The sequence below is a fragment of the Uloborus diversus genome, chromosome 7 (assembly GCF_026930045.1).
Source record: "Uloborus diversus isolate 005 chromosome 7, Udiv.v.3.1, whole genome shotgun sequence".
In the NCBI taxonomy this organism is placed as follows: domain Eukaryota; kingdom Metazoa; phylum Arthropoda; class Arachnida; order Araneae; family Uloboridae; genus Uloborus; species Uloborus diversus.
Window position 1 is genome coordinate 101,273,779 of NC_072737.1, and position 72,089 is coordinate 101,345,867.

The following is a 72,089-nucleotide window of genomic DNA, read 5'->3' on the forward strand; positions in this document are numbered from 1 at the left end:
CATCTGTGAAAGTCTTTTGTAACTATTTTCACAGCTCACTTTTTAATTTTACTGTAATATTCTCAAAACATAAGATGCATCTATTTTATTATGTAAAATTAACTACAAAATTTTGTGTTATTCTCTTTAAAAATGTAAATGTAGCTAGGAGGCGTGACCTTCAGTTCAAGCTACATCATTAAATTCGTACTTTATTTTCTGCTCATCAGATTCTTCATTTTGCTCAAAACACGGTTTTCCCTCAAACATGGGCGTTTCCAGGGGGGAGGAATCTGCCCGATCATCCAAAATAGAAATTATTTGAGCTTAGTTCCCCCCTCCCCTCCAACAAAAAAAGAAAAAAAAAGAAAACTCCCAGAAATTTCAAAAACATTTGCCTGAATTTGAAAGCGTATATTTCTTTTTTGAGAGCTCATTGAAAAGAGAAAGTTACCTTCGGGTAACCTTCGCAATGCCGCAAAATTTCATTGAGTTAAAAAATGCTAAAAGTAGTGTTCGCAAAATTAATATTTTCAAGATTATGAAGAGAAGATGACGTTTTACATTATTTAACTAGCTGCGTCGGCCGACTTTGCACAGTCTACCTCGAAAATAAATGTTATGCCAAGTCAGAGGTGCTCACCTAACGGGGTCATGGCGCAGAATGCGACTTTGAAATTTTTAGGGGCGTTGTTTTAAGGGGTATTTTTCACTTTTATTTGGGGGGGGGAGCTCTTGCTTTTGGGGAGGATCTTCACGATATTTAGAAGGGGGCACCCTTGCTGTTAAGGGGGTGGGAACCCCTGTGCCGCGTGTTCAACAATTAGGCTAAAATAGTAAAAATTAAAATACTTCAAAATCTCTCTGTCCATATAATGACCTCAGTGCCCGAAAACCCATGACAGAATAATGGTTATAGTTTTCAAATTACGTCAACTCTAAAAATATCTATATGAATAGCGAAAATAGCTGTAAACATCCTTTTTCAGTATGAAAAAAAAAATCCACATCAACAATTTTCTAAAAATTTTTTGTAAATCTCATCAGATTTAGAAGAATAGCATCAAAAAAGTCCCTTTTGAATAGTTTAATATTCTCTAAAAGTTATCGTTAGAATAACATCTTTTATTCCTCAAAATCCACTTAGCAACCACCATTCTCAAATAACGTTAACAGTAAATCTAAAAGTCCTGATCAAATGAAACGCAACTCTCCATTAATACAATGCAAAAAAAAGGGGGGGGAGATAAATGGTTAAAAAATAACCAAAACAGAAAATCCCCCGATTACATGAAAAGCCTCAAAACAAAAGCAAGAATTTTATTTGTTCACAGTCGAGAAAAAAATGCCAACAGATCTTTCGTCTCAATGATTTTATTCGCGCTAGTTCAAACTGAGCTTGCGGCAGACGATAAATTTCCGTTTTAATATTGATGTTCCTTTACTTAAAAATGCTTATAACTTTTCTTCGGACGATTTTACAGCCTTAACGGTTTTAAAATCCGAAGAAGCAAATCTACTTCAGGGGTTATTTTCGTGGGCTTTGGAATGAGACTGAAATCAATTGAATCGGGTACAGGCGCGGATCCAGGATTCGGCTCAGGAGAGGACACTTTTTTTCCAACTTCGGCGCACCTATCCACCCGGCGCCACCCTCCCCCATAATGATTAAAAATCACATTTTAGTTTGCTATTCACATTGTCTTTACCTTTGAACATTCAGCTATTTTTCCGTTTGGTAAAAAAATATTAAGTAAAAATTCATTGTTATCGGAAACGGAAAATAATTTAAATAAACTATTGTAGAACATAATGTGATTTCATAGTGGAGTTCCCAGAACGGATGACACCTAGGACGTTAATTTGTGGTGTGAACTCTCCACTCTTCCCAGCAAAAAAAAAAAACCTAGAACAATGTGTGTGATTTATTATTGCAAAAAAAGTGATTGATGCGTCTAACATTTTCAGTGTAAACAATTGTTTTAGTATTGCCTAAATAACAAAATGCAAAAATAGAAAGAGTAAGCAAGGATGCAAGGGAGAGGCGATGGGATGATCCTTTGAGGGACTGCCCACCGACCAATTTAAGATATTGTAATTCAAAAAATGCAATTTCAGAAGAGCTTCGAAGGAGAAAGGGAAGGAGGATGGGGATTCTTCAAAAATGTTTCGGAATTGTAGTCCTAAAACCACGATTGCATTCCATCTATTGACGTAAGGGAAAATAGAGGGTTCAAAACTCTCTCCCGAAAAGAAGAAGTTCCCAAGTTCTCTTGAAGCTCCAAGAAGAGCAGTGTGGTGCAACCTAAAAGCAGTTATTCTTTTTATTTTCCCCTCAGACATTTATATATACACATACATACAAAAACTAACAGGGCCGTTGGAAGGTAAAAACTGAGAAACGATCTTTGGTAATGTTAAAGCAAGCAAATGGTCGGCAACGCCCCCCCCCCTCCCCCCAAGATTTTTTTTAAATTTTATGTCTTAAAAACGCGATTATAGACTGCATTTGTTGATAAAGAAATTAATGGGGCTCAGGAAATGTCCCCGATTGATATTTTGAGTCTATTTACCACCCCCACCCAATGTTTCAAAACTGAAGCTCCAAAAACGAAATTTTTAACAATCGGAAGATATTAAGGGAAGGGAAGTTCCTGGACTTAATTCTGGAAGTTTTTCGAAATTGAAGTCCTTAAAAAAAGAGTTCTTAGATCTTCTTCAATAATGTTAGAGGGAGAAATTCAGAGTTTCTTCCCCTTAAAACTAGCTCATGGGTGTCGCTGGCTCTTCGTTATTGGGGGGGGGGGGGGACGATTGATGCAATGCAGAACAATCACCAAGAGGTTATACCCCCCCCCCCCCTCACCATCATTTTTTTGAAAACGGGAACTTTAAATTAGTGATGTAAAAAGAAACGGGAAGCCTTCCAGCTCAAAAATAAAAAGAATGAAATAATGAATTTAAGTAAGAATTTAATAAATATCCGTGTGCTTAAAAGTAAAAGAAGATAAAACAAAGTTCATAGATACAAATTTTCAGGAAGCAGCAAGCACGTGTTTCGGAGTTACAAGAAACCCTTTTTCTGTCTTAAAGAAGGGAGTTTATTGGATAGCTCATTTTTATCGGTCGTGTTTGTTCATCAACATGATTTCTATACATATTATCTGTGAAATTTTATTAGCATTAAGCTAAAAAAGTTTTAACTCTGAAAATCGATAAAAACGGGCTTTTTGTATGTTTTGTAGGAACAGTATTAATGAAAGAGTTTTTCTTTTAAAAAATTAAATCTACTTTTGTTGATAAAAGTAATTTTTTCAAAATACTCACAAGCGAAACTTATCATAAAGGTTTTTTTTTTTTTTTTTAATTGATGTTCCCGTTCGGGAACGTTGACGTTCAAAAGCCTAAAATTACGGTCAAAAACCGTCTCAAAAAAAGCGTATTCTTAACGCTTCAATAAGACAACTGAAAATGAAAAGTTAGTCTTTAAATGTGAATCTAATCCCGTTGAAAGCGAAGCAAACAAACATAGGTGAAATCCTTTCCCCTGTGAATAAAATAGTTGAGCGCATCAAGAAAAAATAGTAGTAAATAAAGCAATAAAATAACAATATTTTCACTCTTTATTTTCAAGGGAGAATAGCTCGACTTATTTCTCAAGCAGCAGTTTTAAATTTTGAAAAAAAAAAAAAAAAAACTTACTAGATAACGGACCTCCCCTCCCCTGTTATTTTGTATTGCAAAATACCCTAGGCATTGCCCTAAAATGCAAAGAAATTCCGAGAGTCGGCTGAACATCGAACACAAAATTGAATATCCATTTGATCACTGATCGTAAATGTATCAAGATAATAGTGATATAAAAATATCAGTAACTTCAATGTTATATTATAGCAGCGAAGTTATTATTTTTGAAATATTTTACACTATTATATTATAATATTTTTCATTCCTTTCTTTAACTTACTTTTTTCGTTTCGCATTTACTTATAAACAGTAAAAATAGCATGAGTAGAAAAATGTATTCTTTTAAATCGGTTTTTTCTTTAAAAGACAAGGAAGAAAAAATTGATTCATTTCTAGAAGGATAATGGCAAAATAAGCCGTACTATTCAACTTTCAAAGAAATAATAGTATAATTAACAATACACGTAAATTCACACATTGACCTATAATACACCCCAAAACCTTTTCCTTTAAAGTAACAAATTAAATCAAAACTTTATATCTTTCACTGTTTTTTTATAGCCGTATATCAATGTTCATTTTGTAAATGAATTTAATTATCTAGAGAGAAAATATTTAGATTTTTGATTAAAATTATGCACAAGGAAGGAACATTCTTCTCATATTTAGGTTTATAAAAACTAAAAGTTAAAAATTCAGCTTTTATTTGCGTTTTATAATTCTCTGGATATTTTATAATCCTAGATTATTATTAATAATCTTGATCAATGACTGGAAATTGAGTAAATTTCACCCTTACGTCAATATATTTAAATAATTAAAACTGAAATTTTATACTAATAACAAAACAATAAAATATAATTTTAAAAGAAATTCCTTAAGGGTTCTCATTGCTGCGACATCTGTCCCGGTAGATTTTAAAAACTGGTACGATTTTTTTTTTTTTTTTTTTTCAAGTTTCAAAGCTAGAAATGTTTCAAGAATGCAATGTTTTGACTGCTTCGTTTTGAAGCAACTAAAGTTGTTCATATAATTATTAACTAAATATAATTGAATGCAACTTATTTATTTCTTGGGAACTTTCAAGTTAAATAGAATATGTATTATCAATTCTATTGCAGTTTCCGGTTCCAAGGGTTCAGCACGCAAACTTTTTAATTAAATATAATTTTCTACTAGATTTTGTTGTATGGTTTAGTTGTGTATAACTAAAAGGACATTAATTTATAAAATTATAATTGTAAAAATGAATATTCTCAACATAAATTATTACAGGTCGAAGCGGCCGAGTCACACCTCATGATTCATCCAGGCCGGATGCTTCATTCAATCCCTTCTTTAGTGCGGTTTTTACTACTGCGGAAAAGAAAACCAAAAGATTTGTGAACCATTTTAAATTTATCATGAATTAGGAATTCCAACCAAACTTCGAGTTTTCAGTATTTATGCCAGAAACGTCTCCCTACAGTAATGTACGCATTCATTTAAATGCAAAATTTTTACTGATGTTTATAACAATGAAATTTTGAAAATTTTTGCTACAAGAAACAAGAAACGTTTTGAATTTTAAGAACTTAAATTATTAATTTTTAGTGCATTTTTGGTCACTATTCTTGCAAGCCAAAATATAATCAAAGAACGGAATTAAGATATTTCTTCTATGGTGGAGAGAGATTGAGAATCCAGAATCCTCTCTCTTCAGTTGTCATATATCTTAGACGTAATGTAATGCATTAGAAAAATATGGATAAAATATTGTATGTTGTGAACTGTCAATAAATAGTAAAATACTTTTATTTTCATGTTGTAGTCCATCAACAGCGCAATATCATTATTTTCGTCTGAAATGTTCTTCTATTAACTTAGCTCGTAGAAAGTTGATGAAAACTATGAAAAATAAAAATGAAATACCGAAAACTTTCTTATAATATTCGCGCTTTTTCGACAAAGGCTTATGGTTCATGTTTAGGCTAAGAGAAAACATAAGAAAAAAATATCCGATGCCAATTTGGACCCTAGTGGCGATGGCGCTAAAAGAATCGAGCCGCCCCCCCCCCCCCCCGAAGGGAAAAGAAATTTGAGAGGTATTTTTCTAATGAGGGTGTCTCCAAATATTTTTTTGAGAGAACCTCCAATAGCTGTACATCGTTATGTCTTTTTCAATGAAAAAAAGAGAACAGTACTTACCATAAAAGCATTAAAATGGGCCTCAGGACCGTCGCCATAGGGGGTGGGGGTGAGGAGGGTGTCTCACCCTCCCAAAGATTTCATCCAGTCGGCAAAATCAGTTTAAGTCGGCATTTTCAATGTTTCGGATTTTCAAAGGTTTTATTGATTGAATTTTTTTTTTTTTAAAGTTAGCAATTTTATATTTCAAAGTTGCAAATCTAAACTTTGGGGTACTTTGCGCAAGAGAAAATAATGAAAAGGATCGTTATTTACATTCATTTTCATGTTGCTCACATTACGTACAGCAAACACGATCATTCAACATTCTTTCGCCGACTGTTCCCTTGAGCGTGCATCTCCAGGGCGCTTCTTTTGCCGAGTGCGTAAATACGACACTGCCCAGTGCCTAATCATCAAATTCACCAGAGTCGGCATTTTTGACTCATTAGTTTCAGCATTCACGACACGAAGTGTTTTTTTTTTTTTTTTAAATATGTATAATACATATATCCACAGATTTATAATTAATAATAAGCATTTACGGGATGAAAAAAAACATGAAGTGTTTGTGCGGGTATGTATACCATGTTTGACTGCGCTTCATGTTCATTCTGATGATTCATATCGCAGACACAAACATTTTTTTCATCTGCTCACTGTGCCGATTGCTTACTTTGCGACAGCTCATTTTGCCGACACAATAAAGCATCGCTCCCCTCAGAAAGTTCATCTGTAGAGTCGGCAATTTTGCTTTTTCAATTGATTCTAGATTCAAAATATTTGAGTACAAAGTAATGTGTTTTAATAATGAAAGAAAAATCAAAAACATGTATATACTAGTATAGTTTCTATAGGAATGTCTCCTGTGATCATACTGACGACTGTTCTTCTGAAAGACATAATCAATTCACCAACTGCTAATTGCACCATATTCCCAATTTACCGACATTCATATGAACAAAATTTGATTTTGCCGACACTGATCCAGGGACGCCCCGAAATTAAATTTTTGGAAAATTCTCAATTAGGGAGAAGTTCTCAATTTGCCGAAGAATAAAATATGGGTATGCAATGCACACATGAGAAGGACAATTCAGGAATTAAAAAAAAAAAGGCAATAATGTCCCAAAACTTGCCGAATCATCAAACAAGTTTTGCCGAATAAGAATATTTTGCTGAGGCCACAGGGTCAGTCGGCAGTTTCAGCTACAATCGGCAATTTTTATTTTTAAAGTTAATTCTGAATGTCATGGACGTTTTGAATTTGAACGTTAAAAAGAAAAATAAACCTTAATATATTATTTAGAAATTACCCGGGAATCTGTATTGCACATTAAGATTACCAAACTATGAGCAGTCAAGATGCGCGTTTCAAACATTTTTTTTAAAATAATAATTTAGAACATTACTTGAAAAGCCCATGGAAATTCTCAGTTTAAAAATACAATAGCTTCTGGCCGTCGACACATTTATGAAATTGTATCATCAATAAAAACCACATTAAAGTGGAAAAAATATATGGGACGCCGAAACTAAAGCAAATTAAAATAGAGAGAAAGATAGTGAAAATATTGCAACACAAAGTCATATTTGTACTCATAAGTGTTTGTTTTTGAAACAAACTTCTAAACGCACACTAAGCACCATTTCCACTTTTTCTACGCCTAATGAGTAAAAATCGAAATAGTATTTTACTGCGGTAATTTGTCGACCACACAAGTGTCAGGGACATTTGTCCGTCAATTGTAGTACTCAGAAATGTCGCCGCCGAGACGGCGTAGTCGTGTGGGGGGTACATAAGAAAGACCAGTTTGACACTAGAAACACAGAAATATCGGACCTTCAGGGGAGAACTAGGAGCTCGAGGGAATATAAGAGAAATCCTAGATCAACTGTGTTCTTGTTTGCGTTTAGTTTTGAACGGTCTGTCCGGAGCCCTGCTGTGTGACCTTTCCGGCAAAAGAAGAAAATGGTGACAAAAGTGGCATTGAGTTTGATTTTCATTGCTGACTGCATCAAGGAGTAGGGCAGACGACTTGAATGACTATCATAGAGTTATTTTGTTTATTTAGCACTGCACAAAAAAAAATTTAGTTGAAATTTTGAACTTCACTTTGCAAGTGAACGAGCAATAATTCTTCTTGTGGCAAGGAAGGAAAAATCTGAAAGCATTTGATCTTAGTTTGAGGGAAAAAAAACTTATTGAAATGCAGCAGAAGAGGTATGATTATTTTAATGTAATTTTTCAAAGTTTTTTATTTTGAGCTTATCTTTTTTATATGTCTTCCATTAAAATATTGAAAAATAAAAGCTGTGAACTGCATGCTGGCCGGGATGGAAAAATGGAAGTCGATTGCCCCTGTTACACATTCGCAGTGTTGAAAGTAAAAAAAAAAAAGAAAGAAAATTAATGAAAGAAAGAAAAAGAAAACAAATAAATGTTTTTTTTACTGTAAAATTTAAAAAAATGCAATCTTAAAATATTATTTAGCAACATTCAAAAATGTACATCATTAAAATTACCAAACTAAAGGCAGCTGAAATACGTTTCAAACACTTTTTTTAACCAATAAAGTAGAAAAAAAAAAGTAGTGAGGGCGGTATTGAAACGCATGACAAGCTTCAGTTTTAAAAAGTGGATAAATAAACGAACAAGACAGTTTCTGAGGGGCAACCCTCACATCTATACTTCTATTTTTTTATAAACCACGATATCATCACGAAAATCAGAGTTAAGTGGAGAAAAGTAAAGACCGCTAAAAGATGTTTCAAATAGAGAAAAATATTTTAAATTTAGTATTGAAAAGTCACACCAGTCGCTCTAACGGTAAAGAAGTAAAGTTAAATAAAAGTTATCGATGGATACAGGTATTCAGGGTTCCTGATTTTTAAGGGCAAAAAGCTATCACTGAAAAATATGTCGTCTGAAACTTCGATTTTTGGTATTCAATTTCAAAAAGTGTTCGGAAGAGATTCTCTGTTTCTGAACCTCAATAACCAAAGATGGCGTTTCATCGCATTTTTAAGACCTCAATTTTCAAAAATTTTCGAGAGAAATCAGCTGATACACAACTTTTCTAACATCACTTACGATCGTTTGACGTTTAAAACTATCTGTTTAGAACTACAATTCGAAAAATTTCTGGGAGAAAATTTCGATCCCCCTTTCTCAAACCCAGTGGCGTAGCCAAGATTCTGTTCAGATTCTTACCTTTAAGAGATTATCACATTAACTAGAAAGTCGCCCGTCAAGGTATGATGGATGAAAATTGCTTCTCTTCTTTTACATTTCAACGAAGCAATTGCCTGTTTGGTGATATTTTGATAGTTGAAATTTTAACCCTAACTCCAGTGGATTAACCGTAAACTCCAGTAGATTGCGTTCATAGTTAACCGCTTTTTCGTATCTTCATTCCCCTGAACTGACTAAATCAGTTAAGTTACCGGATCCAGTTCAGCCTTGTAACGATAAAGCCTTTCCCTGCATGTTAAATATTACCAAAATATATTATCAAATTATCATGCCGTGGCGAGAGTTTCATTGCTGAAACACGCGGGTTACTCGATCATAGGCTATTATTTATATGAGGATTATTTTTCATTGAATCGCTAAATAGGCTTCATTACGAATTATGCTAATAATTGGTAAGTTTTAATTATTAATTAATAAATTTAAAATTCCAATACACTCGTATTTGAATTTGGGTACTTTGAAAAAGACATAAATAGCCGCAAAATCTGTGCATGAGTAATATGATTAAAACTTAACTAAGAGACAGAAATACTGAAATGTTTTCACTTAAACATGCTCAGAAAATATTTTTAAACATTAAAAATTTAAGTAGCTCTCATTTTTCTGTTTTCTCAGTTATTTATAAATAAGACTTTGATTTCACTGTGTACTGACATCAGACAGAGTTAGACCATTTTGACGCTCTTAATCATCAATACTGTTCTTTTAAATGGATGCTCACTCGTTAAATGTCGAAACTGTATTTTCAGTTGCTGCCATAGATGCTAGGGGGCTTGTAAAAAGAGCAGAATGCGATAATTTGGGAAATTGACGTAAAAATCGTAATTTTAGGCTACATTTGGCAATGTGGAAAGAGGATTTGGAGTACCTCTCGGAATATTTGTAAAATTGAAGTCAGTTTTAGGACTATCTTTATTGATATTAGGGGGGGGGGTCAAGAATTTCTCCCGGAAATTTTTCGTCTTTGGAAGTTTTCAAAACGCAATTTTAGACAATCTTTGCAGACATTAGGTGAGAGGGGGTGTTTCAGAATTTATCTCGGCAAAATTTTGAGCAATTTCAGGCTATCTTTGATGTTTGGGAGAGTGTGTGACTCGGAAACCCTCAACTGGATTTTTTTTAACTTGAAATCCTAATACGCGTTTGAGGCTAGTTTTGATGACGTTTGGGAAAATATAGGTTTTGAAGGATGTCTCAAGAAAATCTTTGATTTTGAAGTTTCAAAAGCGAAGTTTTAGGTTATGTGTAGAGATGAAAGGGGATGAGGGAACTGTTCGAAATTGGAGGCTTGAAAGCAGGGCCACCGAGAGCCGAGTCGGGTCCCTTGTTGGTTGTTGGTTTGCTTTCTGGACATCTTTCCTCCCATAAAACTGATAAAATTTATACTAGTCTGATTTTGAGCCGGGCCCACTGGTCAGACCCCTAGCTTCCGACTAGATAGACATGGCCTCTTATCGTCAAGAGACTTTTAAAAATCCCATTTTTGGAGACAGAAAAGAAATGTTAAAGTTTTTTGAGGGACAACCTCTGAACATCATCACAGATCGTGTAAAAATACGTTTTTCGAACTTCAGTCTCAGAAATTTTCGGGGATGAGTCTTTTAACCTCACTGTTTCCCCCCAACACTAAAAAGATGTCCTTAACCTCTTCTTTCCTTAATATGATTAATAGTGGTCTATGATTGCCTATGGAACTTTAATTTCACAAAATTGCAAAGGGAGCGCCCCTAGGCCTCATCCCTTCCCCTAACGGATCCAAAGATAGCTTAAAATTGCATTCTTAAGTCTTCGGTTTCGAAAAATTTTCCGAGCCTGCTCTCACCCTAATATCGTCAAAGGTTGTCTAAAATTTCGTTTTCAGAATAACAATTTTTTAAATTCTAAGGGGGGAACCTCCCGAACCCCGTTATTTCTAACCTTTCATTATTATCATGGTATGACTCAAATTATATTCTCTATATCATATTATATATACTCTATTTCTCGGCATATAATGCAATTTTCCTGATTTGTATACTATTAACCTTATTAGTGCGCTCTGGAAATATTCAATCAGAAACAAGGTATTCAAAGATACCTAAACGGATGATTACCGTGAGATTTTTTTTTTCTTCCAAAAACATGGTTTGCTTATGTAATATAATTAATTCACCATATAGTATGAAAACTTTTTGTGTAAGTAGAAAATATGCTTATGGGTTAAACTTAAATTTTAGATGGTTAAAATATATTTCCTTTCTTTTTTTTCGAATTTCCTAATTATGTCTCCTCTAAAAGTAAATATAATTCCTCATAAACTTCCTAAACAATCAAGTCTTTTAAAATCGAGGGTCATGACTGTTTGTTTATGCCATTGCCTTTTTCCTAGCTTCCTGCCACTATCCACTGGTTATCTGTCAGTACCTATCCTCTCATCTACTGTCTCCATAAATAGCCTAAAACTGCGGTTTTAAAACTTTAGTTTCGAAAACCTTTCGGGGGCATTCCCTCGAACCCCCATTCCTTTTTTTCGTGTGAACAAAGATAGCATAAATCTTTGTCTCAAGAAATCTTTACAGAAAAGCACCCAAAAGCATCTTTTCCATAATAAAGTCCAAAATTGACCCCAGTGAAAAAGATAATGGGAAGGAACCTGCGCCCTTTCTTTCTTAAAATATACAACAAAGCCTAAATTCACTTTTTTAGGATGCCAATTCCGGAAATTTTTCGAAGGAGAGCAGTATATATTGACTTGTATCGAAATTACTGCATCCCCTTAGCATTACTAATGCTAGTCTACAATGCGTGTTCCAGACTTCAATATGTAACAAATTCGAGTCAAAGGCAATTTTATATACAGTGAAGCACCGTTTATACGTTTTTGAAAGGACTGTATAAAAAAAGCGTACAAATGAAAAAACGTATAAAAGAGAAACGTATAAACGGTGCTTCACTGTATATATATATATATATATATATATATATATATATATATATATATATATATATATATATATATATATATATATATATATATATATATATGTGTGTGTGTGTGTGTGTGTGTGTGTGTGTGTGTGTGTCGGCAAATGTCAGGAGACAGTCGGCAAAATCAGTTTCAACACCCCCCCAAACGAATACACTTGGCGACGGCCCTGATGGGCCTTGAAGTTTTGGAGAAGTTGAAAATGATGGTTGATTCGAATTACAGAATTTTTTGGTCTGAAGTTTGCTGTTCACACAGCTGCGTTTGGATAGAAAATAACATACACTTTTTGCAGGGGACCATTCGACCTAGATCTCAATTCTAAGAAAACATTTTCTTCTAAGACCATGTGATCAAGGGAAGGAAACACGAAGCGAATCCCAATAAAGATTTATCACCCCCGTCCGAGTGGTCAGAAAGATGGTGGGGGGATTCGATTGTTGGATCGTCGTTTTAATGAGTTTTGTTAGTAGGAGGTGGGGAGTAAAATAAGATACAGGAAATAAGAAAAAGAAGTTGAGGACAAAAAAGGCAAGTTAGCGGACAGCGAACAGTGTGAGAATCAACTGACTTTCAAATGGTTTCTCAAATGTTATAGACAAGGCAGTTTTTTCTGGACAAGTGGTGTCATTTTCTGTTCGTTTTCGTAGTAGATCAGCAGCTCTATTTTGGTCCCAAATCTTTTTTTCTTCTTCTTTTTTTTTATTTTTTTTTTTAATCACAAATGAGTAAAACCGGAATTTTTTGTATACGCATTTATTATTCTCAAATATTGAGGGGGACTTTTGACGAGTTCAAAATATTGAGGGGGACGTGTCCCCCCTGTCCCCCGTGCCAACGACGCCCGTGACTAGCTAAACTGTTTAAAAACACAATTTTCGCCATTCTTCATTGATATTTCGCCATTCTTCATTGATAGAGGACAGATTTCGAGAGCCCTTCCCCAAAAATTTTTCGAAATTTGACTCTTAAAAATGGTGTTGTGGGCCTGGTAATTTTTTGAAATTGAAGATTTAAAATCTCTGCTTAGACGTTGTTACTATAAGTTGCAGATATTGCACATACAGAGGGGCGCGGAAGTGGCCCACTTCCAACAGGTTGAGAACCGATGAAGAAGACAAGTATCTTTCCTTCTTTTGTAACTAATTCCAAACCCCCCCCCCCTTTGAATTTTGAAGGAAAACTCATAAGTAGTGGATATTGCTCCCCGTTGGGAAACGCGACCAACTCCCCACAGATTGAGAACTGGTGAAAATTTTTAGGGAGAACTCATAAGTTGCAAATATTTCACCCCCTAGGGGGAAGCGGACGCGCCCTACAGATTGAGAACCGACGAACGAACCAAATAAATTCTCCAAATGTCTTTCTTTTGTAAGCAATTTCAAACATTCCCCTAAATTCTGAGAGAAAATTTATATGTTGCGAATATTGCGCCCCCAAGAGGGACGTGGAAGCGCCCCGCTTTCTAAAGGTTTAGAACCGGTAAATGAGACATATAAATTTTCTGAGTATCTTTCTTCCTTTCTTTTGTACCAAATGCCAAAACTTTCCCCCTAAATTTAGAAGGAAAACTAATTAGTTGCGGATATTGCGCTCCACTCCCCCACAGATTAAGAACTGGTGAATGAACCAAATAAACTTTCCAAATGTCTTTCTTTCTTTTGTACCCAGTTTCAAAACTTTCCCACTAAACTTAGAGGGAAAACTCATAAGTTGCGAATATTGCGCCCCCCAGAGCGGCACGGATGTGCCCCACTCCACACAGGTTGAGAACTGGTGAATGAGACAAATAAATTTTCCAACTATATTTCTTTCCTACTTTCTTGGTGTTTAATTATTCGTTACAAATCTACATTTGTGTCACACATTACTAATACAAATTATTTACTAATTTCGATAGATGAAACTTAGTTGAGTGAAAACAAAATGCGCCCCTTTAATTTTAAAGTTAAGTTAATTTATGCGCCCCTTCAGCTAAATTAAGCGGAAAACAGAAGTTTACAATCATTGATGTAATTAAGTGCGCGGGAAATATTTTGCTGCTTGCTCAAAGATGAGGTTAAAGCTAGTACTTTTTTCCTTCGAGGTGATAGGGGGGAGGGAGTAAGGGGGAGTTACTAGTTTTTTTTTTTGGTTGTACTTTTTCGAATAATGTTAAATATTAACATAATTTTTTAGTAAATTTTTCTGAGTGTTTATAACCATGTAGCTGAAAGTAATAGTAGCTGGGGACGCCTTCGGCACCCCCTTCTTACTGGTGCCCCTAATTTCTCTAGGGGGGCAATTCCCCCCCCCCTGAATCCGCTCCTGATCGGGTAGAAAGAGCCATTTAATGCCATTTTCGGGTCCTAAAATTAAAATTCAAGCAGTTCTGTACTTTTTTTGCGATTGCTCCCCCCCCCCCTACGTTCGTTCTCGGGCGCCCAAGTACCTCCTTGCCAAATTTGGTCCAGAATCAACGCAAACTGTGAATTTGTATATGTAACATACATGCAGGCCTAGATTTATGTACAAGCTAAGCAAGCTGGAGCTGAAGGCCCCTGCTTTGCTAGAGGCCTCCTACTCCCAGAAATTATTATGATCCATACCAAAAAAAATAAATAAATAAAAATTAACTTGAATTCTGAATTCAAATCATGTTTTTCGCAATCACGAGTTGCAACAGGACCCTGCTCATTGGGGGCTATTGTTTCTAGAAACGGCTCCTGTCCCCCCAAGCCTGCCCCTCCTTGTGAGCGGTTACGTGTGTATAGTTGTGTGTGTGTGAGTGTATGGGTGCGTGCATGTGCAGGCTTGTGCGTGTGCGTAGACTTGTGAGTATGCACGTAGGCGTGTGTGTGTATGTGTAAAGGCTTGTGTATGAGCGTGTGTGTGTATGCCTGTGTGTAGGACATGGACGGCACCGACCAGGAGAAACGGATTCCAGGAGGCAGTGCTCGGAGCCGCGACTGCAGAGGACGGTGGGCGGTGGTGCTGCAGAGGCCCCTGGCCCAAGCTGGAAAAGGCACGGACATCAAAGACGGTCAAATGAGAAAAATAAGCAATCGTGCTTGCTCATTGAAAAAATAAATTTCACTAATCCTTGAAAATTTGGAGTGGATACAAACCACAAATAGGAGGAGGTAGGGAGAAGAAATGCCAATATAGGTCAAATTCAGCTCCTTTACTTTCTGCACCAAAAATGTAAAAACAATGGTTTGTGCATTTCTGAAACATATTACAAATTTTTGTGACTCACATGTTTCCTATCTTGCTATTTATATAATTCCGAATGCAGCATTTTGGAAATTTTTTTGTGTTGCTTGCTTTTATCTTACTTCTTATGCTTATCGTCTATCTGTTTAGCATGGAAAAAAATACACTACCTCTATTCCTTTTGGTTTTCTGTCCCACTTACAACTGAAGAGAAGTTGTTGTCATGACAAATCTATAGTTTTTTTTCTTTTAAGTTTAAAATAGCTGTTTCTTACAAAGTTAGAACAGGGGTGTAAAACTTTTCAATCAAGTACTAAAATATCATAGACTGGAAAGAACAAATGAAGTGAGTTAAATAATTTTAATTGTTCTAGAGTCCCTGAAAATAATTAGATAAGTCTTTGAAAATCTGAAGCGAAGTTGGGCTCCAATTTTATTTCTTATCAAGTGTATAAATTATGAATTGTTCATGTGGGCAGTATGTTACTCTCTTATTACCTATTTTATAAATTTGAGCACAATTTCTTTTGAACCATTTTTTACTCTTGATCATTTTATATTTAATTCATTGTTGTATTTGTCAGTGGGTTGGAGGGGTGATTAAAAACTAGTTGTACAGAAAGCCAATAGTCTTTTCTCTTCCCACGCTCTTTCTCTCTGTCAACTGCTGTCAATGATTTGTCAAATTAAAAACAATTTTTTACTGTGCTTATCTTGATTTGCAAAAGAGTATATAACTTTTTCGTTTGCCAATTTCTGTTCTGATATTTTTGTGTTTCCAACAACATTTTATAAGGCTTCAAAATGCAGAATTTTATTTCTATTTTTCAAACTTTCCACCTGGGGAGAAACCCCTGAACCCCCTACAACAGGGGATATTCTATACTCCACTTAAAGCAGAGTCCTGGGTCGCTCTCTTGATACCATTCCCTCTCTTAAGGGCAATCCAAAAAGGATATCAGGGGAAAAACAATCAAAAAAAAATAAAATAAAATAAAAGTATTGCTGTATGCAGAAAAGAGACAAACATATTAAGGGGGGGGGGAGCCTCTTACACCACCTTATACCTGAAACATCTTAGGGCCCCATTAAGTCTAAATCCGGCCCTGCATACATGTGCATTATACACACATATTCATTGTTTTATTCACATAAATTTACTCAAAGCCTTATAGTTTTGAAAAACATACTCTCTTTCATTCTTTGCAGTCTTAAAATATTTCCTTACAATGACCAAGCAAATGAATTATTGTAGAATTATATAAACATGAATTGGACCTCCAATGGAAAATATAATGATATAAAATGGGGGAATAAGCCTGTAACCGAAATTTGTAACGAATGTTAAGCATGACTCAAATAATACAACACTTTTACTTTCAGAATAAATTAACTTGTTAGAGTTGTTTTGTTTCATCATTCGTTATATTTCTCTCAAAAAGACATTTTGATGAAAAATGTACTAATAAAGGGGGAGAATCGAAGAATTTCGAAAAACATCCCATCTCCTATCGCAATCAAAGATGGCCTACAATTGTGTTTGTAGGACTTCAGTTCCAAAAACATTTTCAGTGAAAACACTTTTCCTACACATTCAAGAACAAAAATTTCTAGTTGCGCCCCTGAGATTATCTAAAATTGCATTCTTTGGAGTTCCAATATCAAAAAGTGACAGGGGGAAGAGTCCTGAACCCCATCCCTTCCCTCGACACTAATAAAGAGTAACCAAAGATTTAGGCAACTGGGTCAAATATCCCACTTTTAATGAATTTCTGCATGTCAGACACAGGCAAAAGTTATGCTCGTGTCTCACATCGGCGATATTGTAGCTGACATTTTTTTTTTCTAACACCTGTCTGAGATCGATTCTAGTCTGAATAGGTAGACTACTTTATAATTAAACTAGTTACCATAGATGTTCCCTTCATGCAGCATTTTTCTTGTGTACACATGTGTGCAATTTGACGTTTAGCTAAAAGTTTGCTAGGAATTCTTTGTTATAAAGTAGCTGCTTTGGTATCCATTTTTATAGCGGTGAACATCATAAATGTTAACAGAAAACCATAAATTAAATTTCTGACAAGCACGATTTGATTGATCTTGATTTGATTGAAATTGATTTTAATATTATAAATTTTATTTTCATTTTGTAAAATTCAAAATAATATAAGTAATTAAATCATTACTTTGTTTGTAGAAATTTTTTTTATAACTTTTACCCCGACTGACTCCTCTTCCCTAGTCACCTGCTCCCCAACAAAAATTGCAAAACAAAAGCCCTTCACAAGACCTTTATATTCATTTTTCGTCAAAAAAAAAAAAAAAAAAAATTGTGCTGAATAAGGTTAATGAAATATTTTTGCACACATTCATTCAATAAAAGGCAGTTTTATTTGTACATAAGTATTTAATCTTCATCATCATCAAAATATTTCTCTTCCTCATCAATGTCTCGTTGTTGCACGGAATCATATTCCACATTGTCATCAACAGAGCTGCAGAAGAAAGAAATAATTATCAATACATAATAAAATTGCACAAAAAGTAACGAAACTTTATTAATTGGAGAAAACACAACCTGGAATTGGAAACCTTTAAGTATCTTTGGACCTGAAGACTAACAGAAGGAAAGACTGGTAAAACAACGAAATTCTTAGTGATGAAAGTTCTGTTACGAACATTACTTTGGGATCTTTTAGAAAGCTTTTTATAAATGGAATCAATCAAAGTGGGTGGATAGTCTATCAATTGCCACGGCTCTAAGATAGTTATAAATTCTACATTAAGAAGTTCTTATGAAGAACAAGTCTTGATAACACGATTAACAAGAGCATTAAAAGCAGAATATTTTTGATTAGGGCGATGAGACAATAGTCTGTGCAGAGTTTCAGAAACAGAAAAAGGTTTGCGATAAACAGTAGTTTCAAAATCAGACTCGAGAAACGAGAACAACAAGAAAGGAAAGGCAGTTATTTTGTTCTACTTCGTACAAGAATTGAATATGAGGATCTATCGAGTTTAAAATAACTAAATCCTCGTCAGCACTAAGATGAGATCATGGTTCATAAGAAAAAAAAAACAGTCATCACATAGTAAACATAAAAATTGAACCAGCTTAACCTCAAAGTAATGCATGTAAACATCACTAAGAATGGGGCTAAGTGGGTTTCTCAAAAAACTTATACTTATATATTGCAACTGTTAAAAATTGGTTCATTTTTCAAAAAAAAAAAAAAAAAAAAACTTTCTATAAATAAAGGATATTTTGTTAAAATTTTCATAAAATATTCCACTTCAGAAGCATTACTATTCAATATCATGTAAGAGTGATCGCTCACATGCATATAACAACTGTTGATTTATTTTCTGCTGCAAAAACACCTACAGAGGCCTTGCTAAAAATACTTTTTCAATCCTCACACAGTAGTTTGTGCACATTTAAGGACTGTTAGGTTAAAAAAAAACCTCTAGCAGGTGATTCTGACCGCATTCTTGATGTGAGGCAAATATCAATTCAAACATTTTTTAAGAGTCATTAAAAAAAAATATTCTAACGCTCTTCAAGAGCTAACTGATTTAAATGATGTTTTTCCACAACATATATGTCTGTTTGCTTTGTATATAAATGTAGATTGGCGATTCAATATTTTATCATAAGCCTGAACTTGAAACCTATGTTAAAATCTAGAGCCCAAGTCTGTGCTCAGGCTGAACCCGGGTCATCTCTCATGAGCACGCAGTATTTCAAATTAACTAAGCAGAAAAAAAAGAATCGTCAGAAAAAGAAAAAGTCCTCTTGAGTGTTGACTGTAGAATTCAAAGTAGCTAACTAAGTTAGTGCCACATCTAGGATTTTATTTTTGGAGGTTTTAGGGCAAAACTTCAAAATGCCACCTTTCCTCCCTCCCTTTCCCCAAATGCACATTAAAATCATCTCACTTTAAATTTTTCTGTCAAGTTGTATTTTTGCATTTTTAATAAACTGTTAAGTATGATAGGGTTTGATTCAAACTTCATTTTAAACTAAGAATATATGAGCATGTACAGACCCGGATCTATAAACTTAAGGCCCCCCCCCCCCCCCCCCCGCAAAAAAAAATCAGTAGGGCCCGCTAACTGCCTAATCAATATCTATACAAATAAGGGCTGCAAGCCTTTTAGGGGTTTGCCCCCACCCTCCCCCTGCCTCATTGCGGGTAGGTGGATTTGGGTCTTAGCATGTCAAGGATGGATAAAAGATCGCCCCTTCCTTGAGGGACCCTGCACCGGCAATTTCTTGGAATTGAAGTTCTAACAGGCAAGCGTAGGTCAATTTTGACGAGGCTAAGGAAAGGGTTAAACTTTTCTTATGGAAGTTTTTTGGAATTGAAGTTTCAAAAAGACAATTTTAGATTTTCAATGAGGATATTAGGACGACACGTTTTGAGGCTTTTCCCGGGCATTTAGCAAAATTTAAGTCATGGTTGTAGACATCTTAGGTAGTGTTAGAGGGAAAAATGGATTCAGTTACTTTACTCCGGTAATTTTCCGAAACTGAAGTTTCAAAAAACGCAGTTTTAGAATTTGAGAATATTAGGAGGAGAGAGTTTCGAAACATTCCTCCGGAATTATTATGAACTTGGAGTTTTAAAACGCAATTTTAGAGCACTTTCAATGGAAAAGGCTTGGGGACCCTCTTGACAAAATCACTATAGTTTGGTTGTCTTAGATAAAAATGCTGCGGCAGCCCCCCCCCCTCCCCAAGCCTGTGTAATCAGATATGTGGTAAAAAGTAAGTGGGAAAATCACCTCCCCCCCCCCTCCTCCTTGAAACATTTCTGGATCCATTCTTGTAGCATGTATACTAAGAATGTATGGGCGAGGTAGGCATTTTAAAAGAAACAACTTCTATTTGTACACTTTCAGAACACATGATATTTGTTCCCAAATATATAATCCCAACAATAGTACTAAACATACCTGTAATCAAATCCTGCATCCTTTCCTGCAAGGAAATTTTCATACATTATATTTGTGAACTCTGCACGCAGGAGAGCCCGTTCTTCATCTGTGATGGTGCTTTGCTGTGATGGTGCTGGGACATCATCTTCTAATTCTAATAAAAAGAACAATCCTAGTTTCAGGTATGATAAAACATTAAGCAGAAAGAAAACTCTAGGGTTAATATTGTTAAAAATTCTCAAATACTGAAAGAGGGGCGGTCACGAATGATGTCATTCTTAGGGAGGGAGGAAGTTCAAAAAAGTGAGCCTGTGACAAGGTGGAGGGGACGAAGGGACAAATGATAACAAAGATGGGGCTCTGTAATATGGGGTAATATTTTTAGTTACTACGAGGCAAGTGACAACCTAATTAATTATTAATAGTAGTTAATATAAGTATAATATCCCTTTAACATTTTCCCTACTTTGAAGTGTCCTTGAATTTTACGACATTGCCCCCTCCCCATCCCTAACAAAGTTTCTAACAAAGCTTTTGCACTTAATTAAATGTACAGAATGTTTTAGAAAGGACCTCCCAACCTTAAAATATGACATAATAACAAAACAGTAAGAGGCAGAAAGGTAAAAAGTGTGGTAAGATGGGCAACCGAGGTTTGGATATTTTTATACACTGTAAGTCAGAAATAATTTTAAAAGTGAACATCACATCACGTTGTAGTCGCAAATGGCTTTTAAATAGTGCTTAGTGAGCCTAATACGAGTCCCATTACATTTGTTTTGATACGGCTACTTTGCACAGAAGTAAATTGTGCTTACTAAACTAAACTAATAAACAAGGTAGAATCCATTTCAATTCAACAAGGGGCGTAACTTGATGGTCTCAGATTTTTTTGAATTTAACATATGTTAAAATTCATAAAAATTAAGATATATGCTTGTTTGTTTTTCTTTTTTTTGCCCAAAAAATTCCTGGGCCGAGATACAGGCCGCCAAAGGATGCTGTCCTGTCATGATTTCTCACTTGGGATTTTCGTTAAAATCTTTAACGTACATTATCTCAGGAACGGTAGAACATATTTCGTTGCGGTTTGTTTTATTTAAAAGGATATTTTATCTTGTTTAAAAACATATGCAACATTTTTAAATGTGTGCTTTAGTTTTTTTTTCACCACAGTCTTTTGAAAAAAAAGTTTAAAATAATATTTTTAAATTTTTCTGAAAACTGTCAATTTTAAAATTTTTCATTTTTTTTTACAGTTCATTAGTACCACTGAGCAGTACGTTCCCTGAAAAGGAGAGCTTCCACTTTTTTGTTTAACAGATTTTAGAGGTATTTGAAAAGATGAGGGGTTTTTAAAAGAACTCTTTACATAATGGCAGACCTGAAAATTCAAGAAAAAGATTTCGCAACAAATGGCCAGAAAACACTTTTAGTTCTGTTATATAGCAAAAATTTCATTTTGAGTCTCCACTTTATCCAGAAGTTTTTTTTTTAAAGAAAACAAGAACACGGTATCCAGCCGAATCGCTGCATTTACCCACGCAGCCTTTCAGCGTAGCGTCGAAAGAATCATTAAGTGCAATATCAACTTGTTTTCACTAAATTTAATGTACTGAATAAAATAGGGACTCAAAATTGAAGTTTCGCTGTATGAATGAATTAAAGGTGTATTCTGGCCACTTGAAAAAAAAATTTGAATTTTCAGGTCTGCCTTTACGCAAAAGTTTAATAAAAACCCTCATTTTTTCAAATGCCTCTAAAATCTGTTAAACAAAAAAGTGGAAGCTCTCCTTTTCAGGGAACGTAGTGCTTAGTGGTACCAATAAATTGTAAAAAAATGAAAACTTTTTAAATTGATATTTTTGAGAAAAATAAAAAAAAATATTTCAAACTTTTTTCTTTCAAAAGACTGTGGAAAAAAAACTAAAGCACATATTTCAAAATGTTGCATACAGTTTTAAACAAGAGAAAATATCCTTTAAAAAAAAGAAACCACAACAAACAACCGTGTAAAAAAATCCCAGACCTGTCTATCACAAATCACTTGCTTCACTTTCATGTTTTCATATTTCAATTATATCATTTCAGCGTTGGGAAGTCCATTCTGAAATGTCCTGTAGTTGCTCAACAATAGCCACAACCCTGCTTTAAAAAATAAGTTCTACATGTATACAACATTGGATATCAATTGGTACTAATTTGCACCCACAATAATTAATCACAATATTCTCATGTCTCACAATACCTCAACCTTGAAAAATATAATTACATTAATTATTTAACGAAATAAAACATCTAACAGTAAAATTTCAGCTGTCAGATGACAAATACTGATTTCTTAGTCATACAATCAGGAACATAAAAATAACTAATAGGAGATATTTAAATACTTAAAAAGACTTATTACCTGATTCTTCTTCTGTGTCATCATCTTCTTCTTCAATAATAGCTTCATCTTCTTCTTTTTGGTCCTTATATAACTGGTTTTCAACGTTACGCTCCATCTGGTCCATAAGAAAAGTTGCAAAGCTGCAATAAAAAGATTTTTTTCTGATTAACATAGGGAAATGTAATTGAAACAGAAAAAAAATCTTATGATGAATGAAAGTGATTTAAAAAGCACAAATAACTATTGTGATTGTTTCAAATTAAGGGAATTGAGGACAGGTCATGTCAGTATAGTCAGAAGCTAGAAGGCTGGTTCTCGGGGAGGGCATAGCACAAAATCGGAGTATTTTATAAATTTTATGGAGAGACAAGACTGGTGATCAAACTAACAAACCCGCCTTGGTGGCCCTGGAGATTAAACATGATTCATACAGCCATGACATCAAACCATGCTTTGTGCACTAGAAAAAAATATGTAATAACTAGCCTCCAAGGCAGGTAGTATAATACCGCCTCTGGTGGATTGATGTACAACTCTGTTCTTCAACGGTACTAAAGCAGCACAGTAAATCTTCTGCAGTACTAAAAAAACTTCCTTTAGCTTTGCTTAGTGAAAGAAATTTAAATGACGTTTTTATTACGTAAATTATTCCTTCAAAGGAAAAGATGAAAAAATATTGCATCAAAAAACATATCCCCTGCGGCGGTACAAATTAATAAAGCATTTGTTTGTTTGTTTTTTTTCATGGCATAGCTCTAGAATCATTCGATTCTGAGCTATTCAAAAACTTCCGCTTTAAGCAGAAAAAAAGAGAGAAATTACAAAAGCAGGTTAAAGTGACCTTGAGAAAAAGAAAACCCTTCTCTCTGTGAGCGACTTGAGGTTAGCTGCTTGCCAGAATGACAGGGAACATAAGAGAGAATATCATGAGAAAAAGTGTTCCGAAGAAGAATTGCTAGGAGAGAGTTAGGGTTTTAGTCGTCTTTATCTTTGCTGATTAAAGTCGCATAGCTATGCCACATAGCTAAACATGCAGCCAAAAAAATTTACGAATATATTGACGCCTAGTCGTATCACTCAGTTTTCTGTTGTTCACTAGGAGTGGCGATGACAGAGATAAATAGATAGTCATATGTAACAACTTAAATATAAATAATAAAATATTAATAAAGATATAAAATAACACAGAAATAAAAAAAAAATATGAAAAAGACATTTTAATTTTTTTACAATAGTTTAAGCATCAGTAAAAAGTGCATTTTCAACTCAAATATTTTTTTTTGTTAAGTATTTCTACTTGATTGGAGCTTAATTTTTCTTCTTTCAAGTTCCTTAACTTCAAATACTTAGCACAAGTTTTCTATTTTATTTTTCTTTCATGTCATTGTTTCAGAACAAGTCATAATAGTAAAAACTTCAAAACATGATATACCGGGTGGTTATAAAATAAATATCTCTATCTGGAGCAGTGTGTAGCTTGAAGGAATCATACAATTGCAACCAAATTTGAAACACTTAATAATCTTAAAGGGGGAATGAGGACAGTGCAATAAAAACTTTTAGTTGAAAAAAATTGCCAATAGGTGGCATTTTTGTATATATAATGTGTAATACAAGAAGAAAGGATTAGTATGTAAAGCTTAGTGGTTTATTTAAAAGTGTTACAGGCATATTACGCTTGTGCATGGCGGTGCAAGTTCAGGTTCCATTATTTTACCATAGAGCAGGACACAATCTAGGCAATGCACGATGTTTTCAACTGTGGAATGCAACTCACCTGGAGTGATATTTCCCACGTGTTGAGTTATGTTATCTTTTAGTTCAATGAGGTGTCTGATCCCCAAAGCAGAATATTTGACGATGTTCTACAATGTAAAATCATTTGACCAAAATGGTTCTGCAAGTACTTCAAGAATTGAAAACACAAGCAACCAACTTGACCTTTTCCATAAATCTGGAGCCCTAAATCAAAATCTTTTCATACAGGACGTTTTTTTTTCACTTCAAACTTCAGTTGCTATGCATTTCTGTGGAACCTAAATCAATTGAAATTCTCCAAAAATACTTAAGGAACTGATATGATATACCCCACCCTTGGCGACTTTTTCCTGTTGGCGCCAAGAAAGCGTCGCCAAGAAAACGATGTATGACGACATATGTCATACATCGTTCTTAGCGATGCTTTTTTAGCGCCAACAGGAAAAAATCAGATAAAAAACATGATCAAAGCACTTCAGAACACAATATATATAAAAACAACATAAAAGCACAACAAAAAACATCACGAATATATGCTTCAAAAATGTACAGGGTCGGGATTTTTTGTAAACATATTAAAATACAATGAAATAAATTATTGTATTAATTACAAGTCGAAATTAATGCATTAATTTTTTTTTCATCATTTCTCCGGAATATGAGCCTCGGTCTCATAGTACTTTCGTAATGAGACCTCGGCTTGCCGGCCCTGCCTCGGTCTCATTACGAAAGTACTATGAGACCTCCGGCTCGCCAGGACCTCGCTCCGCTCGGTCCGTTATCCCTCCGACTGTTAATATACATTACAGTCGGAGTATGGTCACAGTTATGTATATTTTCATGGAGACACCCAAGGGTGGCTCCTTCCGTTCAGTGTGCAATAATGACACAGTTTTAAGTGTGAAATATGCACCATTATTGGGCAGATTTATAATAAAATACAGCATTTTTAAGAGTAGGACTGAGCAACAAATACATTAAGAAGACAATCATTAAAAGAACATAAAACAACAATAAACATCGCGATATATGTAACAAAGATATCAAAAACTAACTATCTAAGAACACAATACTTAAAAGTAAGTGCACTTACCTCTTTTTTAAATTCTTTTCCATCCACCCCCGCATCAGGCCGTGCACATATGTCCCGCTCTTACGGAAATTATCCTCTTTTTTATTATTATTATTTTAATTTAAGTTTAAATTGAAACTTTATTTTAGAGTATTCAACTTAAAAATACTTCAAATTAAAATCCCCCTAAGAGCGGAACATATGTGCACCTACCTCCACGGACACACGTGCGAAAAGAATTTGTTCACATCTGTACTTCCCAGGTATATTCTGCAGGGTTACTAGGGCTACCGGAAAAAGTTTTATCGCCAACGTTGGCGATTTTCGAAATGAGCTAAAAATTCTATCCTCGCCAAGGGGGGGTATATCACATCTGTACCATACTTAACATGCTACATGCTAATATGCTTTCTAAAATGCATAGAAAGAGCAAAGATACAAAATTTTATAAAAATCCGAACGTAGGTGTCAAACGATGTTCTTTTGGTTAATCTTACATGGCATGAAGGAGCAATTTAAATAATGTTAATAAATAAATAAATTACTAAAATAATAAAGAAAATGAGTCGATTTAGGGTAGCATATAATAAAACACTTCCATATACTTTCTAAATTATTGAAATATTTTCAAGATGCAAAAGGATTGAAATCTCAAACAAGACACGCAATTTTCGGTGATGGACGCATTTCAATGTTGGCATGTTTCAGAAATATATGTTTATAGAGGAAATTGCAGTGGATGAAGATCGATTGGGAAAAATAAGGAAAAGGAAAACCAAAAACTCTACAAAAATCAGAACTTTTTCAGATTTAGACAACGAAATTTCAGCAGAAAATCAGCAGAAACTGCCGATTTTCTACAAATAGCTTCCAACTCAAGAGAGAATTTTGCACAAATTTGGCAGATTTCTTTAGTTCAAAGTAAATCTCAAGTTCCTGCAGATGACTTATAGAATTCAACATTTTTTGCAAGCTTTATGCCGAATTGTTGTACTATCCGAGAACTTTAGATTTTCTTCTAATTTAAAGAAATCTGCTAAAATTGTGCGAAATTCTATCTTGAGTTTGAAGATATTTGCAGAAAATCTGCAGTTTCTGCAGAAATTAAAGATATCTAGAATTTCTGCAGAAAATTTGAGTTTTCCTCTCACATTCGAAAAGAATTGTTCTGCAACTCAGGCATCTGTTCTGCGACGTGCCTCGCAAATTTAGTAGCAGCAGTAGTATCCTGCTTTGGGGTGTCTGACACATCCATGGTACACATTAGACTTTAAGAAACCCCCAAAAACAAAAACCATATGGAGTCAGATCAGAGGATCGAGTTGGCCACGCCGCTTGAAAATACCTGCTTAACACCCTATTAATCATCTGAAATGTTGCCATAAGAACTTTTGGACTGCTCATCTAATATGGGGTGGGGCGGGGCTCTATCTTGCTTTGCTTTCCCTTTTTCATTCTTAAATTCATGTAAAACAGACATAGCAATTGAGCTGTTAATGTCGAATAGCTTTAAAATCAAAGCGCTATAATGCCTCTTTAATTTACTCATGACTACTACAGTGTTTGCACTGTCAGCGCCATTTTTGGAAAGTTGCAGTGCCACCTTTTGCAACTAAGTTTTTTTATTACACCATCCTTCTTCCCCTTTCAAGATTAGTAAGTGTTCCAAATTTGGTTACGATCGGCTGATTCCTTCAAGCTACAGACTGCTCCAAATAGAGATATGTACTTATTTTATAACCACCCGGTATTATATGTAATATATGAGTGTTTGATATGAGATGTATGAATAATATGAAAAATGTGAGTGTTTGAATTTTAAATTTATGAATAAATACTACAACTTGGTCTACGGTTAAAAAAAGCTTTTCATATTTACGTGTCATTTTTGTGTTGCTCTTTGTAGGCGGCGATTTTTTCATTCTCTGTCATATGTTTCCCGATAAACTGTTCGAAAAGAAATGGACTACGTTTTTTCATTTCGTTTTCACTAAAATACGAGCCTTTATCCACCATTTGTTTAAGAGCTTCGTATCTACGATTCCTTATGCATACTTTACTTTTCCTAGAATTATGAAATTTGCACATTTCCGAGACATAAAAGTTTACTTCATAATTTTCTTGATATTGGTCAAAAAACTGTACATCATTGCTTTTAATAAACTTCCAATAACGCTGCAAAAACACGGGCAAATTGTTTTCTAAGAGATCGGCCGCTATTTCTCTCTTCTCAAAAAACGTCAAATCTTTTTCGCCAATTTGCTGGCTTTTGAAAAAGCCATCGCTGTGAGCAACGGAATCTAGAATGCTTTTCTTCATTTTATTTTGAACGTCGCCATCTTCCTCGCACCCTTCGATAGAATTTTCATCCATGTTTGTTTCTACATTTTGTTCTGAAATTTCCTTAGCAGTTTCTATTTCCATGTATTCTCTATACACCATTCCTTCAGTTTCGCCATCATGTTCTGGTTTTGAAAGCATTGTCAAAAATTCTTGAAAGAATTCAAATGAAGTGCTTCAGTGTGCTCACATCTTAAACATGTAAAACACAGCAAACGTATTCACGCACGGTTTTCAATCTGAAGACTAGTTAATTTTGCGAAAGTACAATTGCAAAAATTAAAAGCATTCCTACAACTTTTCGCTTGAATGTTAGTAAACAAATGATCAGCAAGGAGTTTAGCTGCATTCAAGATACCGCTCACTAACTAAATACATTTCTTTGAACCACAAGCAAAGGAAGTATGACATAAATAATTGATATTAAGCCAAGTTTTCCTTTTACAATTCTGGAGACAATTCTGTTACAGTATTTCTATTCTGAAACTTCATATATAATTAAAAATTGAGTTGAGCCTCTAAGGATGATTTCTGCACTTCCGGTTCGGTTTTTCCGGTCCAATCACATTTGTTTTGATTTTGTTTCTCTTTAAAAGCAATCTAATCTCAATTTTCCTTAAGCATTTGTTGGAGTGTGAGAGCAATTTGATACTGACTCACGACAACGACAATGGCAGCTGAAAAACGCAAATATGACATTGCTGTATTTGGAGCTAGTGGAGTTACTGGTCAATATATAATCGAAGAATTAGCTTTACACGGTCAAAATGTAACTTGGTGTGTAGCAGGTCGTAATCCTGAAAAACTGAAGCAAATTTTAAGTGAAAGTAGTGAATTTGTTGGTAAGTTATAGGGATAAAGAAGTTTTCTTATTGATTCATTTTGTGTTTTAATTTTAAAGAAATTGATAGTTTAATCATTGTTAAATTTTAAGACTTATTTCCCGAGATTTGTTTGTGGAGAAACGCTGTGCTTTTGTTTTGTTTTTGTCGATATCTTAGGGTAAATGGTTTTCTAGCTTCAATGCGGATCTACACTTTTCTGAACCGGGGCAAACACTTCAAACTGCCGCCCTTCCCTATCTTCTTTCAAAGTTTTTACATGGAGTTTCAATGAAAAAAAAAAAAAAAAAAGAAATTGGGATGAATTTGCCGCAATGCAGAAAATGCAGCCCGGACAAGGACCCCCTAGATCCAACATTGCCAAACGTTTTGTACCCGTGACCTCTACCCGCTCTATCTTTTTCATAATATTGTTATTTTTCTTTTGTAGGCAAGAATTTGAACTCTATTGAAATCATGACTGCTGATGTTAGCGATGATTCTTCCTTAGCTAATATGTGCAAGAGCTCCAAAATCATATTGAACTGTGTTGGTCCTGTAAGTTTGATCCTATCTATTAATGATATCATGTGGATAAAATCTGGGTTTGTGCTTGCTCTGTTATGGAGCTTATTGTTGCTGTGATAAAAAAAAACAAATTTTACCTTCATTTAATATGCTATTACACCATAGAAACGGTTAATGGTACAATTTTTAGAATACTGAATTATTATTCAAAGGTTTATTATTATTCAAAGATTTTTAGGCATCATTTTATTTATGCTTATTTTCTCATTTGTACCTATAAACTACCAGTGACAGTAATAATTTATATATTAACTCCTCCTTATGTAGCACATCTGGATATCATAGTTTTCCATTGCCTCCCCAAATTACCATTGATAAAACATGCTATTTAAACTTATAGATCACTGAATCAAAAATATTATGTTTCCCAGGAAAAATATTTTCTTTAAATTAATGAAATACATGAATATGTTTTCCATTCTGCCGAGTTTACTGCAGTTTAAGCTCTCTTATGTTTTTTTTAAACCAAAAAACAGTAGTTTATCTGACGAGAACAATTGGTATTTGATTGATTGATGCACACATCATTTATTTGTACTTAAATTAATTGTTATTTTTTACGACCTCAATTGTACCCCTTTTTTGTTGTCTTGCAACAAGTGTGACATAGCGTGGGGTTAAGGTACTATATAGATAACTATAGTTTGAAAAAAATAACATTTTGATGAGGATATTGTGTAAAAGATTTCCTCATCAAAATGTAACTAGGCTACATTTTTTAACTTCTGCCTGCATAGAAAATGTTTTGTCCACAAGTATTATCTCCTGCTTCAATCATTTATGCTATTCATGTATTTATGACTAAACTGTTATGACCCATGCAAGTTATTAATTAAAATGAGTCTTTTATAGCACAGGGGCAGTTTTGCAAGTTTGGGGGCTTTTATTAAGCAGTTTTCAAATACATTTTTCACATTTTCAATGCTTACCCATGCAATTGTCAGTGCAAAAGGGGGGAAAAAACTAAGAATTATCTACACCCAATAGTCATAAAGCAGCATAGGTGTATAGCCAATGAAAATCTTTTGAGCACACAGAATCCAAAAAAAAAAAAAAACACCAATGGAGAGTAGTTTATATGTGAAGATTTATGTATTTCTCAATCAATTTTTACACATACATTTGCATTTTGTTCTAGGAATTTAAAAATTTGTCTTTTAATCTTCCTACATTATAATATAAGGAACTATTATGTATCATAATATGAAGTATAAACTTTTTTTTTTTAAATTTGATTCAAAAAATATTATTTGTGTTCACCTGCAGAACAAGTCTTAATTTTTATGTGCAAACAATTAAGTTAGACTGTTGATTACCTTACAAGTCAAAGTTAAAATTCCAGGAAAGTGCAAATAAATGGACAAAAATGTCACACCCCTGCAACAGGAGTGACAATATAATGGATTGCATCTACAATAAAAGATTCAATCCTTAGTAAATCTTAACTAATCATGCAAATTAAGCATAATGATGGAAGTTGACTGAAATCTGCTTTATGGCACATATATGAAGTAAAAAATATATTAATATTTTTTTTCGATTAAAGCTTGTAATACATTTTGAAGAAGCAATTTTGCAATTTTAGTATTTATATCTACAACTTAGCTAGGAACTTAGCATAAATGGAATTTTACATTTTTCAATATGTGTGGGAAAATCAATGTAAACCTGTAAAATGGATTTTTTTTTTTTCTTGGCTTTTTAAAAAAAAAACATTTTTTTAAAAAAACGCATGGTTTTTTTAAAAAAACCAATTGGTTTAAACCATGGTTAAAACCATGGTTTAAACCAACGTGGTTTAAACCAAACAACCCTGATACCAATGTAACAAAATATCTGTTTCAATGAAATACAATTTCAGTCACTATTCGATTTCCGTTACAGTGCTTGAATTTCGTTACAATCAAGTTCAAATCACACTGAATAAAATTTGCAATGCCTTGAAATTCATTATAATGGGATTTCACTGTATTGTTTTTGTCCTGAGCCTATTATCTTAATATCATGCACCTGTTGTTTTTTTTCCTCTTCTTCCTTATGGTGTAGAATTTTCTCATTAATGCATCATTTCCTGCATGTCATTTATGTACTATGGCATAAAATGTATCACTAAGGAAATAAATCTGATGATTCGAAAGTCAGTGCTTCTTTACTTACAGGAAGAAGACATTGCATCATTTGTATGTTTAATTTATGTATAAAATTTATTCAGTTAATCTTTTTTCTCAGCATATTACTTATTCATTTATTTATTTGGCAGGATTAATTAAACAAACCTTCTCTTATTAATTCATACAAAAGGAATACAAATCTTTATCATACACACAAGCCTCACTAATCTTCTAATTATAAACAAATTCTGAATTTTGTAGACATTTTTACAATGAGTATTTAATTTTTAATTTTCAAATTTAGCATTGGTTTAGATTTTATATTTTTCAGACTAGCTGAGTTCAATCAATCGAAAGTTAGAAGTCCTCTAAAAGGCATTTGTGAAAATATGATAATTTTAAGAAATTTAACTTCTTCCCTGCCAACCTGCCATAAATACAGCATATTATCAATTACCTTAAACAGTATGTTTTGCAATACATGTTATGAAAAATAGCCATTTTATTTTACATGAACTAATTGGATCACAATGATTTAGTTTCACTTTTATACTTTTTTTTCATTATTTTTAAAATATCCTGTGGAAAATCTAGTGATTAGTTGTTACTTGTATTACAAGGAATGGTTTCAAGAAAACACTTGTGCTTTGAACTTCGATTAATTGATTAAGACCAGATTCATTGAAAGAGCTTGTTTCTGGTAATCTCTTTAGTTAAGTATTTTTATTTTAAAGAGTGCTTTTTTGTCAGAGTTGGTTTAAAAAACATTGATTTGAAATATAAGTAATTCTAAATGATAAAATCAATGTGTTTAAGTCACAAAATTGTTGAATGATTTAGTTAATTTTTCTTTTTTTTTTTAATTGTTTTTATATTTATAAGTTTTTTTCATCTATTATTTTTCTGCACGGCACAGAGGTAAGCGTTTTAACTATAAAAAATGAGGCTTGTCAGGTGTAGAAGTACCTATAGATAGAACAAATTCACAGCTAAAATAAACTATAGGGGGAGCTGCAGTCTTTGGCTAATGACAGCTGAAAGAGGTTAAACCAAGACTGACCCACTTACATACCTGTCCAATGAACTCTCTGCCTTGTCAATGCAAATTATATATGTTATATGTCTTTGGCTAACTACTTAAATTACCGCAAAGTGGCAAAAGTGCTTTAGAACTTCAAATTGTCTTTTGTCCCTGATGTAATTTTGATATTAAGAAGAAAAAAAATGCAATGCTTGTATTAACACAATATTTCTTTTTAGTATCGCTTTTATGGAGAAAAGGTTGTAGAACACTGTATCAGGCATGGAACTCATCATATTGATGTCAGTGGTGAACCTCAGGTATTAATGTTTTGAAATTAATATGACTAGAATTATTTTTTGGTTTATCATCAACATATTTGAAGGAAAAAAATGGCTTCATATTATTTTACTTAAATTTTTCCAGTACTTAGAAACTGTCCAAGTGAAATACTTTAAAGAAGCTCAAGAAAAAAATCTTTATATCATCGGTGCATGTGGTTTTGATAGCATTCCATGTGATCTTGGTGTTGAAGTTTTACGTAAAAAATTTAATGGTAATTTATAAATTTTTTTATATATTTATAAATATATATATATGTATTTAAATCTTGAAAAATATTTTAAATCTTTATTAATTTATCTCTTTCATCTTCTTCTCATTTTAAAACCTTTAACTACCTTAATAGTTTAATTGCTAATAGAAATTTGTTGAATCATAAATTTTTGCTAATACTTTTGTTTTTTAGTTTGGAAGGTTCTTCTAATTGTCATATCTTGTTATGCGTAGTACGATCCAAAAGTCAGGGGACAAGTTTTATAAAACTTTACCCTGAATAGTTCACATCCCCAAAGCCCATCCACCTTCAAAATAGCCACCTTGAGGGACTATGCACTTCTGTTAAGGTTCATATAACTTTTGGAAGCCATTTTTCGCAACCTCCTGTAAGGCCTCCTGCAATGCAGCTTTAACTTCATCTGACGAAAAAAAGCAGCATCCCTGTAAATGTTTTTCAACTGCTAGGAAAAAGTAAAAGTCACACGGGGCTAAGTCCGACGAAAAGTATTGTCGTTTGCTTGACATCCAATCAAAGCATGTATCTCAACATGGAAGCCTCCTTCTTCACTACAAGTGCTTCCAAAAGTTATACAAACTTTTGAAAAACATGCGTCTGTAATTATTTGCAAATTTTATGCTTAATTTATATTTTTGCCATAATATTTTTTTTCCTCTCGATTTTAAAATTTTCAATGCTAAGAATAATAGAAGTTTGAAATTATTTCAAGATAATGCCTAACAGCCAGGGCCGTATCCAGAGGGGGGGGGGGCTGACGGGCCTGCTCCCCCCCCCCCCCGAAACCCAAAATGTTTTGTACCGTAAAACAGAAGGTTTTTTTTTTTTTTTAATTTTTTTTTTAATTCCTAATGTCAGAAAAGGAAAATAATAAAGTTTTTTTATTCTTAATTTTGCTACTATTCAAAATTTATAATATTTTGAAGAAACACAGAAAAAGCAGTTCTAGTTCTCATTAAGCCGCAAGGCACACTTGAAATTTAGACCTTTAATTAGGACTTCCTGCTCTCTTTCCCAATTCAATTCAGGGCAGTCCAGGGTTAAGGCAGGCCCTTTGTCAGTTCGTTGTTTTTCAAGTCTACCAAACTGACTTCTGTGCACTTCCTCTTCCAGGGGCGTGCACAGAAATTTTGGGGCTGTTGCAAATGTCTTTTTTGGGCCCCCTCCATATTGTTTGCCCATATTTTCAACCCTAGATTTAAAAATATTGGGCCCCAATTTAAGCTCGGGCCCGGGCCAACAGGTGTTCCTTCTCCCCTCTGTGCACGACCCTGCCCTCCTCCCCCTATAACTCTTATAAAACTTACACTGTACTGATTTCGAGCCGGGGACTCCCCAAAGGCTGGGCCACTATTTTCTGATTAGGCGAGTATCTTGTTACCAAGATGTGCCGAATTCAGCTCCTTGATACATCTTGAGAAAATATCCTGATATGTTTCATGTCTTGCATTTATTTAATGCCGAATTCAGTATCATGGAAGTTCTTTTGTTATTGCTTGTTTTTTTTTCTTACCTCTACTGCATACTGTTAATACCTTAAGTATGAGAAAAAAAATATCACTTACTCTACTCTCTTTCATTTTCTGCACTACTTGTGATTGAAAAAAAAAGTTTGTTTCGAGAAATATTTCGTCGCATTTATTTTTTAACTGAAAACGGGTGTGTCTTACAAAGTTATAATCATTTTGTAAGACTGTACAATCAACTTCTGAAAAGTGTAAATAAAGAGCTTCAAATGATTTCAACTGTTCGAGAGTCTTTGAAAATTATTTAAGTTTTTGAAATTCCTTGAAAAGTTCTTCAATTTTGTATCTTATCAAGAAAATAAAGTATGAATTGTCCAAATGGTCAGAATATTACTCTTCTGCTCTTATTTTCTGAATGTCTACACCATTTCTTTTAAACTATTTCGTAGAATTTTCATACTGTAGGGCATTAAAAAAAATGGGAGTAGGGTTAGTGATCAAAAACAAACTTCACTAAAAACCAATATGAGCAGATGACTGAGTGCTTCTCTTTTCTCCTCTCTCGTTTTTCCTCTCTGTCCATTAATTTCCATGATTTGTTGAGCAAGCAATTTTTATTTTGTTTGATCTTGATTTGCAAAAGAATGTATAACTTTTGAACGACTTTGTTTGCCTATTTTTTTCTTCATATTTTTGTAGTCTCGATTACCTAATATAAGGCTTCAAAATACAGATTTTTTTTTTCAAAAATTTTTCGGGGGAAAACTCCCGGACCCCCTGAATTTATGGATGTTCTACATCCGACTTAAAGGGACACTCTCCTGTTATCCTTACCACTACAAGGTGAATAAGAAAAATAATAAGAAATTAAAATAAAATAACAACAGTCCAAACAGTGGAATCATTAAAAATCGAGACAAAAAGTCTTCTATGTTAACATTTTTATGAGTTTGGTGTGTCTATGTATACTATATGTGTGTGTGTGTGTGTGTTAGGGCAATGTGCTAATCTGGGCCCTTCCCTAAAAAAATTTCTGGATACGGCCTTGCTTGAAAGAATGTTTATTTTGTATTGAAGAGGCTATTGCAATCGCTAAAAAGGAAATTTAACTTTTTTAATGCCTAAGTAAAATGGAATATATATTTGTATAGTGTATTTTTTGAACTTCATTTGTGTTTGTAATAAACTCATAAAAATATCATTTTGTAGGTGATCTAAATTCTGTTGAAACATACATGATCATTAATAGACCTCCTGTAAGTATTGTTCACCTTTTTATTATATAGTTTCATTATTGTGCTTTGTTCTTGCATAATTTTTTAAACTTTCTTTACTGGTTAAAAGTTTCTTATTTTTGCATTTTTTGAAAACTAAATAGTCTCAGATTTTACCATTAAAAATTCAGGCTTCTTTAGGTGTAGCTCTTGTTTTGAAAAATTTTACAAACAACCGTTTGCAAAATTCTGCAGAGCACTTAATAGTCCAGTCATATGAGTCAAAAAGGGAGGGTCAACCCCAGAATGAGTGATAAAAAACTAAACTCATATAAACCTTTATTTTACCAACCTATAAGTTGTCTCCAAAGTTTCATAAAATCTTGTGTCTGCATCTTAAAATATCCAAGGTCTAAGATCACGAAATTCGTATTTTTTGCAATTATCTGGCTTCCTATGGGTTTAATATTATAAGCCTTTATTATAAACATGGGTGCAAGACCTTCTGTCTCATTACGGATTTCCATCTTGGACAAAATTTCCGAGACGGAGGTCGGGATGGAAAGAAATTCAATGACTTTCTATCAGTTTTTACTTTTTAAAAAAATTGAGTGTTTGAAAATATACTTTAATTACTGGAGCGTTCCATTACCACGAATTTACATCGACATTCTCTCGATTTTCTGCCATAAGCTTGTTATGTTTGCATCGTGCTTCTTGGAGGAGTGGCTTTTAGACTTACGCTGTTTGACTTTTTTTAGGTATAGTTCTGTCGCAGAACTATACCTAAAACACAATACAACTACTACTACTAACTATACCTAACACTACTATTAACTATACCTAACACTACAACTACTATACTTAGTAGTTGTAGTGTAGTCTGCATTTTTTTTCCAACTCACTGCATTGCAGGCCATAGAATTGCTCGCTATTCTCCCTGAATTTTCAAAATAATCGTCTCTTATTGAACATTTAGTCTTTTTGATCTCGGGAACCCAAAGGAAGGGGGTTATAAGTTTGACGTGTGTGTATCTGTCTGTGGCACTCTAGCGCCTAAACGGATGGACTGATTTTGAAAAACTTTTTTTTGTTCGAAAGGAAAGTTGATCAAGAGTGTGCTTAGCTAGGTTGCGTCTTCGGATGACCCTAATCAAAGAAGATATTAATTAAATACCTCTAAAAGGTTTTTTGCGATTTTGGCAGTGAAAACATATTTAAAAATTTAGTACCAAAATAAATAGTATTTTTTTCTGCGTCTGATAAAATGTGTTTGGAACTTCCATGTTTCATAGAATTCGAACTATAACGCTTTTTAAAGCAGCTTTTAATAACGGCTAAGCCTTTATTCACGCGATTGATAACCGAATTCATTGTTGGCCGACAAGAAAGTTAAAAGCAATGATTTAAAATTTTTTATCTGTTGCCAGTTTCTATTTCTTAACAAATAAAATTCTTGTAATAGATTTTAATAGTATAAGGCTTTTAAAAGGATTTTAAATTGTTCCTCTTGATTCTACATTTGCCACTCAGTCGGGGTTTTTTAAATTTTTAATTTTATCGTTGCTTGTCTCTTGCTATTTCCGATCATCCTTTCGTTTTTTTTTCATTTGCGTTTTTCTTTTTTTTGCAAACTTGACACGCATAAATGAAAATTATGTGCTCTCTTAAAATTTCTTAGAGTTGAACCTGAATCACCGGTTGAGAGTGATTACTGACGAGATGAAATGTTTACACAACAGCAAAGGGTGTCCACATACCAGTTAAAACGGGAATTATCAGGAATCTTGAAGATTTTAGTGAAAATGGGAATTTTGCAAAGAATCTGGGGGAAATTTCAAGCTGGTTTGAAACACCAATGGGCAGTTGTTTCTGCATTTTTGACAAAGACTTGAGGAATCACTAAATTCCAATGTCATTCAATCTAACATGCTCTAGAATGGAAATATGGGGGGAGGGGGGAGAGATACTGAGGTCTTAAAACGTTTATATCTTGGGCAATCTAAGAGGGAGGGGGCTACTCAAGGGCTCCAGTATAAAATATCAAAAAAATGAATTGAAAGACATTTTTGAAACTTGGAGTGGTTTGGGATTTCTCCTCTGCAAACTCAGTTTAAAAGTCAAAATATTTAGGCTGTCTTTAATGATGTAAAAGTGGAGAGGTGGAGGTTTTAAAAGAAAATCGAAAACTGGAATCTTAAAAACACTAATTTAGGCAATCTTTAGTGAATTTATGAGAGATGGTTTTGGTGTTTTAACATGAAAATGTTTTGTAGCTGATGCATTAAAAACTATTTGAGGCTATACTTAAATGACTTAAGAGAAAGGAAATTTGGGACCCTTTCCCGAAGAGTGTTGGTAATTCAAGTATTAAAACTTTTAGGCTGTCTTTGGCAATGTCAAGAGGGGAGGAGGGGGGCTCTTTTTAGGCGAAATTCCAAAACTGGAGTCTTTAAAGTGCAACTTTAGACCGTCTTAAGGGGGAAGGGTATAGGAAACTTCTTTCAAAACGTTTCCGAAATTAAAGTATTAAAACTTTTGGGTGGTAAAACATCATGTTCATAGATAAGGGGGTACTATTCCTAGAAAAAAAAAGAGAAACTAAAGTCTTAAAAATTCAAATTTAGGACATTTGTGGCGAACTCAGAGGAAGGGGTTCGGGAGTTCTCTTCCGAAAATTTTTTGATACTGAAGTATTTAAAGCGCCACTTTTGGCTAAAGAGTGCCTTAAGAGGGATGTGATTCGGGGACCCTGCCTCGGGTAAGGATTCAGTTCCTCTATTTTTTTTTTTTTTTTTTAATTTGTGAATATTGGGAAGTGTACCTCGCTTACAAAATATATCTACTTCACTGAAGCTTTTTTTTTTGTTGCTAAGTTCACCACCTGCTATCTTTTCCAAGTGAAGACTGTGTGGGGGAAGGGTGCCAGTTCATTATCATTAGTCGCTTCTACCCTTCCCCCACCTTTCCTACTTTTCTGGTTTGTTGGCGCTACCTTGGGTAGACTTTCCGATCAGAACTGCAAAAGTGAAAATCTTATGTCTCAAGGGATTTTATTGCTGCAAATAAAAGTTTACGATCAGCAAAAAACTAATGGTGGGGAGCTGCGAACGCTTTTACCTTTAACATTATCCAACATCGTCTAAAATTGTGTTTTTGGAACTTCAATTTTGAAATATTGCCAAAGGAGGTCTCCTGAACTCCACCCCTTCCATAATGCATTCAGAAAGCATATAAACGTTATAAAAAATGGAGTACAATTTTGTTTTTAAAGCTTCAATTTCAGGGAGAGCTCAGAGCGCGCCCCCCCCCCCCCTCTCTTTCTCTAATATATTTGAAGGTCGCCCAATATTGTGATTTTGGCACCATCAGTTTGAAATAATTGATGTAAGAGTCCCTGAACTCATCCTTTCCCTGAACTTTACCAAAATGGTCTACCATTGCGTTTTTTGGACTTCAATTTAAAAACATTTCTGGGGGAGAGCCGCCAGATTCCCTGTTGTAGGCGCTATTTAGAATTACGATATCAAAATGCTTAAATATTACAATTTAAATGCTTAAAATTCAAATCAAACACAAATTCCAAAACTGGCATTGTTAAAATCTATAACATTTATACACATAAATTTATCCTTAAGCACGCATGTGGGGATGGGCTGAAAATATTTTCCGTCTTGAACACATCACCAAACTTGCACCCATGATTATAAATATTGTTGTGAATAAAATTATCTGCAATGTTTTTCTAAAACATTTTTTATACATTTAACCATTTTTGAAATCTAAGGCGAAGAACGCGCAGGCCTTTTCGTATTTTCAGTTAATTTGTAAGAACCCCTGATCAATAAGCTCTAATTTTATTGCAGTAGCAGAGGGTTTTTTTTTTTTTTTTTTTTTGGTGGGAGTTCTGTCGTTAAGCAACATGGCAATCTTCTGAGTAGTATTTTGTTTCTATTCACTGTCCTAACACATAAAAAACTTTGGTTGTGAGATCAAAAATGTATGCAAAATCTGTTTTTTAATGAAATGTTTACTAATGTTTAGGGTAGTTCTGTAAATTTTGCAACATGGCAATCTGCTATATATGGACTGGCTCATGCTGATGAATTAATACCATTAAGGAAGGCTTTGAGGGAAAAACTATTCACTAAAGAGATGCCTAAACCATCTTATTACTTAAAGAAAAGGTAGGTAATGAGAAAAAGAATGTTTTGCAAAATAAACAAAAAAGATGCCAAACAGTATCTTTCAAGTGTAAAATAATTCTGCAACTCTAATATTGTTTATCGCCAAACTCGCCCAGCAACCACACTACCCCGTAGCTAAAACATTCTGCAATCAGCTTAAGAAAAGGCAAGGAAGTTCTTTGGATGCTAAAAACTTATAATTTTTCAATTAAAAGATTTTAGTTTCTAAACATTGATGAAAACTGAATCTTTGCCTCAAATTGGAGAAACACTTTATTCTTTTTAGTATTTGGTTTGCTTAATCATTTTGGAGATTTTACCAAAAACAACATGGAGACTCGTTTTTCATAGCAGACAAATGCTTCAACATATAGCCTTAAATAGCTAGAATTCGTTTTTCAGGTCTTCTGTGCATGTGTACTGTTCAAGATAGTCGCCGCTCTAGCAGCCGAAAACTTTAACAACACAAAGCATTAAATTTTGCCGCAACTCTTTTTTTCCCAAACTTTCTAAACATCTCTTAAAACTCGATCTCAGCTTTTATTTGAAGGAAACATTTTACCTTCCCGTCTTTCGTCCGAGTAATTATTTTGAGAGGTTTTATCAAAAACGGTTTGGATAATTGCATTTATTGCTGATGAATGACATAGGGTTACATTATGCTGTTGTCTCCCTTTGTTTCAACGTTTCTACGCGTGATAATTCATTGCTCGAATTGAAGACTAGAATTTTTTTTATCTCCGCAAAAATTCTCTGCAGTTTGAGAGTCGTTTTGATTTTTAGAGCTGTTCGAGTAATATTCTGAGTGAAAGCTAGAATTCTTTTCTCAGGTCTCCTGCGCATGTGTACTGCAAAAGATGGCCGTCTCAAGAATTGATGGAAATTGTCGACAATGTGTTTAAAAATTCATTTAAAAATTTCTAGTCCAAAATTTAGAATTTGCACTTCGATGTACAGACCCCTGGACTACGTTCAATTATCGTTCATTACTGCAGAAGCATATTTCATCTTTATACCGAAGATGACGTCACTGCAGAGATACAAATCAAGTTTAACCTTGAAAATTGGCTCAATTAGAATTGCTCATATCTCCTGTTCTAAATACAGTGGAATTCCGTTACAAAGAATACCAATACAACGAAGTTTCCTTTTCAGCGAACTACATTTTCAGTCCCTATATAACTGCCATTACATTATTTGAATTCTATTACAATGAAATTCCTGTTACAACGAACGAAATTTGTGGTCCCTTGAAGTTCGTTGTAGTGGGATTTCACTGCAATTGAGAGAAATGGATCGAACATGTTCTTGTTCAGAAATTAAAACCCTTTCCAAGGACATACAATGTTAGGGGCTGGGGGGATTTAGTACCCCCTAATTAGGCAAAAAACGTGAAAAAAAAACATGAACATTTTAGCTTAATTAGTTAATTATGAAAAAACTAATTTGAAATTTAGAATTTGGGCTTCGAGGTACACACCCTCAGGGTACATTCAAATTTTGTGGCAAGTTTCAGGGCTATAAGTGCTATGGGGTCTTCTGGCTATCGGGTACAAAGAAAGAAAGAAATAAACAAACAAAGAAACACTATCTGTCTTATATATATATACAGAGCTGCCAACTGCTACAAAAAATCGTAGTTTCTATGACTTACAAATATTAACTACGATGCTACGAAAGCGGGTCCAAAAATTACGAGTTTCAGTTTTTTTAATTTTTAATCCCAAGAACGCAAAAAAAAAAAAAAAAAAATAACTTGCACGAAAACTAAACCGGTAAGTTCAGAAAATAAAAACTTCTACACGCGTGCTGCCAGTTTAGTTTTCATGTAGTTTATGGGTTCTCGGGCAAAACAGCGGACAAACTACCAAAAATATCGTGAAGAATTACGTTTTATTTCATTTGAAAAAAATTAAAGAGACTAAGGCTCCGGGGCCAGATAATATTTATCCGAAAATTTTAATTGAATGTGCAGAGGAATTAGCAGATGTAATCGCAAACATTTTCAATGCTTCTTATAATTCGGGGACAGTGCCAGAGGACTGGAAGCTGGCTAACATTACACCGCTCTTCAAGAAAGGGTCTAAAGGGAGTGCGGGAAATTATAGACCTGTGAGTCTAACTTCGGTGGTTTGCAAAATTTTTGAAACATTGATGAAAATTAAGATAGTAAATTTTCTAGAGACTAATAATCTATTGACTAAATAAAGAATAAATACCTTTGTGCTGAAAAATTAAAATGTCAGTAATCCAACATTATTAAGCACAAAACTTGCAAATGATTGCAGACACGTGTTTCGGTGTTACAAGGAACTGCATGTTGCTCTACTTAGCAAATTAGCTGATATAGGAATAGGAGGGAAAACTTTCATTTGGGTAAAAAATTGGCTGACCGGAAGGAAACAAAGAGTAGTTGTAAGGGGAAATTATTCTAATTGGAGTGAGGTCTTAAGCGGGGTTCCTCAAGGATCAGTGTTAGGGCCTGTTTTGTTCATTGTCTTTATGAACGATATTCACAAAAATATTTCTGGGAACATGAACTGTTTTGCTGATGATGTCAAAGTTATGGGGACTGTAGAAAATGAAGAACAAGCAAATCAGCTGCAAGAGGATCTAGATCATATTACGGAGTGGGCTGATAAATGGGGTATGGCTGTTAATGTTGGGAAATGTCAAGTGCTACATTTAGGGCATGGAAATAAGTGTACAAGTTATTATTTGCAAGGTTCAGTCATTAGTCAGGCAGACAAAGTTACTGATCTGGGGGTCCTAATAAGTCAGGATTTAAAGTTTAGCCAACAGTGCAGCATTGCTAGCAACAAAGCCAATAAGATGCTTGGGTTTATCAATAGATCTATTTCAAATAAATCTAAAGAAGTTCTTCTGCCCTAATATAGAAGTTTGGTAAGACCCTATTTGGAGTATGCTGTTCAGTTTTGGTCTCCTTATCTTAAGAAAGACATTAATGTATTGGAAAGGGTTCAAAGGCGGGCTACAAGGCTAATAAGTGGACTTTCCCACTTAGATTATGATTCCAGGCTTAGAAGGCTAAAAATGTACAGTCTTGAGCAAAGAAGAGACCGAGGGGACATGATTCAGCTGTTTAAATTTATTAAAACGAAAGATGTTACGGGCTAAAGTTTAGCACTGAAAACAGGACAAGGGGTCATTGTTTTAAGCTATTTAAATCTCAGGCTAACATGGATATTAGGAAAAATTATTATTTTAGCAGGGTAGTGGAACCTTGGAACAGCTTACCGGAAGAGGTGGTAATGAGCAAAGGAGTAGACAGTTTTAAGAGGGCCATTGATCTTCACTGGGGATTGTAAATTGACTAGGACCAGTCTAGCTGGGCCCAGAGCCTGTTGCTGGTCGTCACTTTTGTATTTGTATTTGAATATAAAAGCACCTGGCCATTCCTTATTCTGTCTTCAAAGACAGGTTATGCAAGATGTACCTAATACCTACTATTTGCAATAGCGATTTCTCAGTTAAACATGGTGGTCGTGATGATTGCCACAAGCATGTTACTTCAAAAAGACATGCCGACCGGGTGAAAGGTACAACTAATAATCAAGAATTTATCATCTCAAAATATTCAGTATAAAATCTTTTATAGCATATTAATATTTTCTGTATCATATTTGCAATTCATTTAAGAATCATTATTTTGTTCTTACAGTGGCGGATCCAGACAATCCTTTTGGGAAGAGCAAATTACTAATGCATTATGGGGGGAGGGGACTAATAAAAATAAAATTAAAAAAAAAACTGAAGCATAAGCATTTTTTTTCGACTAATTTTGTTTGGGGACTCATGAGGTATTTTCAGTAGCAATTTAGGCTCTCAATTGTACTTTCTTCTTATGAAAGAAACGTTACAGTATCAAGATGGCATCTCTTTTTACCAGTTTTTGTTCTGAACAATAATAAAATACAAAACTTGCATTCATAAGTAAAATTTCAAGATAGTTATGGATTTGTTTGTTGATAAAGCTGCTTAACATCACGCATAAATAAGTGTTTGCGGGCTCTCCCCCAAATTTTTGTGAAAGAAATATATTTTTAGATGCTTATTTTGTGTTGAAAAAAGTAGAAAGGCAGGTTTCAAGGTTCTATCTGGAAAACTTTTGATATTTAAGGGTATATTCTCAAAAATACAATTGTTTGCCATTTTTGGTGGCTTGAATCTCAAGCCAGCAAAGATGGCTTGACTTGGGAAAATTTCTAGATGAAATTCAGGAATTTTCCCCAATCACTTTTTTGATATTAGAGCTCTAAAAATGCAGTTTTAGAGATCGTTAATGATGCTAAAAACAAGAGTGTTTGGGTGCTTTCCCACGCAAAAAATTTAGGAATTGAAGTTCTAAAAACGCAATTTTAGCTCACCTTTGATGATGAAGCAGAAGACACGAGGTTCAGAACTTTTCCCCAGAGATGTTTCGATGTAGAAGTTCCAAAAACGCAGTTTTAGACGTTCTTTGAATGATGTTGAAAGAGGAGTAAAGAAATGCTTGCCTCTCCTTAAATTTTTCGAAATTGAAGTCTTGAAAACGTTGTTGTAGGCCTCTTTTTTATGACGTCGGAGGAAAAAAACGAGTTTCAGAACCACAAATTGTTCGAAATTGGAGTTTCGAAAACATGATTGTTAGCCATCTTCGAGTGTGTTAAAAGAAGGGATGGGATCAGAAGCTGTCTCTCAACTTTTAGAGCTTCAAAACGCAATGTTAGAGGATCTTTATTGATGATAGGGGATGGGATCGGGTGCTCCTCCCTGTAATTTTTTCGAAATTGAAGTCCTAAAAACTCAATTGAAAGCCCTCTTTAAAGATTTTAGGCAGAAGCATGTGGTCCTAACCCCCCCCCCCCCGGGAAATGTTGTTATTAAAGTTCCAAAAACAGATTTTATGATTTTTTTTGTGATGTTAGGAAAAGGAGAGGTTTTGTAAGTTCTTTGGAACTGGAGTCTTAAAAACGCTATTGTAGGATAACTTTGGGAACATTAGGTAAAGGGATGGGCTTCAAGGAATCTTCCACAGCTATTTTTCGAAATTGAAGCTCGAAAAGTTCAAAACTTCTGAAGATATTCGATTACATTGGAGAGCTCCCCTGGAATTTTTTTTTTAATTAAAGTCATAAAAATACAGTTGTAGGCAATTTTTTGTGATGTGCTGGTGGGGGGGGAGAGTAAGAGGTTTGATGGGCATATACTAGAAAGTTTTCGAATCTACAAGCTTTTTTAAAGCAGACCCCTACCCTTCTCCGCAGAATGCAGCTGTGATTTTGAATTTTTAAAAGTTGGCTGCTCTGTATAGATAGCTAAACAAAAATATTTAAATTTGTTGTACAGTATTAATCACTCAAAAAGTTAATATAACAGTTTCAAATCTGAATCAAGATATATTTAGATATAAATATAAAAAAAATTAGTTAATTAGTTTAAATAATAAGCAGGGTCGGATTTGGAAGTTTGGAGGCCCCAGGGCAACGAAGGAGTGGAGGCCCCTAATCAGGATTCAAAAAGATCATCATATTTTCGAAAATATCCTATACTTTGATATATATCCGAATATTCTGATATATATATGTATATCCAATATTTTGGATTTAAAAAATTTCCAGTCAAGTCATTTCGTCAAATAATTTTTAAATTTTTGAGCTCAAGAAGCGAGAAGTTGTAATAATGACCTGCAAAGTTAACCATTTTTCGGATTTTTTTTAAACTTACTTTATTTCTCTTTAACTCATAGGTACAAATTACAATTAAATGAATAAAAAAATATGGGCGCCTGTGATGCAGGGAGTGTTATTGCTGCTGATTTGATAAGTGTTTTTTTACTATAATTTTTCATTATTACTGTCTAGTTTTAGGTTTTTTTACTTCACTTTATCATGTAATTTAGTTTTATTGTGTTTTGGGGTCTCATTTTTGCTGTTATTGTATTCTTGAAGTGTTTTTGCATTTTTTGGAGCTAAGCCTAACATGTGGTGATCTCCTGGTTTTTGATCTTGTGTGCTTTATTGGGTGTAGCAACTGCTGTTTATTTACTGCTGTTTTTAGTATTTATTCTGTGTTTTTTTGCATTTTTATCTTTCTGTTTTGCCTTTTGGAACATATTCACTGAGTAGAAATGGGTGTTATATGCATTATGAAAGAGGTAAAGAGTGGGAAGGGGGACAGGTGGATCTCTTGTGATTTATGTCATATGTTCTGCCTGTATAAGGGGGAAAATGAGTCTGTTTTTGAGGAGGATTATATTTGCACTAAATGTGCTGAACTCTCAGACTTAAGACTTAAGATGCTAGTTTTGGAAGCCCAGTTAGCATTAGGGTGTAGGCCAGTTGTAGAGGGTATAAATGTTCCAGAGATTCAGGGGGAAGTTTCAAATGAGGAGTTAGATTGGGAATCTAAGGGTGTAATTTTGGGGGACTCTATGGTAAGGGAGGTGGGTAACACAGTTGGGAGAGTAAAGCGTAAGGTGGCTAGGTGTTGTTTACCAGGGGCTCGGGTAAAAGACATTAATATGGTTGCTGAAAAGAAGGGAGTATTGAATAAGGAGGATATGGTTACTTTGTGGGTGGGAACAAATAATGTAGGCCACAGTAAAAATGAGGAGTTTTCTAGGGAATGGGAATCCCTGTTGGATAAAGCAACCAGCTTTTCGACGAATGTCCAAGTGGTTGGTTTGCTTCCCAGGTATGGAGTGCATAGGAGCTGGCTAAATCAACGTGCGAGGTGTATGAACTTGCTACTGAAGTCAATTTGCGAAAAGCGCAGTATCAGGTTCATTGATGTATGGAGTCATTGTAAACGGGATTGGATTGCTAGGGATGGCCTGCATCTGAGCTCTACAGGGGTCAAAATGGTTAGTGGATTAATTTTAAGGGCTTCGGAGTCAAAAAACTAAGTTGGAATGGGGGGCATGGTTCAAGCATCAGGTATCGAGAAAATGAAATTTTTTTGGGTATTGCTAGGAATGGAAATAAAGTGACGAACAAGAGTAGTAATGTTAACAATTGTAATTTAGGAAATTTCAGGGTGTTAAATAAAAGCAACTTAGGCATGCTTAAAGTTTTCTATACCAATGCTCGCAGTATTAGGAACAAGATGGATGAATTGAAAAGCATAGTTATGGATGAGCAGTTGGATGTTATTGGAATTACAGAGACATGGGCTACCGAATCTGATGCAGAGTTATTACATATTGCTGGGTATAATTTGTTCAGACAGGATAGAGTAGGTAAAAGAAGTGGTGGGGTTTTATTTTATGTTAGAGACAATTTTATTTGCAATGAATTGGTCATAAATGATAAGCCTACTGATATTGATATGGTTTGGCTGGAGTTGATGAGCAGTAAGGGCAAAAAGCTACGCTTTGGAAACATTTATAGGTCACCTAATTCAAACCAGGGACAAGATGAACAGATGTACCGTATTATTAGTGACATGTCCAGTAAGGGATCCGTTATCATAATGGGGGATTTCAATTTTCCGGGTATTGATTGGAATAATTTTTATCCTGGTAATGGCAAAGAAGAGGAATTTTTAAAAGTAATTGGTGACTGTTTCTTAGATCAAGTTGTAACTCGGGGAACTCGAGAGGAGGCCATTTTGGATCTAGTTTTTTGTGACATAGGTAGTTTTGTTCAGGGGTTGAGTGTAGGGGAGCATATTGGAGATAGTGATCATAACAGCATTAGGTTCCGGGTTAAATTTGAAGTGTGCAAAGATGATAATTTTAGGTTTGTGCCCAATTTCAGAAACACCAATTTTGTTGCACTTAGGCAGAGCTTGAAAGAGGTTTTTTCGTCAGGGTTGGAAAATAACGACGTAGATCAGCAGTGGACGGAATTTAAGAATAAACTTGCTAAAACCGTTGGGGACTATGTTCCATTTAGGAGAAAAGGTGTTAGTACCAAAATTTGGCCCATGTGGTTCTCCAGGGAGACTAAAGAAGCTCTTAATTATAAGCAAGCCACTTTTTGTAAGTTTAAAGAAACTGGTCAGAGTGCGGAGAGGCTCCAGTATGGCAAGGCAAGGCGAAATTTTAAGTATTTGGTACGGATTCAGATAAGAGAATTGGAGCAAAGGCTGGCAGATGACATTGATGGGAACCCTAAGAGGTTTTTTGCTTACGCTAATTCTGGGAAAGCTCGAAACAGTCAAATTGGGCCTTTGGTTGATGAATATGGAAATTTAATCCAAAACGATAGGGATATTGCAAATGTTCTAAATAACTTTTTTTCCAGTGTGTTTAACGATAACTGTATCTCAACAGTTGACACTAACAAGACACAAGTTATTATACAGCTTGAGGATTTTGTATTTTCCAGGGAGGAGGTTTTATTTCATTTGAAAAAGATTAAAGCAACTAAAGCTCCGGGACCAGATAATATCTATCCAAAAATTTTAGTTGAATGTGCAGAGGAATTAGTGGATGTTATTTTGAATATTTTCAATGCTTCTTATAACTCGGGGACGGTGCCAGAGGACTGGAAGCTGGCTAACATAACGCCACTCTTCAAGAAGGGGTCTAAAGGTATTGCTGGGAATTATAGACCTGTAAGTTTGACTTCGGTGATTTGTAAGATTTTCGAAACTTTGATCAAAATTAAGATCATGATGTTCTTAGAGACTAATAGTCTGTTGACTAGTTTGCAGTATGGTTTCAGGAAAGGTAAATCCTGTACTACTAATTTATTACATTTCTACGACAAGGTTACCTCAGCTTTAGATAACAAAAAATGTGTGGATGTTGTTTATATTGATTTTCAAAAAGCTTTTGACAAGGTACCGCATGTTGCTCTTCTCAGCAAGTTAGCTGACATTGGAATAGGAGGAAAAACTTTACTTTGGGTTAGAAATTGGCTTACTGGTAGGAAGGAAAGAGTAGTTGTGAGAGGAAATCATTCTAATTGGAGTGATGTTTTAAGTGGGGTTCCTCAGGGATCAGTTTTAGGGCCTCTTTTGTTTATTATATTTATGAATGACATCAATGAAAATATTTCTGGAAGCATGAATTGTTTTGCTGACGATGTAAAAGTTATGGGGATTGGCGAAAATGAAGAACAAGTGAAACAGCTGCAAGAGGATTTAGATCATATTACTAAGTGGGCAGATAAATGGGGTATGGCAGTTAATGCAGGGAAATGTCAAGTGCTACACTTAGGTCATGGAAATAAGCGTATGAGATATCGTTTACAGGGTTCAGTCATAAATCAAGCAGAAAATGTTATGGATCTGGGTGTCTTTATAAATCAGGATTTCAAGTTTAGTCAACAGTGCAGTATTACTAGTAACAAAGCCAACAAAATGCTTGGGTTCATCAATAGATCTATTTCAAACAAATCTAAGAAAGTTCTTCTGCCTTTATATAGGAGTTTAGTAAGACCTCATTTGGAGTATGCTGTTCAGTTTTGTTCGCCTTATCTGAAGAAAGATATTTTTGTATTGGAAAGGGTTCAAAGAAGGTTAACTAAATTAGTAAAGGGACTCTCAGATTTAGATTATGATACCAGACTTAATAGGTTTAACATGTATAGCCTGGAGCAAAGGAGAGTCAGAGGGGACATGATTCAGTTATTTAAATTTATCAAAATGAAAGATGTAAATGGATTAAATTTTTGCGGGGAAAGCAGGACAAGGGGTCATTGTTTTAAGCTATTTAAATCTCAGGCTAACTTGGAAATCAGGAAAAACTACTACTTTAGCAGGGTCGTGGGCACTTGGAATAGCTTACCGGAAGAGGCGGTAATGAGCAAGGGAGTGGATAGCTTTAAGAGGGCCATTGATCTTCATTGGGGACTAATTAATTGACTAGGACCAGCCTAGCTGGGCCCAGAGCCTGTTGCTGGTCGTCACATTTGTATTTGTATTTATTTGTATATTGCCACTGAAATGCTCGAACAAATAAAAAATTGATAGTAAATGGCTACTTGCAATTAAGACTTTCCGATATATCGATAATATTATTTTTGTGCTAGCATTATTTGTAGAAATACAAAAAAAATTTTTTTTTTAATATCTGGGAGAAAAAACGTAAAATTTGCTAACCCGTGAAAGTTAGGATATTTTGCAAAAAAATTATTGTGGAGGCTCCGGGGCAGTAGCCCCACCTGCCCTCCCCTAAATCCGGCACTGATAATAAGCCGTCGTTAAAATTTACAAAATTTAAATTATATAAAGGGGAAGATTGCCTCTACACAAACCAGAAACACTCAACTCTATTTTTCTACTCTACTTAAGGCAATCCCTGTTGCAGTAAATGAAAACATTCTCTTTACACTCGACTTAAAGCACATCCCTCACTGACTTCGCCAAGGATTCCTAATGATTTTATGTTTGTCCAAATGTGAATTTGGCAGCTCCGCTTGAAATACATTTTGAGCTCCAGTAAAGATGCGATAATTTTTCAATAAAGTACCAAATAATAAAATTTTTAGAAAGAAATACTTGATTAAAAAATAATAGAAAAAGATTCATGCCCGATCGAATTTTTACATACCGGGCAGACATGTCAAGCTATGTTATTTTCGAGCCCTCCCTCATATACTGATCACATTCATTCAATCTTCACAGATAACCATTAATCTATTAAGGAAGGAACATAGTATTTTGTGCTTCTAAGTACCTAATGCTTTAATTATCCATTAGATCCTTGTTTTATTAAGCTCCTCTTTTTCCCCTTGTCACTCTTTTTGCTGTAAACAACAAATAAATTGTTTGTAAACCCCAAAAATCAGTCTTATTTTTTTTAAAACAAAATTTCCGTGTTTAGCGAATCCCTTTAGTAAACTTTTCCCCTTAAATTGAATCTGACAGTGGCTTTTTGGTACATTTTTGAAATTTTTTTATCCTTTGCTTAACAAAATACAACAACCTTGGGACTATTATGGTAAATATCAAATCCTTCTGATCAGTAGTTTTTAAATTGTTGCTTTAATTGTAACGTAATAATTGTTCCACCAACAAGGAAAAAATTAATTTTAGAAAAATTGCAATGTAAAAGATGTTTTAATTTTTCATATATTTTTTAAAAAATTTTCATGTATTTTTAAAAATGGTTATGAAACCTGATTTATAATGCTCAACTATAATAGTTGTTTTTCTTATTATGTTTGTCTTATGAACTAGAACTCCTTCCATTTTTATGTACACTTACATAGGGCAAAATTTTATTTAAATGTTAGCAGGCAGTGTAATTATCGTTCTTTAGGTGAATCATTTTTGAAGTTCAATATACTATTTTGAATATTTTTAAACTATTAATTGAAGTTTCATTTTTGATTTAGTATGGAGCTTATTTTTCAGAAGTATTTTAAATTTACTTCATTTTTTTTTCCACCTAGGCCAACTTTATTCAACAGTAAAGACGCAGGGGGTTGGTGCCTACCCTTCATTGGAAGCGACAAATCTGTGGTTCTCAGAACCCAAATGTACAATCATCAGTTCAAAAATGAAAAACCAGTATGTCATCTTTTCTCTTATGTACTGCATTCAGATATGTTGTTTTCTCTTTAATATGAAAAAGTGTAACTAAATTATTTAAAAAATGATAAGTGTGTGCAAAAGTTATTTTTCAATGGTAAATCGCATTGTGTTCAAAAAGTCATATTCGTTTTGCAGATCTATTCACAAATTCAGAACTTTTATTAGCATCACCCTCAAAACCAACTGATCTGTGCTGTGTGCTATTTGAAAATAAAATCTCCATTCAGAAATTCCGAGAATACCGCTCATATTCACTCCAAGCAGAAAAACAATAAATAAAAATATGCATGAGATGCTATAAATCCATGAAATTGTAAATCCCTTTTCCAGATATTAACAGCCATTTAAGATTAAAGACAAAAGAGGGACGGAGGAATAGAAACCTTTTTTGCATTCACGTGGGCTCCCTTTTTCTGCCCTCCGAGCTATTGTTTCATACACGTGACATGAGTAAATTATTTCCCACCTACTGTTGCCCTTAAAACTGCTATTGGGTGAACATATTTTTCCAAGGGCAAAGGAAACTGCTGCCTATGCAGTAGGAATCGGGGTGACACGGACTTGCCATTTTGGTGTCTGATTGAATCGTCGTGATGGTTAGGAGCGGAGGTGTGGCAGGGACAACAGTCGGAATACTCCAAAAAATCATTCTCAAAACTTGCAAGCTTGAACGCTAACAGATGGTGCACTTATAATATTTTATTAGCGATATGCAACGTGCTAGAAGTTTAAAATCTGTTTCACGCCACCAATTCTTTGTTTGTTTTTTTTTAACCTTAAATAAAAAATGTTATTTTTGACTAATTTATTTAATTGTGTGCAATTTTTCTGTGTGTGGGGGGGGGGGCAAGCTCATCCATCCCATAGTGACCGCCCCTAGACATTAATTAAAAGTTCTATTATCAAGGATTTTTCTTCCGTGGGCTATTGGCACGTTCTAGTTTCTCTTCTCAGATCTTCTTTCGCAAAGCAGCCCTTTGCCTCTCCAAAACTATGGACTTCCTGTGATTTATAATTAAAGTGGTAACATTTCAATGTTTGAATGGTTCGAGTTAATGGTTAAAAGGCGATAGGCAGACTAGCAATATAATAGTTCTAGAGATGTGCCCCACTGAAAATTAAAGTACTGTTCATTAATGAATGTACCACCATAAAAGGGGCGAAATCCCCGAAGTTTGCTGTCGAAGGTGGTGTACTTCAACCCACAGTAGGTAGTGAGGTCATAGCGACTAGTATTGAATTATATTTCAAAAATTTACCCACATAGGTGCTGAATGTTGCTTTACACTCAGAAAAATACTGATATTTTGCATTTTGTAGTAATTTTTGTTACCTTTTTTTTTCCTGCATTTTATCTATTTCTCTATTTTACTTTATTATTTTTTAAAGAATAGTTTTGAATATTTATTATATTTTTTAAAATATTATGCTTAAAAATCATATTCTGACCTTAAATTTTTCAAAGCGTTGATGAAATTTGCCGAGTTTTCTGTAACAGGGATTATTTGGCTGCATTTTTAGTCATTTTAGCCAAATTTACTTGTTTTATTTCAAAAATTTTCAGAATTTCTGAGCCAATGTAAATTCAAAGTCTTAAAATTTTCTTTCAGATTCAAGTTCAGACTTATATGAAGACATATTCATTATTCTATGCCTTGGTAACAATGTTGATGGGTGGAATTTTCATGTTAATGACAAAGTTTTCAGTTGGTTGCTATCTTCTAGAAAAGGTAACTACACTATACATTTTGCTTGATTTTCACATTATGTGGACATGCTCCATTCCAAGGTAGATTGATCATAACTTTCCCCTGATCAATCATGCTATACATTTTTCCCTATTAGCTTTAGAGCTATTGGTATTTGATTTTTTAAATTAATTTTTTTAACCTTTTTTCATTATTATTATTTATTTTTATTTTAGTTTTTTTATTTACTGTTAAAGCACTTACTTTCGTGTGTCTTAGTATCACAAAATAAAGATATTAGTGATTTCGCAAGCTGAAAATTTCAGGAATTTTATATGAACAGAACCCTAAGTTGAAAAATATTTTCTGAGGCATAAATTTTCAAGGTGACGATGGGCTCACAAAAATAAATGCTTTTACAATGAGTATTTATTCCTCCTGTGTTACGCTAGTAGTGTACAAGACATTAGAATTCAAGAAAACATACTGAGAAATACTAATTGAAATATTATTCTTCATCAAAATTCCAAAAACAAAAAATCTAACACTTTATGTGAAGCACTTTGGAGAAGTGGTATCTCTTTGCCTGTTGGCTTTTCTAAATCAATTTGCTTTTTAAAAATTAATTTTCTTTACTCTGTCTAACCAGATCAATCCTATTGCTTTGTTCTAAATGCTCTTCATTATTTTGATGTAATTTCCATCAGCCTTCATTGCATTACAAAAGTGTTGACTCAACAAAAGCCTAAAATTTGTTGAATGCTTTACAGCCATAATGTAACATCTTTAGATTGTAGTTAGGGGTAGCTTAGTACATAGGACGTTGGTTTCAGAACTGGAAGGTTTCGGGTTCTTAGCATGACATTGGCAAATATCCACTGTTTATATGAGGCAGTGAGAAGCAAAGGGATGTAAGTGCAAAAATTAAAAATTTGGAGATATCCTGTACAAATGATAGGAGAACCCCTCCTCTGCTTTGGGGTAAGCAATAGTACTAGTAGCCCTAGTTAAGGCCCCTATAGTGGAGGAGCCGACACATTTTATACAATGAAAAATAATTATTTCACATCAGAGGGGGAGGGGGAGTCAATTTTTCTTATTCAACGGACTTCTATTAAATTTCCAGCATGGGCAACCCTGTGCAGGTACTGCTAGTCTTAAATAAAATGCAGAGAATGCAGTTGAAAATGAAAAAGAACAATGATGGTGATGCTAAAAAAGTGAAGTGTTGACGCAAACAGAATCCCTCAAAGACTTTTTTTTTTTTTACTATCTATAACAAAGCTGAAAAAAATTTTCAAGAAAATACAAAACTTAGATAACATTGGACAAAAAATTAAAGAAAAATTGTGGCAGTCTTGTATTATGAATTAATTTAAGTAAGGCAAGTTGTATATCAGTAGTCTGATGGAGCATTATTTGTATGCAACCTTTACTATTTCTCATTGATTCAATTAATTTTGATTGGTTTAACTCAATTAAAATACTACATTATTTGTATGCAACCTTTACTATTTCTCATTGATTCAATCAATTTTGATTGGTTTAACTCAATTAAAATACTACAACCCAATGAATGTGTTAAATTTTGCAAAGAAGTATTGTATTTATGTACATGTACTATGCTTTGTGCAAGAATTATGCTACTTATATATATTATATTGACAAATTAGTATGAATCGGTTATAAGGTCACTTTTGCAATGTCCCATGGGGTTGACATTTTGAGGCCTGATTGTATATACAGTGAAATCCTGCTACAATGAACTTCAAGGGACCGCATAATTTTATTCATTGTAATGGAAATAAAGCAATGTCGTAGCAATTAAATCGGGACTGAAAATTTATTTTGTTGGAAGTGATATTTTGTGTTGTTTTGGTATTCATTGTAATGGGATTTCCCTGTATATGTATGTTAAGTTACAGATCTATTTTCAGAAATTTATTTGCTTAATTTTTTGTGAGTTTCAAATTTAGTTACTGATGTGCATTTTTCCTCTCATAAGTTTCCGGAGATGTTTTCCCTTGGAACCTTCAGTCGAACGCCTTCAACCAGAGATGAGGTATTATTTTTAGCTACTTCATTAATTCCCCCCCCCCTCCCACACACACAATCCTATCTCAACTGAATTTGTATTTTTCTGAAATTTAAGGCTTCCAATGGCTCTTTCAAAATTATTTTCAAAGCAAAAGGTTGGTCAGAAAAGCTGCTCGACTCCACAGATAAACACGTTGAACCTCCAAACAAAGAGCTCATAGCAACTGTGGAAGGCCCAGGTAAGAGACTAGTCTTAACTTGCAGAGTTGGATATAATTTTTGCTTCCTCTCTCTCTTAAGTGCTTCTTTTTTTAGTGCATACTTCTAAATCTTGAAAGCAGACATATAATAAGAAATAATCTTCCTCTGTTTATTCTATTGCCTTTCGGCTCTTTTTTTTTTTTTTTAATTAGCATTTGAGTGGGCTTGTAAAACTCTGATATGATATAGAGTAGTTTATATTTCTTATTACTGTTTTCTGAAGTTACATGTAGTTTTGCAAAAACGTAAGTAATATAAATGGCTTTGTGCAATTGCTGTATTTATCTTTTGTTTTATTAATAAATTTCAGATCCTGGATACATAACAACAGCAATTTGCATGGTTAATGCTGCATTAGTTGTCCTCAATGAAGCAGACAAACTTCCTGAAAGGTATATTGATTTTATTTTCTGATTAGGTTATGAAAATGTTCAATCGTAAAATATATGTTTTATATATGTACAACACATAATTCTTCAAATTTTATTCTGAGGTCTTAAACATCCTAATACTGTTAAGCTGGGCTGACATACAGAGTCCATTCCAAGATTAATGCAATTCTGTTTTTTTTAAAGTAATTTATTGAACAGATTTTCACAAACACTTAAAATTCTTCAAAGTAGTGTCTTTGGGCCTCTACACATTTTTTCCAGCATCTCTGCTATTACTGGTAAGTGCCCTGAAAGGCGTCTTTGGGGTCCTCTCCCAAGGTCTTTGTCACGGCTGATCGGAACTCTTCTATGGATGAAAAACAGGCTCCTTTCAGGTCTGCCTTAATTCGAGGGAACAAAAAGAATTATGCGGGGGCAACTTCAAGAGGCTGTAGGAGGGGTGGGACAGCATTGTCACCTGGTGTTTCGTCAGGAATTTGGGGACTCGCAGTGCAATGTGGCAAGGGGCTTCGGCACGAGCTTCTCGCACTCTCATCATCTCTAAATCTTGAGTAACAATGCGAAACACAACAGCAGAAGACATGTTCAGTTCATTGCAAGGGCGCCCATATAGGGGGGCAAGAGGGGCTTGAGTCCCCCCCCCCCTTTGAAATTAGAACTTCCTTGCTTTTAGTACTTTTTTCTTTGCAAAAATGTAAAAACATTTCTTCTCCAGCCATTAATGAACAAGTTATTAAAAATGTCAAATTTTAATGACTCTAATCTGTCCTGAAATCAGTTTCCACTGGGAAAATATCCAGCTAAACCACGGGGAAAATATTTGAGCCCCCCTTGCAACTTTGCATATGGGCGCCCATGGTTCATTGGCAACCATCTTAATAGTCAATCAACATTTAAACTCCAACAATTGACAAACACGAGCCATTTTGTTGTCGGTTTTGCTGATTGACGGACGCCCAGAGCGTTGTTCGTCTTGAACCTCTTCCGGGCCCTCTTTTAAGGTTTTTAACCACTTCCAAACTTGTGAGTGGGACAGAGAAGAGTCCCTGTAAGCCTCATAAATCATTTTACTGGTCTCCTCAAGAGATTTTATTAGTTTAGCTACAAAACTTAATTGTGTACTACTTTTTCCGTGACACAGTAGGCACACGGAGGCTCACAATGACTGATGTCCGGTCACTTCTACTACTCGGAGAACACCGAGAACTCCTGCTATAATTTTAAATATTTTTAAAATTGTATGACAATTCCTCATACTTGTTGCTTTAGTTTATTTTGGTTTCCATTATTAATTATCTTTATCCTTTTTAAACCAAACTTTACTTTTTTTTAAATTTATTTAATGAACCAAAATTGTTCTTGTTTTTTAAAAGCAGCTAATACATTATTACATAAAAAGAGTTGAAATTAAACTCAAGGAATTCATGAAAAATGCATAATGTTGTGTGGCACTTATTTCCTCTGACAAAGTTTTTTGGTCAATAAAATTGAAAACTTGCAACAACAAAAAAAGCGCACCTTTTCGTACCACTCAAGTTACATACGTATTGCAATCAAGAGTGGATCCAGTTTCTAGTTTAAAAGTGGCTCATTATCAGAAAGAGGGAATACAATATTCGTGCACAAATAGTGGGTCTGGGCCTGTTTTTCCTTAATATAAATCACCAAAATGCAGTTTTGGGCTTTATTTGGTCATTTAGAAAGGGGAGTCATGACGCCCGTGACCAAGCTTTAATAGGTCATTTATATTTGAAGAACTTTTTCAGACAGAAGAATGCAAAGTTATCAGTATTTAAATTTATTTTCTTCTTCCCTTTAGTGGTGGTGTTTTCACTCCTGGTGCTGCTTTCAGTGATACCAGTCTTGTGTCAAGGATGGAATCCCGTGGGATCAAAATAAACATTCAGTGAAAATTAATATTTCTGTTGCCCCATTATTTGGGAACAATTTTATGGAAATTGTTTGTATTTTGATAGATATATATATATTCTCTTACATAAATGTTTATTTTCAATTTTTGACTGTTTCATTTCAAAGATAACAAAACAATCTAGTGTTAAAAAATGATAAAATCAATGTAATTGAATCACAAGTTTTCTAAAATAGTGCATTCACAGCAGGGATGTGTCATTCATGAATGAACAGGTCAAAAAGAACAAATCCTTAAAATGAACGGATCTGTTCATTCACGTAAAAAATGAACAACCATTCTTTTGAACGATGAGCAGTTTGGAACGTTGTATTGGTGCACTTGTGATAAAATCGCTGTTTTTTTTTTTTTTTGGAATTACATTCATCATCAAATTTTTAACTCTCAATCAATCTCAAATTTCCTTTTTCTCAGTGCAGAACAATGTATTCATTTCAAACCTTCTCATTTCTGCTTTACTCATCATTTTTCTTTAACCATTGCAGTGCATTTTCCATTTTCCAATGTATCCATTAGTAATGTTTTGTGTAACTTGTTTGGGCTAGTAACAAAATGTTTGGCTTTACCATTTCCTAACTCTCGCATCTGCTAAATATCCTATTCACGCTTTCAGTCGCCAAAATTATTTCTAAAATTACCTTGTAACACTTTTCTGGCGATCCTTTTGTCTTCTATAACATCATTTCTATCAACCACCATCTATATTGATTTGGCTTTATTTTTTAAGTTGCTTGGCGATTTCTAAGTTGCTTATTTTATATTCAACTAGCTGTACCCGACGCTCGTTGCTACTCCAACAAAAAAATACATCATTATACTGATTTTCATGACAATCGGTTGAACGGGGCAGAAGTTGCTACTCTGCAGTGCCACCTGGTGGCGAGTGGCTTCAATGAGCATATTATGCACCTTCTCCGTGGAAAAATACATATATATAGCAATTTTCATAATAATCGGTCCAGGTATCAAGTGAAGCCGTGACTATACTCAAATTTCGTACTCACGCAGTTTGCAAGATCAATCAATCGCTAAAAATATCAGATATAAAAAGTTTTAAATCCCCCCGTTGCATGAAAAGCCATAAAACAATAAGAAAGAATTTATTTGTTCAAACTCAAGAAAAATGGCAACAGCTAACTTCTTATCAATGAGATCTTTCACGCGAATTAATTTCTGTAGCCGATAATTTTATTCGTATTTATCCAATGGATTGTGACTTAAATTGGAATAAAAAAGGAACTATCAATCGGATTTTTTTCGAACTGGTCTATAAACATTCCCAGTACCAAAAATAACAAACGGTGAAAGTTTCAGCCAAATCTGCCGGGTAGTTTTTGAGTTCATGGATGACATACAGACAAACATTCATTTTTATATATATAGAAGATATCCAGAGATTTTTAATAAGGCAAAATACAGTCCCATTTTTCCCCCATTTAAAAAAGTGTTGAGTTTTTTTCTGTTCTCATTGGTACTGTGGAATAATTGTGAAGCTATAATATTTTAATTAAAACAACTAGATGCATTAATATTTGCCATTTACAACAAAGAGTGAAGTGCCTACAGGACCTGAATTAACTATGGGCCTAGGAGCCCAATTTAGGAGCCTCCCAAAATTTAAGACCAATATATACCTATATATTTTTTTGTTTTAATATATTTTTAATCGTCATTTTAGTATTCTAAAATTGTAGTAACATATTTATTGAAGTTAATTAACATCAACAACTCTCAAACTGTGACTTCTGGGATACATGCAGTTGGCTGAACTTTCCTGAACGACCTGTTCAAATTCTCCAAATGGCACACTTATTTTTGAGTGGGTACATGTTGCACCCTTAATTTCTCTTTACTTTTTCTCTCTTTGCAAGTAATTGTAGACTGGTTTAGGGAAGGAAAAGACTCTGTGTAATGTTTTCAGTGACATAATCCAAAAAAAAACTTATATATTAAATTAATTCTCAAATGTATGTAATAGCAAATTTACTGATCGAGTGACACTCTGACATCATCAACGATGAATCTCGCGCCATAGCATGATAATGTGATAATATTTTTTGATAATGTTTGACCAAGGCTTCACTCGATACGTGTCTTATCAGGCTCAAAGATCAAAGGCCCAAAAGTTCAAAGGTGCCGACTTGCCTGCAAGAGAGCGCTGTAGTATAACCGGGGAAAACGTTGTTTACATTAGATAACAAATTATTTCTGCAATAAAAAGTGATTTTGTTTCAATCTTTAAAGTAAAATTTCATTGATATGGTTAACTGATGCATAGTACAGGGTGAATTGATGCCATAACGCCGTATGAGTTCTGCTTTTTAGGGAAAATAAATTTCTTTTTCAGGAAAAGCTGGTCTCGACTCATGATTCAATTACTTCTCATTGGTGTTCGCAACTTGCAAAATGTACGAATTCTTTCTTGAAGCACATCATGTCTTATTAAATAAAAGTGAATAAATACCATATACATTTTTCCAGATTCCGACTAAAATTTTTGAGATATTTAATGTGAGTAAATTTTGTAAAGGGTTTAAACATTAATTTTCCTCTGAATTAAAAAGAAAAAGTCTAGAAAGAACCTTTGTTGTTTATAAATTGTATAGTATTTTATTGCATATCTAAAGAAGATATTTAATGGCGCAATCGTTAAGATTTCAACAATAATCGTTGACAACATCGGTAAAAATGCAATACATTTTCTCTTACGATATTTTCTGTTCGAGGTACGTCACTTCGTTGGAGAGTTGTTTCCTCTCTACCTTGGCGAAAACTGAAAAATTACACTTAGATTATTGACAGCGAAATTTGAAAAATGAGGCTCACATCACCGTTATGTTTGCTTCTCTTTTCTTATTTTACAAATTTACAGAGCCTTTCAGTTTTTATTTATGACTCTATTTATTCAGCTGATTATGTTACATGATAATGAAGAATTTAAAATTGATTTGGCGCAATATGTTAACAATATTTTTCATATATTTTAAATGCTTGTTTTTATGTGGTGAATAATTTTACTTTCTTTTGATTAAAAATCACAAAAAAAAGAAAAAAATGTGCGGTTTCACCAAATAAATAAATTAGGTCATAAAAAGCATCCAAAGTTTTATTACATACATATTTATTGAAAGTTAAAATAATCATCCTAATAAATGAAACAAGCCACAAAACGACATTAAAGTTTCAATATAAGGTGAAATAATCCGTTAAAAAACTATATTAGAGGCAACAATAAAAGCTTCATTTTACTGAAACCAAACGACCGAACAGGGCGACAACAAATAAAATGAAAAATAATCACCAAGATTACATTTCTTACCTTTTAATACTCACATTAAAATTTGGGGGGAATTATCATGATGTGGAATATGCCAAATTGGTGAAAAAAATTTCTATTGCTAAAATTGATACTGTCATTGTTTGCTCTACAACCATTTTGATGGAACTTTTATTGTTTCTTAATAAATTAATGTATTTACTTTGCAGATTATTTTTCAATATAACGTGTCTCGTGGAATAACTTGTCTTGCTTAAAAGGTAAACACTAAATTTAAACTTCAGCAGCATTGTTTTCGGCAACGTTGGACTGATTGAAATTAAAAGTGACCTGTCATTTAAAATTTTCTCCTGGCAAGAGCGGGCGGGGGGGGGGGGGGGGGCAAAGGATGTATACTCAGCTCAAATTTTATCGAAAAACAACAAAAACTACATAAACCTCTGTGGTAAAGCATTCATCTTTCAAAGTCAGAAAGAGGAAAAAGTTGACCCCACTAGCCCCCCCCCCCCCCCCATAAATGACGAGCCTGAAACAAAAGTTTATGTTGAATGCTAGAAATACATAACATCAGAACCAGACTATTTCTTTTAAGGACTCTGGGTAAAAACCTTAATTTAGTGCTCCCCCCCTCCCCCTCCAATTTCAAGTTTTTAGTGAGGTGATTTATTTCCTCTTCTAGGCGCTTTCTGGTGCATTTGTGCCTTTTCTTTGGGTTAATGCTTGAACTATCATGTGCAACTAAAAACTTGTTGTTATCACTCGTACCAAATCGAACATATTAATCTGAAATTGTGAAGTGAAAAATTCTAGGCGCCATTTCAAAAAAGCTTTGCTTTAAAATTATCGTGAAATGAACTTAAATAGCAAAACTTCATCTAAGTAGAAAATTTTCAAATTACTATTCCCTATCATTTTAGATTGATAAGACATAAAAAAATACTTAAAAAGTATTACACTGTATATTTAATTGATGAGTACACAGGTGCTAGGTTAAAAGTTGCTAGATCTTTATTACCGCATTGGTGGATTATGGATATGGGTATGGATATGTCTTGTTACATAATCTAAAAAATCACATGTGCGAATTTCTTCTCCATTACCATTCCAGCCATTTTTGTAGAAACAAGAAAATCAACGTGTAGGGTCCTGTCGCGATTTGTGATTGCGAAAAACGTAGTTTGAATTCGAGTCAAAATTCATAGGATTTTTTTTTTTTTTTAATTCGAACATCTGCTCATTGTCCTGTGATAGAAAGTTATACCAGTTAATCATATGTGTTGTATTTGTACATTATCTTAAATATTTTTTATACATTATGTTATTAACTTTATCTTTTCTTCTTGAAATGAAATTTACTTTCAATTTGTATCCTTTTGATTTTGATTTTTTCTTGTAATCGTTTCTTTTCCTTTTTTTTAGTGATTTTTCTCTTACTTTTCCGATTTTATTATTTTTTAATTACTTTATTTCTACCTCCCCCCCTAAAAAAACTCACTTTTGGGGTCTGTATAGGACTCACCCTTGTATTAGAAATTAAGCCCTGATTTTGGTACTTGGATAAAATCCAATTTGTCATCGAAAAAAAAAAAAAAACCTTCTCAAAATCATAGTGCTGCCATCTACTGATAGAAGTATTGTTTATTTTATTTTTTAACTCGTTAAAATGTGTTATGAAATCTTCGAAAAATATACGAACTTGAGAAGTTTGTTTTTCGTAAATTTTTCGGAATATTTGCTCTTAATAAATAGTTTAATTCACCACAGGGGCCGCGAACTCCACCCCCCTTTAAACGATCAAAATAACTTAGATATGCGTTGCTTTATTTTTTATCCAAAACAAAGAACTGCAAACGATTTTATTTTTTAAGGAAGATACTTATTTATTGAAACTTTTATTTATTGTTTCCATCTGATGTTTATTAATTTTTATTTTTTGACAACGGAGAAAAATTGAAACTAAAGACGCTTTATTTTTATTCGGAATAAGAATTAGTTGCAAATGATATTGTTTTTGATTTTTAAAAAAATGCTCATTTCTACGTTTGCTTCTTCCTTTGTTTATTTCTGTTCTGTTCTTTTTTTTTTTTTTTCAAACCACTGGAGAAAAAAAAATTAAGCCGAAAAGCCGCATTTTGGGCTGTCCACAAATGACGTTTACGCTTTGAAGGGGGAGGGGCGTAAAATTGTTACAGTTTGAGACAAAGGGGGGGAAGGGGTTACAAAAGAAGAGTGAAATCACTCTTTTTTTTACAAGAATGTTTACGAAAAATAGCGTGACTTGTAATAAAGTGAGGGATGATAGGGTGTAAGGTAAAGTGTGACAATGAGGGGAGGGGGATAAAAAATCTTAAAAACAAGTATGAGATCATTCGAGGCTGTAAGAAGCAAAGGGATGAAAGTGCGAAATTTAAAATTTTGGAAATAATTAGTTCTATCAAAAAAACATATATAGTATTTTTACGATTAGAAAGAAATACAATCACGCAAAAGAAAACTGCGTCGGCCGGGAGTCGAACCCGGGTCAACTGCTTGGAAGGCAGCTATGCTAACCGTTATACCACCGACGCTTGTATACGTGGTGAGAAAATTATGTTTAAATAAGAAGTGCTCCATAATGTTGGAGTTAATTAGGGCAGGGCTGTAGCCTACGAAGATGCATCGCTGCGCGGGGAAAATTTGTATAAAACCTCTTTTTCTATGTAAAAGATTTTTTTAAAGAAAAAGGTAATTATTGAAAATTCGGAACTGTATTATCTGGGGGGGGGGGGGGAGTATCGGCCTCGATCGGCCCTATCAATTTGACAAATTGATATGTAGATCTTCTTCAAAATAAGCAAAATAGATTTTTACAGGTAAAAATTTTATTTTATTTTATTTTTTTTTTTTTTTTTTGACATGTAATAATTTTTGAAATGCATTTGAATTTAAAACAGGCTGCAAAATTTAATCCAAAATAAATTCCCCACTTTCCCAGGAAACCCACGCAGGGACAAAATTCTAAAAGAAATTTGAAGAGAACTAAGAAGTGCCTTTTGTTAAATTCTAAACAGGTAATTCTTAGAATTCGCATCTACTTCAATGATACGAGGGAAACCAATGTTTTGGAGACTGCTGAGAGGAATATTTTCGCACACTAGCGAAAAAATTGAGAATCATTGCAAAAAAGCTCAACATACAGCGCTCCCTCCTTTATCGTCCCTCCCTTACCCCGCCCATTTTACTTTATATCAATTTTCCCTTCAAGGTTTTTTGTATGTTATACATTGTACTAGAAAAACACATATGCATATTTTTCTTGTTCCATTTTTTTTACTAACACAATGCATTTTTTTCTGCTATATTTACACTTAATCATTTCGGAGAGGGTCCGGACCCCTTTGGACCCCCTTCCCCTTGGCTACGTAAACTGTATTACAAAGAGTGAAGCTGTTACCAGGTTGTTGAAATGTGTTGAAAACGACTACTTTGAATTGAAAACCATTAGAGCAAATATATGAGAGAAAATATAAGTAATCAGCCGCTATACTTAAAATAATCAACGGACTGTTTCAACAAATTGGAAACCTAAAACAAAGATTTTTAAAAAAACTGGATTTACCTATAAACTAAACAAGTTATAGTTGAGGGCACCCGCTTATGTTGAAGGCCCCCGACTCCGGAAAATTTCACGATTTGTTCTTTAAAGAAAAGAAGAAAAGTACTTGAAAAAATAAATTCCATTTTAAAATGCTTGAAAACCTTGAAAATTTGGAAAAGTGTGGATACAAACCATAAATTTAATAATTTATAGCAAATAATGGGGGGGGGGGGGGGGAGAAATGCCGAAATGTGTCAAGTTTAGCTCCTTGCCACATCCTGTATCAAAAATATAACAAGAAGTTCCGTCTAGAACTACACGAGCCTACTTTCCCATATACCCATACTATTTTCTAGTACCTGATCCATATTCTCAAAAATAGCTAAAATCGCAAATTGTTTCAAACATATTTTTGCTAATTTCTAGGAATAAAGTATTCCTCACACATCTAAAAAATATTAGATGCGTAAAAAAAAGCAGCACCTTTTAAACAAAGCTAATACACTTTTTTCCCCCTTTAAAAAAAATTCTTTAACAGCTTTTAAAACGAAAAAATAATAATTAAAATTAATAAGCTTATTAAAATAAATACATCATATCAAAAAAAAAAAATCGTTTCTTTTTCCCCTGTTGCCAAAAATAATTTTTTAAATGAATTAATGCATTTATCAAAATAAATAAAAACAATAGAAACATAAATGACTTTGAGTTTATTCGCCGAAAACTGAATACCTAAATTAAAATTTTATCGTGAAAATAAAAACATATCAACAGTAATTATTTCACAGAGAAAACCATAGCTGTGGAGTCAAAGTCGGAGTCAATATCATTTTGGGATAAAGGACTCGGGAGACGAATATCCAAGAATCGGAGTCAGTCATTTGTCCTCCGTGTATAAATTTTTGCCAAAACTACGAAGTCAGAGTCGAAGTCAGGGAGTCGGAGTCCAATTAATTGTCGGGCACAGGAGTCGGAGTCAGGTGCTTCTAAATTCTCGGAGTCGGAGTCTGGAGTTTGGCGTCAAGAGTTCCAACAAAATTTGTTTGAAATAAATCCGCCTTCAAGTACGGAATCTACTTTGACTTTCAGTTTCCCCGTAGGCGCTAATGGTAAGTTTTTTTTAACTGTTCAAAATTGAACAAAAAAATAGTTCAAATCAAAAAGTGAAAGTATGGGAATGAGGTGTTCTCACCGAGATCTTTCAAACAAAAAAAAGTTTGTTTGAATCGGACTATTCATTCAAAAGTTATTAGGGGTGGGGACAGGCAGACAGACCGACAGACATTTTTCCCCATCTCAATACCCTACTTTCCAATTTTTAATTTTTTGATATTTATTTAATTATTTGATTTTTTAATTTTTTTTTTTTTTTTTTGTTTTTCGCGACATTTTTAAGATGCATTAAGCCTTCTTTTATGCTTTTTTCTTCTTTTTCTGACTTTTACTGGGAAAGTAGGCTAAAAATCTTGGTTCTCACGTTTCTGTAGCATATTACTTGAGATAAATGTTTGTGACTCACATGTTTCATATATTGCTGTTTATTTAATCCCAAATGCAGTAATTTTGGAAATTATTTTGTATTACTTGCATTTATTTTACTTCTTCTGCATATCGTTAATCTGTTCAGCCCCAGAAGGGGAAAAAAAAACACTACCTCTTTTTTTTTTTTTTTTTTTTTTCGTTTTTTGCACTACTTGTAATTGAAAATAAAAAGTTGTTGTAATGAGAAATCAATAGTTTTTTTTTTTCTTTTAAACTTAAAATGTTGTTGTTGTTCCTGATGACCCTTGGAGCATCCAAGGTAATGAATAACAGAGGCGTTAATCCACTTTTGAGGCTAATATGAGCGGCTTCCGTTTGTTTGAGCCCCATTTTAGGTGGAAGTCCAACTTTTGCTCAGACACATTTGACAGATAGCACAATTCAGATTTATTACAATACTAGGAAATCAGAAGAACACCCAGGGCAGTAGGGGGGGAATCGAACCTGTGCCTCTCTGCATGCAAGCAGTTGCTGAGCAATACCGCTTGGCCACCGAAGCCCCAAGCTTAAAATAGTTGTTTCTTACAAAGTTTAGAACAATACTGTAAAACAGTACAATCAAGTACTAAAATTTCAGAGACTAGAAAGGCCAATTTAAGTGCCTTAAATAATTTTAACTATTCTCAAGTCCTTGAAACGGATTAGATGAGTCTTTGAAATTCCTAAGCAAAGTGGTGCTTCAACTTTATTTCTTATCAAGTGTATAAATTATGAACTGTCCAAATGGGCCCTATTTTCTAAATCTATACACCATTTCTTTTAAAGCATTTTTTTTTACTATTGATCATTTTGTATTTAATTCACTGTTGTATTTGTTGGTGGGTTGGAGGCGTGATCAAAAGCTGATTGAATTGAACCGACAGCCAAAGTAAGCAAATAACAATGCATAATCTTCTATTCTTTCTCGCTTTTTCTCTCTGAGAACTGTTGCAATTGATTTGTCAACCCGAAAACAATTTTTACTGTGTATTATCGTAATTTGCAAAAGAGTGTTTTGCTATTTGTCTCAGATATTTTAGTAGTTTCCAATCACCCCTTCTAAGGCTTCAAAATACAGAATTTTATATCTATTTTGCAAAAATTCCTCCGGAGGAGAAACCCCCGGACCCCCTACAAATTGGAGATATTCTATCCCCTACTTAAAAGGGACTCCAATTTCCACCTTAGACCTTATGTATAATGCATGAGGGAGGGGGGCGCTTTAAAAAATGGCCTTTTTTGCCACCAATGGAGAAGTTGACCAGACTACTTTTCGAAAGAAATGTCTGTAAATTTGGTATCTCCACCCCCCCTCCATATCATCTCACAGTTTTCAGGCCGACAAGACTTTTAGCCAAATAGAAAAACTTCTGAAAATCTAAGCAGATTTCTTCTTGATAAAAGAACAGATTTATTTCATAATCATCCTAGAACTTGAAGCAATCTAACGTGTGAACTTGTTTAAGTCTCCCCTACAGAAGTCTTTATTACTGTCTTTAACGATCATCTTTTCAATCAGAGTCAAAAACAAATTATTTTGTAGGAAGTTTTTGTTTTTTTATATATAATTTTTTCTTTTGTTTAAACATTTATTTACATTAATCACTCGTAATAATATTGTACTGTTCGCTTTAAAAATTGTATAAAAGAATAAACTCCAATATTTAATTTACAAGGGTGTCCAGAGATTATTCTCCAAGTTTTCTTATTTTGATAGCTTTATCAAAACTAATTTTAATGAAGTTGTTTAAAAAAATAATAAAACTTCCATACATAATATGTTTTTTAAATAAAAATCTCTATCTACTTAGTAATTAATAGACCTTGCATACGTCTCTGTTTACGTTGCAATTGAAATTCGAAATTGAAACTACTTTAGGGTCTCATTACGTTACCCTCATAATATATATATTTTTTTAATTTTAAGTAAAAGAGAATAAATCTGAAATTTTCTCATGCGTGCTTGTTTGACAATTAATAACTTATGTTCAAATTCAATAATCTTGCCCATTTTTTCAATTCAAAAAATTAAAATATTTCAACTTTTAAAAACCCTAATATAAGTTTTTTTTAACCTTTGGTTTTATTTATTACTAGTGGTACCCGCACGGCTTTGCCCGTAATAGACAATTAAAATGTTTTTTTGGTTCGCCTGTATATTTACAAATAATGTATGGTGAATTTTCTCTCCAATTGGGCTTGTGCCAATGTTACGGTTCCACGTTATGATAATTTCGTAATTTACTCGTCCATCTAATGATATTTTTGTTCTTAAAATTGCAATAGAAAAAGAACCACATCGAATTTTCGAAAATTCGCTTCGAGGTGCACACCCCCATGCTACAAACGAACTTTGTGCCAAATTTCATGAAAATCGGGCCGAACGGTCTAGGCGCTATGCGCGTCACAGAGATCCTGACAGACAGAGATCCGGACACAGAGAGAGAGATCCTGACAGACAGAGAGAATTTCAGCTTTATTATTAACTAGTGGTACCCGCACGGCTTTGCCCGTAATAGAAAAATTAAAAGGTCTTTTGGTTCGCCTATATATACAAATAATGTATGGTGAATTTTTCTCGCCAATTGGCTTGTACCCATGTTACGGTTCCACGTTATGATAATTTCGTAACTCGCCAATTGGCTTGTGCCCATGTTACAGTTCCACGTTATGATTATTTCGTAATTTACTCGTCCATGTTATGATAATTTTGTTCTTAAATTTGGAATAGAAAAAGAACCAGATCGAATTTTCGAAAAATCGCTTCGAGGTGCACACCCCCCGTGTTACAAACTAACTTTGTGCCAAATTTCATGAAAATTGGCCAAACGGTCCAGGCACTATGCTCGTCACAGAGATCCTGACAGACAGAGAGACTTTCAGCTTTATTATTAGTAAAGATAAAGATATAATTAGTTACTTTTTTTTCACATACTACAGAACTGTCTTTTGCATATGTAATCGCTAATTTTGGCCCCTTTTGACGTTTACTGTATATAAATGGATAAAAACGGTAATTAAAAAAAAATGCATATTACTGTGTTTTTCCCAAGATTTTTCTTCAATTCTTTCTTCGCGTAATTTTTTTTAAAAGAGCAAGTATTTTTAGCGCATATTTTTTAGTTTCTAGGAATATTTTTAGTGTTTTTAGTGCATATATATGCATGCTTTTTTTTTTTCATGATTTTTTAGTGCATATAATCCGTGCTGTAATCAATTTCCTTGTCTTTTTTCCCTGTAAAACTTAGTGAGAGATATTTTTCTTCACTATTTGCAATTTTTATTTTATTGCACGTTACTGTTAGTTTTAGGAATTGTAAGACAATTTAATGAAACAAAACTCGACTTTAGAAGTCGCAATTCAACGAATATTTGTTTCTGTAACTGTGCTTAATTTTAAATAATTTTTATTACATGATATTCATGCTTCGTTGCGTGTTTTATAAAATTTAAGTTTCTTATACATTTGCAGTGTGACGGAGGACCGTCAATATGAAATTTAATAATATTTTTCTCGCTTAGAGTGATTTTGTGTACATTTTAATGATTAAGAAATGTTTTCATTACTTTTTTTTGGTATTTCCAATAAAAACTTTTGTTTTTCATAATATTGCAGTAGTACTGTAGTACTGTTAGTCTTTTGATCTGTTACATTTTTATGAGAACAACATAATGAACCAGGAATGTTCCTTAAAACTCATATCATTCCACGCGTGGACGCATACAGGGATTTATTTGAGGTGGGGCGGGGAATCCAAACATGAAGGAAACTTCACAAATTGAAGTTATAAAATTATTCAGAGTTGTAATTTTGAATTTATTTCTCGAAGGGGGAGGGGTGCCCCGCTCCCTTTAATGTGCCTTCGCCCCTCCCCCTCAAAGCAAAAGGTCTGAAAGAAACACTGGAGCCTTGGCCCCTCCCAAAATCACTAAAACGAAATTTTCATAAAGGTAGTTATTATTTGGTTTGAATTTGATAAATAAGTTCTTAAAATGAATAAGTTATTTAATTAATGAGTTATTGAAAATGTCAAATTTTAAAGCGCTAATCTGTACATCGGTTTCCATGGAGAAAATATCCTGCTAAACCATGGGGAAAATATCTGAGCTCCCTTAACATTGTGTATATGGGTGCCCATGTAAAATAAATGCTTTAAAACTACTAACCCATTTTGCTTCAAAGTAAGAAGTTGCATAGCAAGTATTTCTCAAAGGGTGAGGGGGTGGAGCAAAAAAGTGTGACCCCCCCATTTTTTTTGTTGAAAATACTACTTTCCTTTCTTCTTCTTTTTTTTTTTCAAATCTGCACTACAATATTTAATGCTAATAATACATTGATTTTATAAAATTAAAAAGGAAACTTTTTTAATCATCGTTACTCCAGTGGTTCCCAATCTTTTTGGGCCCATCGCCCCCAGTTTTGGGAAACACTGTCAATCTTAACTCTTTCCTTTCACCTGAGACAGTCTCAAAAGATTTCATTTTAAAAAACACGGATCAGAAGGATGTACTTGTCCCAGAAATTTTTTCCCCCTTCGAGGAGCATGGGCGCCCAGTTGCGTAAGCTGGGGTTGGTCGGAGGGGGGCGGTCCGCCCCAGGCGGCACTATTTAGAATGCGGCAGTTAGACACGTATAATGTGAGTAAAAAAAAAGTGATTTAACTTATTTTCCTATCAAGGAAAAAAGTTATTTTAATCTGTTACTGGAAGCGAAAAGATAACTTTCTCCGCCGTAACGTCTACAGCCTAAAATTCACACTTTTCACTCTTCCATTGTGAAAAATTTTCTCCAGGAGCCCCGATCCTTAACATCATCAAAGAAAGCCTGAAACTAACTTCAGTTTCGAAAAAAAGCTTGATAGAGAACTCAAACCCTTTTTTCCATTCGTGTTATTAAAAATTGCCAGAACTTGCGATTTCAGACATAAATTTTGAAATGTTCGATGGGTTTATGAGCTCTCTTTTTTTTCTTCTGAAAGAAAAATATTTAAATAAAAGTTTTCTTTCATCAGAAATTAAGATTTTAGTTTTATTTTAAGTACTTTTCACGGTTTAATGCATTAGCATTTTAGTAACGAAAGGGCTGCAAATTGAAGGGCCGCCCTGGGCAGTGTTGCCAGATGGTCAAATCCAGATTTCCCCAATTCCCTTCCAACTTTTCCCCAAAAAGCGATGTTTTCTATCAAAATTCCCCAAATTCAAAAATTATTTTTCCACTAATATTTTCATAAAATGAATCGTTTTCTTCTGATATTTTTGTCTCTTGAAATTTTTTTTTCCCCCAAATAGCCAAATTTTCTTTTAAAATTCCCCAACTTTTGTTTTCTTCCCATTTTCATTTTTTTTCTTTATCTTTTTTTATCTTTACTAATAATAAAGCTGAGTCTCTCTGTCAGGATCACTGTGACGAGCATAACACCTAGACCGTTCGACCGATTTTTATGAAATTTGGCAAAGAATTAGTTTGTAGCATGGGGGTGTGCACCTTTAAACGATTTTTCGAAAAGTCGATTTTGTTCTTTTTCTATTCCAATTTTAAGAACATTTTCCCGAGCAAAATTATCATAAGATGGACGACTAAATTACAAAGTTATCATAATGCGGGCAAGCCAATTGGCGAGAAATTCATCATGCATTATTTGTAAATATACAGGGAAACCAAAACACCTTTTAATTTTCTACTACGGGCAAAGCCGTGCGGGTGCCACTAGTCATTAATACAAGCGCCTGACCGAGAGATAAGAAAAAGCCAAACATTTTTTTTCTACTGGCATTTACTACTCTGCTTTTGTATGTACATTTAAACTATGATTTTTGTATATATTTATCCAAGAACATTCTTCATCAGACTTATTTTTGCCTGTTTCACGTATCAACTAGTTACTCACGCAGAACTATTAATGCGAATTCCGTAGCATAATATTCCACATAATGCAAAATGCGAATTCCATAAAGTTGAGCAAAGCTAAACCAGCGCTGCTTGATACAAACAATATAACTACCAGATGTCAAGACGCGAATTTAAATACAAAATTTTTTTTCCCCCAAGAAAAAAATTTTTCCCCAAAGAATTCCCCTCAAAACCCATTTCCCCAAAATTTCCCCAGAGAGCACCAGATTTCCCCAAAATGGGGAAAATTCCCCCAATCTGGCAACACTGGCCCTGGGTAACAGAAACTGTAG

General features: G+C 34.0%; 2 protein-coding genes and 1 non-coding gene across 4 annotated transcripts; 1 reads left to right on the forward strand and 2 right to left on the reverse strand.

The window, feature by feature from the left end:
• Positions 1 to 17,620: 17,620 nt before the first annotated feature.
• On the reverse strand, positions 17,621 to 28,072 carry LOC129226288 (coiled-coil domain-containing protein 97-like). 2 transcript variants are annotated; one of them, XM_054860890.1, is made up of 4 exons: positions 27,291 to 28,069; positions 22,600 to 22,721; positions 20,208 to 20,343; positions 17,621 to 17,743 (listed from the first exon to the last, which is right to left on the reverse strand). In XM_054860890.1, exons 1-4 carry the CDS (start codon positions 27,890 to 27,892, stop codon positions 17,656 to 17,658), a joined length of 948 nt encoding a protein of 315 aa, XP_054716865.1. In that variant the 5' UTR covers positions 27,893 to 28,069; the 3' UTR covers positions 17,621 to 17,655. The 2 variants fall into 2 exon arrangements, with proteins under 2 accessions (XP_054716865.1, XP_054716866.1); XM_054860891.1 differs by having other exon boundaries at positions 17,656 to 17,743; positions 27,942 to 28,072.
• A 254-nt stretch (positions 28,073 to 28,326) lies between these two features.
• LOC129225950 (saccharopine dehydrogenase-like oxidoreductase) lies at positions 28,327 to 57,615 on the forward strand. Its single transcript, XM_054860502.1, has 12 exons — positions 28,327 to 28,593; positions 29,024 to 29,130; positions 32,532 to 32,612; positions 32,719 to 32,848; positions 35,542 to 35,588; positions 39,591 to 39,733; positions 51,082 to 51,199; positions 52,834 to 52,953; positions 54,917 to 54,973; positions 55,064 to 55,187; positions 55,520 to 55,601; positions 57,421 to 57,615. Exons 1-12 carry the CDS (start codon positions 28,422 to 28,424, stop codon positions 57,509 to 57,511), a joined length of 1,272 nt encoding a protein of 423 aa, XP_054716477.1. The 5' UTR covers positions 28,327 to 28,421; the 3' UTR covers positions 57,512 to 57,615.
• A 5,688-nt stretch (positions 57,616 to 63,303) lies between these two features.
• Positions 63,304 to 63,375, reverse strand: Trnag-ucc (transfer RNA glycine (anticodon UCC)). Its single transcript has one exon. It is a non-coding gene; the product is annotated as a tRNA-Gly (tRNA).
• Between the last annotated feature and the right edge of the window lie 8,714 nt (positions 63,376 to 72,089).

Bases quoted from the DNA above. Each gene is read 5' to 3' on its own strand.
- LOC129226288 (XM_054860890.1), bottom strand. From the start codon at position 27,892: ATGCTTTCAAAACCAGAACATGATGGCGAAACTGAAGGAATGGTGTAT. The intron at 22,722-27,290 runs GTAAATATGAAA...TTTTTATTGCAG, and splicing joins GAGCAACACAAAAATGACAC to CTTTGCAACTTTTCTTATGG. The intron at 20,344-22,599 runs GTAATAAGTCTT...TCTTTTTATTAG, and splicing joins TGACACAGAAGAAGAATCAG to AATTAGAAGATGATGTCCCA.
- LOC129225950 (XM_054860502.1), top strand. From the start codon at position 28,422: ATGGCAGCTGAAAAACGCAAATATGACATTGCTGTATTTGGAGCTAGT. The intron at 35,589-39,590 runs GTAAGTATTGTT...ACTAATGTTTAG, and splicing joins TGATCATTAATAGACCTCCT to GGTAGTTCTGTAAATTTTGC. The intron at 51,200-52,833 runs GTATGTCATCTT...ATTTTCTTTCAG, and splicing joins AGTTCAAAAATGAAAAACCA to ATTCAAGTTCAGACTTATAT.